This window comes from Loxodonta africana, chromosome 6 (genome assembly GCF_030014295.1).
Source record: "Loxodonta africana isolate mLoxAfr1 chromosome 6, mLoxAfr1.hap2, whole genome shotgun sequence".
NCBI lineage: Eukaryota > Metazoa > Chordata > Mammalia > Proboscidea > Elephantidae > Loxodonta > Loxodonta africana.
The window spans coordinates 130689244-130761332 of record NC_087347.1 but is presented as its reverse complement, the minus strand read 5'-3'; the positions used below and the strand labels follow the sequence as shown (position 1 = coordinate 130761332).

The 72089-nt window shown below is 45.6% G+C and overlaps 1 protein-coding gene across 3 annotated transcripts; it reads left to right on the top strand.

The window, feature by feature from the left end:
- Positions 1–27624: 27624 nt before the first annotated feature.
- Positions 27625–70252, top strand: GYPC (glycophorin C (Gerbich blood group)). Of its 3 annotated transcripts, XM_064287361.1 has the most exons (4): positions 27625–27970; positions 67516–67566; positions 67691–67806; positions 69580–70252. In XM_064287361.1, exons 3-4 carry the CDS (start codon positions 67728–67730, stop codon positions 69774–69776), a joined length of 276 nt encoding a protein of 91 aa, XP_064143431.1. In that variant the 5' UTR covers positions 27625–27970; positions 67516–67566; positions 67691–67727; the 3' UTR covers positions 69777–70252. The 3 variants fall into 3 exon arrangements, with proteins under 3 accessions (XP_064143431.1, XP_064143432.1, XP_003416737.2); XM_003416689.4 differs by lacking the exon at positions 67691–67806 and having other exon boundaries at positions 27667–27970; XM_064287362.1 differs by lacking the exons at positions 67516–67566; positions 67691–67806 and having other exon boundaries at positions 27634–27970.
- The last annotated feature ends 1837 nt before the right edge of the window (positions 70253–72089 follow it).

The following is a 72089-nucleotide window of genomic DNA, read 5'->3' as shown; positions in this document are numbered from 1 at the left end:
TACATGCTACATATGAATGAGCCACGAGGACATTATGCTGAGTTAAATAAGTCAATCACAAAAGGACAAATATTGTGTAATCTCACTTACAAGAAATGATAAGAATAGGCAAATGTATAGATACCAGAGTTTATTAGTGGTTACCAGGGGCCGGAAGGAGGAGATAGGGGAAGCCGTTGTTTGTGAGGTAGTGAGTTTCTGTTTACGGAAAAGAGAAATTTAGCATCAATTAAGGGAAACAGTTTTACATGATTAATGTAGTTGCTATCACTGAGCTAGACACCTAATAAAGGTTGAATAGGCAACTGTGTTTTATATATATATATTTCTACCAAAAAAGAAAAGAAAAAAGGAGGTGCTGATACTGCCTATGTACAACCAAACACCTTATGGGATTTGTTTTCTTGATTTAGAGGTTTAGGGTCACGGTTTTGTGGAACATTAAAATCATTCAGCCTAATACTGATTTTAATGCTTATATTCTACCTCCTAGTTTATTGTGTAGTGCCGAGAGTCTTAAAAGCTGGTGAGCAGCCACCCAAGGTACGATTGGTCTCTATTCACCTGGAGCAGCAGAGGAAGAAGGAGGGTCAGGAATTGGAGGAGGAACTGGAATATGTGCCCAATTGTCTCTGTGAAAAACTGTTTCCTTGACAATGAGACCAGAACTGGATGGTGCCTGGCTATCATTACTGAATGATTTGATCAAAGATTCTGTAGCAGAATTCTGATCAAAAGGGGAAAAAATGTGGAATTCAACTTCGAATTCTCAGGGAATGCAGATCTTCTGAAGCAACTGAGACTGGATAACTCCGTGAAAACATGGCCTTGAGGAAATCTTTAAACCCTAAACTGAAACTATCCTTGGATATCATCTTTAAACCAAACAACGTTTAGCTTAGTTAGAAAAGAATGTTTACCTTGAGCACTGTGTTCTTTAAAAAAAATTATTTATATGAGATGAAATTGATAACAGCAACTCAAAAGGTTAGATGAGAAGCTTAGAGAACAGTGACTTTGTGTTGATGATGGTGAGACAATTCAGGAAAGAATATCAAGAAAGGTGGCAGAGCTTGAAGAATGTAAGCAATGTCACTGAATTGTACATGGAGAAATTGTTAAATTGGTGTATGGTTTGCTGTGTATCTCTTTGAACACAAAACAGAGTGAGAAGACCAGTGGGGCATAGAAAAAAACAACGACAGGAAAAAAAAAAGTTTATATATGTTAACAGTTAAAGAGTTATTAACAACATATAAAAAGCTGCAACAAATCAATAATAATAAAGAGAAACTACACAAAGGAAAAACAAAGAATCTAAACAGCCAACTCTCAAAGGAAATACAAATAGCTCCGGTAGATGTACAGGGCTCACTTTTAATTAAGAAATGAAAATGGTTGTAAAAGATTATTTTTCATGCATGAGATTTTTTTTTTAATTTACAAATAAATGTACATTGCTGACGTTTTGTTGTGAAACTGGGATTTTCATACTTGAAAGTGGGAGTGAAAATTGTTAATTGGCAGGAGTCTCTCTGTACTTCTAGTTTATCTACCCTTCAATTCCACAACTGCAATTTTAAGATTTTGTCTTTCAAAATTTTTAATAAAATTATTTAGATAAATATTTACCTATCACTTGTTGTCAAGTTGACTGTAACCTCTAGGAGTCCGAGTGGTAAATACATGGTTAATTCACTCACTTTTTACTAAAAGGTTGGAGATTTAAGTTCACCCAGAGGCACCTCAGAAGAAAGTCCTGGTCATCTATTTCCAAAAAATCCTCCCTTGAAAACTCCGTGGAGCACAGCTGTGCCCTGACACCTAGGGAGAAGGGACAGTAGGTGGGTAATAATAACACCAACATTCGCTGAAAGCCCGCTAAGGAAAGCTTAGATGCTGTTCTTAACGCTTTACCTGTATGAACTCACAATTCTCGCAATGACGTAGAGGCAGCAGGTGCCTCACAGTGCGTAGCTGAGGTGGGAAACTAAAGCTGTAATGGGAAAACAGTGTTTTCTTTTTCCTCAAACACCAGGTACTAGAGGCAAAATTTTAAAACTAATAAATGTAGTGGCTGAATGGATAAGACTAACCATGGTTCAGGAGCCAGGAAAGGTGGGGACAGATCAAAAGTATTGTCTTGTTAGGTCAAGGGGCTTTGGCATAGAACCAGGTGGTTAGCCACAGGACTGGACTATCCAAAAAAAAAACACCCAAGCTCATCGCTATTAAGTTGATTCTGACTCATACCGACCCGACATGGCAGAGTAGAACCGCTCCCATAGTATTTCCAAGGAGGGGCTGGTGGATTCAAACTGCTGACCTTTTGGTTAGCAGCCAACCTCTTAACCACTGCTCCACTATCCAGAACCCTAAAATTTACCACCATGGGAGAAGATTTCACTACCCCCACACTGTACCCTCCACCATGTCAACAACTGCCAGCTTTAGGGAAGAAGGATAAGATTTTGTCTCTGTCTCTAAGGGTCTAGACATCATGGTGGGTATGCTCCATACTCTGATCCAGGCTCCCAGAACAGGAGCCCTTCCCAGACGTCCAGGCAGTATCTACGTCATCGTGTGGGCATATTCTGTGAAGTGTTTATCTCCACTTTTTAACCGTGCTTTTCTTGACGCAGCACTATACCTGATTTACCTATGTATCCTTCACACCTAGCACAGTGTCTGGCTCACAATGAGCAATCAGTGAATGGTTGTCAAATAAATGAATGGTTGGTTTCATGGCCAGATAGATGGATGGATATGTGGTTGGTAGGTGAATGGAAAGATGGGTGGATCAGATCTAGTACTATATGTAGCTGAGAAGGTTGCACTGGAAGGTGTCCAAGATTTACTCTTCTGCAAATATTTCCATGGTCTGACCTGGCTTATTTCCATCCTTCAACATTCCAAGTTCCCCCACCCCCACCAGTATAGAAAAAATTCTAATTAAAATGATGCTCTGTCCTTAACTGATTTTTTTCTTTTCTGAGTAGAAAGACCTTTTGTACCTATCGTTTCACGTTTCTGAGAAGACAAGCACTAACAGCTTCGGGACTGAATATCAGAGTATCTGCTCACAGTCATATTTATTCTTATCTGAAAAAGAAGTCTATTTCATGTTCATTATTTTTTTATTTTTGTCATATACAATAAAATCTTACATGTTTCAGACTGGTCTCATAGCCAGCAACTCTCCACACAGTCATACACAGCTGAATAATCTCCCCACTGAAAACAGAATGGCATAATAAGATGCCCTGAGGTTTCTGACAGCATGGCCCAAGCTGAAGAGATAGTGGCTAGCTGGGGCATGTTCTTCTCGTGGTGGAGGACCAAAAGATAAGAGTCCAAGCCAAATGATGAAAACAAATTCCAAGTCTCCACTGACATGCAGCATAGGTCACACCTCCTCACCTGCCATGGCCAAAGCAAACCCCATGACCAAACCCAAAATCCATATGGCAGGGAAGTAAACACTGCTTATGCTGGAAAGGGGGAGAGTAAATGTTTGGTGAATAATATACATGCTATAACATGGGGGCACTCAGGAGTTAACCCCTATATTAGTTTCCTAAGGTTGTCATCACAAAATACCACAAAATGGGTGGCTTTAGAGAACAGAAATTATTTCCTCACAGTTCTGGAGACTAGAAATCCAAATCAGGGTCTCAGCCATGTTGACTCCTTCTGGGGAGTTTGAGATAGGGCCTGCTCTACACCTCTCTCCTAGTTTCTAGTGGCTGCCAACAATCCTTGGTGTGCCTTTGCTGCTTATACATGCATCTGGCTGCACTGTCACATGGCATCTGTCTTCCTCCTGTGTTTGACTATGTGTCTGTCCTCCCCTGTTATAAGATACCACACAGAAGCGATTAGGATTAGGACCCACCCTAGTTCAGTATGACCTTATGTTTAACTAAGTGATAAGATCGTCAAAGACTCAATTTCCAAACAAGGTCACATTTACAGGAACATAGGTTAGTACCTTAACATATATTTTGTGAGGGTATAATTCAGTCCATAACAATCGCCAAGGCTCTGATGATTCCACATAGTCCCCTGGAGCTCTGCCTACTTTTTTTTGCTTTAGTAGTTTTTACCAACCACTGAGGAAAGAGTACCATTTACTGAGTACCTTCTATGTCTCAGCCACTTTATATACAGGTAGTCCCTACCTTACAACACATTCAAGTTATGGTGAACCGCAATTACAATAGTCCATTTTTTTTTGTACAATTTGTCATTAGTAATAGGTACTACATACAATGCTTTGTTGTATAATTTGCTGATGTCATCATATTTGTAAATTTATATGTAATGTTTCCAATCCCCAAAGACAAACATTGGATTTATAAAGATACTTGTAATAAAAGGCAATAATAACAAAAACTAAAAAAAAAAAGAGGCATTCAACTTACAACAGAACTGACTTATGACAGAATCAGCAGAACAGAGCTTTAGTCCTAAGTCGGGGACTAGCTGGATGTTATAATTAATCCCCCACACAAATCTGTAAGGTAAGAGCTGTTATGACCATACAATATATGCAAACTCTAAAGGTCAAAGAGATAAAGTAACTAGTCAAGTGTCACTCAGTAAGTTCATGCCGAAGATGGGTAAGTCCAATTCTGCAACCCATCTAACTGATCATGAGCTCTTTCCAGTTTCCCATACTTAGAATTCTCAGCCTCATTGGTCATAGGTCAATGTCAATTACAACCACCAGGAGAGACTCCTACACACCAGCAAAACAACTAAATTAAAAGACTCAAAACACCAAGTGCCAGCAAGGTGTAGAATATTGAGAAATGCATACACTGCCAGTAGCAATGGAAATTGGCACTTTGGAAAGCAATTTTACATTATTTACTAAAGTTGAGTACATATTCTATAACCCAGAAAGTCCACAACAAGTGTGTTTCCTACAGAAATATATGCACCTGTGCACAGTGATACATGCACAGAATTTTCATAGCAGTGTTATTTATAATTGCCTCAAACTGGAAATAATCCAAATGTACATTGGAAGTAAAGTAGATCAAATTAAGTCTAACATGTTCATATATTCAGATTCCATACAACAATGAAAATGAATGAACTACAGCCACAGACAATAAAATGGGTTAATCTCACAGATGTAAGTTGAATTAAAGAAGCTAGGCTCCAGTGAATACACATTATATGATTACATTTCGGTAATGTTCAAAAAGTAAACAAAATCATATTCTTGCTTAGGTGGCAAAACTAAAAAGAATAACAAGAAAATCAATACAATAAAGTTGGCATAGTAGTCACATTTGTATGGTAAAAAGGAAAGTAATAATTGGGAGGGGCCATGAGGAAGCTTCTGGGATGCTAACCATGTTTTATTCCTTGACCTGGATAGAACTAGAACTGGCATTCACTCTGTGATAATGTATTAAACTGTACGTTTTTATATTGTGCATTTTTGTATGAGCATAATGCTTCACAATTATAAAAATACAGATAAAAAGTAAAGATAGAATGGGAGACGAAGAAGTAGAGACAGTGAATCTAGATGATTTAAGAAATTTTCCTAAAGGGAGAAGAGGTAAATGGTATGGTAGCTAGAGAAGAACACAGGGGAGGTTTAAGTGTGTGTTGACTCAAATAATCCAGAAGTGAGAACAAACTCCTTAATAAAGTGAGAAGAGATGATGTCCAAAATTCCTGTGAGAAAGCAGCTGCAGACCAAAGAAGGGCTATTCCTCCATGCCTGAATAAATATAGATTTGGCGGTGGGAAGATGGAGTGGGTCTCTTCTAACTGATTCTGTTTTGAGGGTAATAAATTGAGGGATCATCAGCTGAGAATGATGACAGGGAAAGGGTTTTAGTGGTCTGAAAAAAGAAGAAAAGATATGCAATAGCATTCTCAGAGAGGAAGATCAATTTGACCAAGTAAATACGATACAGGGCCACCTGGCAGAGCTGGGAATTTATGTAAATTCAGGGCTCATAAATTTAACATGAGACAAGTCAGCACACATTGAGCTGCTAGGGTAAAGCGCAGGTGTCCTAGTTATCTAGTGCTGCTATAACAGAAATACCACAAGTGGATGGCTTTAATGAGCAGAAATTTATTCTCTCACAGTCTAGGAGGCTAGAAGGCTGAATTCAGGGTGCCAGCTCCTGAGGAAGGATTTCCCTCTCTTTCAGTTTTAGGGGAAGATCCTTGTCATCAATCTTACCCTGGTCTAAGAGCTTCTCAGTGCAGGGAGCCCAGGTCCAAAGGATACGCTCAGCTCCCGGCACTTCTTTCTTGGTGGTATGAAGTCCTCCTCTCTGCTAGATCCCCTCTTTTATATCTCAGAAGAGACTGACTGAAGATACAACATAATCCTGTAGTTTGAGTCCTGTCTCATTAATGTAACTGCCTCTAATCCTGCCTCATTAACATCAGAGAGGTTAGGATTTACAACCCTTAAGATAATCACATCAGATCACAAAATGGAGGACAACCACACAATAAATAGGAATCATGGCCTAGCCGAGTTGACACACATTTTAGGGGGACGCAATTCAATCCATAACAGCAGGCCCAGACCCCCAGTGCCGTTGAGTCGATTCCGACTCATACAATGGCAGGGTAAGAGGTAAGCTGGGTTTAAATAGGGTTGGGCTTTATCAAGACAATGCGTCGTAAGGAGAGGAGGGTTAAGTTTGCTAAAGACAAGGAGAGTGTTGAACACCAGCATTACATATGGATAAGGAAAGAATTGCAAACATGAGGGATGGGATAGGAAATGAAAAACTCAATGAATTGGGGATTCCAGCAGGTTGAAGGATTATTAGAATCAGTGTTCTAGAGAGAGAAAGGGTGCCGGGAAGATAGAGGGTGTTGATGGTCAGATAATGGGATAGTGTCGTCACAAGGTCTGTATTGTGGCCACTGAGTGGAGGCCTAAGGCAAAATGAAGAAAAAGAGTGTTGGTGGTGAGAAGAACATAAGCCAAAAAACAAACCAAACCTGCTGCCGTAGAGTCAATTGCAACTCCTAGTAACCCTAGAGGACAGAGCAGAACTGCCCCAGAGGGTTTCCAAGGAGCACCTGGTGGATTTGAACTGCCAGCCTTTTGGTTAGCAGCTGTAGCTCTTAACCACTATGCCACCAGGTTTTCGAACAGGCCATGGAACTAAGAAATGAGAGTATCAGAACGCTGGCCTCTGTGGATACTGAAATCACCAGGAATGGTGACAGAAATAGGTGCTGGAGAGATAAACACTGAGCCATGTGCTACTATCTTCAGGAAAAGAGAGAGAAAGACTGGAGGGTTATGAGATCATTAAAAGAAAGCAGGAGTCATAATCTAATGTAAGACATCTCAAAATATCCCTGGGCTTTTGCAAGAAGAAAATGGAGAAATGGTCTATAGGTGGCAGAGGGGAGCAAGAAGGACACTTACCCTCCATTGGTCCCAGTGGTACTTAACCCTTTAAAAGATGATTTTTTTTTTTTGAATTTTTTTTGGTAATGCCATGTTTTTTCACTAATGAAATGTATGCTAAATCATTGCTTGTTGGTAGGTTTTTTTGTTGTTTTAACGGGGTGCCAATTGCAAGGAGGCCATGTTGTTCACATGTTCCATGAGGCACATCACACATGCAGTACACTCCTGTCCCATGGCCCAGGAAGTGCCAACTCATTTACTTGGATGTTTTCAAATGCGTGTAACCGTATCTTCTCAACAACACAAAGGAAATAAACATACTTGTAGGCCTTATCTTACTGTACAGAAGCCAAAAGATAACAAAAGTTTCACACAATCTCTCCACAGGGAAGCATCCCCTCGTACAAATGGCTCTCAACTCTCAAATGTGGCACAGATCGACTTCCTTGTTTTTTAGGCAGTTCACAGTATTCACCAGGATGCCAGAATGTACTAAAGTGGCTCAAATGCCTGCCAGTAAACTTCCAGGGGTGGAAAATGTAGCTGGAATGTACATGTGTCATCACCTGTTAAAGGGTTATTAAGGCGAGACCAACAAAACAAAATGAAAAATAAACAAGACCCCACTTGAGAGGGCTGAAAAGGGAGCAGAGCCCTTGGGGGAAAGTCAGGTTTCTGAAAGAGCAAAAATTCAAAGGTAACATTCAATTAATGGTCATAGAATCTAGGGAAATCTGCTGGTAAGACTGAAAGTTCCGGAGCACCCAATGGAAGGGCTTGGAGAGTTGGAAGGAATGGGTGATAGACTTCCACGTGGGGGTTTAAGAGCTGGGCGGGGTGAAGAGCCTGGGAAGCTTGAGACTTTGGGTGGTGATTGTCTTAGTCATCTAGTGCTGCCATAACAGAAATACCACAAGTGGATGGATTTAACAAAGTAATATTTATTTTATCACAGACTAGTAGATTACACGTCCAAATTCAGGGAGTCAGTTCCAGCAGAAGCCTTTCTCTCTCTGTTGGCTCTGGAGGAAGGTCCTTGTCCTCAATGTTCCCCTAGTCAAGGAGCTTCTCAGGCACAGGGATCCTGTGTCCAAAGGACGTGCTCAGCTCCTTGTGCTGCTTTCTTGGTGATATGAGGTCCCCAACTCTCTGTTTGCTTCCCTTTTCTTTTATCTCTTGAGAGATAAAAGGGGGTGCAGGCCACACTCCAGAGAACTCCCTTTACGTTGGATCAGGGAGGTGGCCTGAGTAAGGGCGATATTACAACCCCACCTTAATCCTGTTAACATAAAATTATAATCACAAAATGGAGGACAACCACGCAATACTGGGAATTACGGCCTAACCAAGTCGACACATATCGTTGGGGGGACACAATTTGAACCATGACAGTGATTCAAGTAAATAAGGATGCACAAGATCTATCTGCTAGTGTAGTGGGAGAAGGTGAGCTCTCACTTCTTCTCAAAGTCTCAGGTGGAGTCAGTTATGTGTTGGGGTGGGAGTCAGGGTCATTCTTTCAGGGTCATGGAATTGGAACACCCCTTTACACACATACACACACCCCTTAAATCATGCTATCATGCTGTGGGCGAATTTGAGGCTGGGAGATTGGGCTTTGTCTCCTTAGTGTTGTCCATGTGCTTTTTTTTTTTCTAAACAAAGTCTAGAACCTAAATTAATTGCTGCTAAATTTCATCTTGCTGAATCAAGCCTGTTTTCTCAGCCAGCTGAAGTCATTTTGATATTTTATGCTTTCCCTTTGCCTTACAATTTTCTCCAAAATTAAAAACATAATTCAAGTAGTAGAGAGGGCTTTGGTTAAAAAACAATCATCTCCCACCACATACTCCCCACCCATAGACCTACTCTCCAAAGGCACTTCTCACTATTTCTAATTGTAGGTCTCCAGTTGGCTACTTTTTCTAGATATTGTGCTTGTTATCCTAGTTTTTGTCTCACCAACTTTAGACAATGTCCACTGACTTCTCGTTCTGGTCAGTTCATTCACTCCCCATCCCAGGTCCATTCTCCCACATCTGTGCTGGGGAGAGGGCTGGTCTGCAAGGGCTCTGTCAACAGGGCTTCCTTGACCTTTGGCTTCCAGTTTGGTTAGGCCAAGGAAGGCCCTAGCAGAATAGAATAGGAAAGAGAAGGAGGTAATTCCTCCACACCCTACCTTGACCCTCCCTGCCTCATCGAGGTTCTATGGTGCTGTATTCCTGTGTAGCAAGAACAATGTCAGGACACCCTTCGTATAAGGCTCCTGGCCTGACCTGGCTCTAATAACATGGTTCCCTCTCTGTCCCTGAGTCCTGAAGGTGGCACTCATCTTGGGATAGGCCACCCTTAAGCCAGCCATGCCTCTGAAATGAGTCCCTCCTCAAAACTCTCCTTACTCCATGTTTACCACTTCTGAGGGTATCATCTTTTTCCTTCCAGGATCCTGATGAATTCTCTCATAAGAATGACAGTAATTTACCACATTGGCACCATCCTCTATCTATCTACCTCTTTCTCCAAATGTTGGATGTTTTATCATTATATCTGGTTCTTCTCTTGGGTGACTGCCTTTGCACCTTTAAACAATACACTCAGAACACATCCTGTTTCATAAAATGTCATCTGTCCTGGGCTGGGTTCTCTAGAGAAGCAAAACCAATAATTCTTATATAGAGAGAGAGATTTATATCAAGGAAATTGCTCACGTGGTTATAGAGACGGGAAAGTCCCAAGTCCATGGGTCAGGATAGAGGCTTTTCCTGATTCACAAAGCCCCAGGGGCTAGCAAACCCAAGATCAGCAGGCGAGACCACAGGTAAGCTGCTAGCTCAAGTCCCAAGAACCAGAGGTCAGACAAGCAGGAGCCAACTGCAGGATCCAGAGGTGAGCAACAGCCCCTGAGCCTTGCCAGAATGTCCACTTCTACTTGATGCAGGCCACATACCCAAAGAAATTCCCTTTCAACTGATTGGCTACTTACAGAAGATTTCATCATGCAGGTGATCACATATCAAATCTCAGCATGGATGTGATCATTACATGAATCATTGTATCGAATCTCCAAACTTTCAGTTAGCAGCCAAGCACATTAACCGTTTACAGCACTCGGGGACTCCTGTGTAATCACCCCATTCCCCTATTGGCATCAAGTTGATTCTGACTCATAGCCACACTATAGTGATTTTTATAAGACAGAATAGAAGTACCCCATAAAATTTCCAAGGAGCAGCTGGTGGATTCAAACTGCTGACGTTTTGGTCAGCAGCCAGTCTCTTAACCACTATGCCACTAGGTCTCCTACCCTTAAAAGAGGGAAACAAGGTCAGAAAGGAAGTAGGAGATATGACGACAGAAAGAAGATGTTGGAGTGAAGTAAGAGGCAACGAACCAAGGAATAAAAGTTGCTTCTGTTGTTTTTGTTAGGTGTCCTCGAATTGGTTCTGACTCATAGTGGCCGTATGTACAACAGAATACAACACTGCCCAGTTCTGCACTGTCCTCACAATTGTTGTTATACTTAAGCCTATTGTTGCAGCCACTGTGTCAATCCACCTCATTGAGGGTCTTCTTCCTTTTTGCTCACCCTCTAATTTTCCAAGCACAACGTCCTTCTTCAGGGACTGGTCCCTTCTGATAAGATATCCAAAGAACCTGAAACAAAGTCTTGCCATCCTCCCTTCCAAGAAGCACTCTGGCTATATTTCTTCAACAACAGACACGCTTATTCTTCTGGCAGTCTATAGCATATTCAATATTCTTCCCCAACACCATAATTCAAAGGCATAAATTCTTCTGTCTTCCTTATTCATTGCTCAGCTTTCGCATGTATGTGAGATGATTGAAAATATCATGGTTTGGGTCAGGCACACCTTAGTCCTCAAAGTGATATCTTTCGTTTTTAACACTTTCAACAGGTCTTTTGCAGCAGAGTTGCCCAGTGCAATATGTCATTTGATTTCCTGACTGCTGCTTCTATGAGTGCTGATTGTAGATACAAGTGGAGATCCTTGACCACTTCAAATTTTTCTATTCAGAACCAACTCAACAGCAATTTTTTTTTTGGTAGCATAATGTTGCTTATTGGTCCAGTTGTGAGGATTTGAGTGTGTGTGTGTGTGTGTGTGTGTTGAGATGTAATCCATACTGAAGACTGTAGTCTTTGATCTTTATCAGTAAGTGCTTCAAGTCCTCCTTGATTTCAGCAAGCAAGGCAGTGTTATCTGCATATCAAAGGTTGTTAATAAGTCTTCCTCCAGTCTTGATGCTGCATTCTTCTTCATATAGTCCAGCTTCTCAGATTATTTGCTCAGCATACAGATTGAATAAGTGTGGTGAAAGGATACAACCCTGATGCACAGGTTTCCTGACTTTAAACCATCCAGTATCCCCTTGTTTTGTTCCAATGACTGCCTCTTGGTCTAAGTACAGGTTCTGCATCAGCACCATTAAGTGTTCTGGAATTCCCGTTCTTTGCAATGTTATCCATAATTTGTTGTGATCCATGCAGTAAAATGGTTTTCCATAGTTAATAAAACACAGGTAAACATCTTTCTGGTTTTCTTTGCTTTCAGCCAAGGTCCATCTGACATCAGTGATGATATCCCTTGTCCCATGTCCTCTTCTGAATCTGGCTTGAATTTCTAGTAGTTCCCTGTCGATGTAGTGCTGCAACCGCTTTTGTATGATCTTCGGCAAAATTTTACTTGTGTGTGATATTAATGATATTGTTTGATCATTTCCACATTCTGTTGGATCACCTTTTTTTGGAATGGGCACAAATATGGATCTCTTCCAGGCGGTTGGCCAAATTTCTTGGCACAGAAAAGCAAGCAACTCCAGTGCTGCATCCATTTGTTGAAATATCTCAACTGCTCTTCCATCAGTTCCTGGATCCTTGTTTTTCTCCAGTGCCTTCAGGGAGGCTTGGACTGCTTCCTTCAACGTCATTGGTTCTTGATCAACCTCCTGAAGCGGTTGAAAGTTGACCAATTCTTTTTGGTATAGTGACTCTGTATATTCCTTCCATTTGCTTTTGATGCTTCCTCCATCATTCAAAATTTTGCCCATAGAATCCTTCAAAATTGCAACTCCAGGCTTGAATTTTCTTTTCAGTTCTTTCCACTTGAGAAACACCAAACATGTTCTTCCCTTTTGGTTTTCTAACTCCAGGTCTTTGCACATTTCATTATAATATTTTACTTTGTCTTCTCAAGCTTCCCTTGGAAATATTCTGTTTAGCTCCTTTACTTTATCATTTCTTCCATTTGCTTTAGCTACTCTACATTCAAAAGCAAGTTTCAGAGTCTTTTCTGACATCCATTTTGGCCTTTTCTTCCTTTCCTCTCTTTTTACAGGCCTTTTGCTTTCTTCATGTATGATGTCCCTGATGTCTTCCCACAACTCATTTGGTCTTCAGTCATTAGCGTTCAGTACGTCAAATCTATTCTCGAGGTTGTCTCCAAATTCAGATGGGATATACTCAAGATCATATTTTGGCTTTCTTGAATTTGTTTTAATTTTCTTCAGCTTCAACTTGAAATTACCCACTGTTTTCGGAAATTACGTATGAGTAATTGATGGTCTGCTCCGCAATTGGCCCCTGGCCTTGTTCTGACGGATGATTTTGAGCTTTTCATAGTCTCTTTCCACAGATGTAGCCGATTTGATTCTTGTGTTTTCCATTCGGTGAGGTCCATGTCTATAACCACTGTTTGTGTTGTTGCAAAAAGGTATTTGCAATGAAGAAGTCGTTGATTGTGTGAAATTCTATCATGTGATCTCTGTCCTTGTTTCTATCACCAGGGCCATGTTTTCCAACTACTGATCCTTCTTGTTTCCAACTTTTGCAATCCAATCACCAGTAATTATCAATGCATCTTAATCACCTGTTTGATCAATTTCAGACTGCAGAAGTTGGTAAAAAAATCTTCAGTTTCCTCATCTTTGGCATTAGTGGTTGGTTCATAAATTTGTATCATAGTTACACTACCTGGTCTTCCTTGTAGACTATTGGATATTACCCTATCACTGATGGTGTTGTACTTCAGGATAGATCTTGAAATGTTCCTTTTGACAATGAACTTGATGCCATTCCTCTTCAATTGGTCATTCCCAACATTGTAGACCATATGATTGCTGATTCAGAATGGCCAATACCATTTCATTTCAGCTCACTAATGCCTAGGATATTGATCTTTATGCACTCCATTCCATTTTTTGATGACTTCCAATTTTCCTAGACTCATACAAGTTCTGATTAATAATGGACATTCGCAGCTGTTTCTTCTCATTTTGAGTCATGCCACATCAGCAAATGAAGGTCTTGAAAGGTGGGCTCCATCCATGTCATTAAGGTCGACTCTACTTTGAGGAGGCGGCTCTTCCCCAGTCATATTTTGAGTGCCTTCTGACTTGAGGTGATCATCTTCCAGCACTATATTAGATAATATTCCACTGCTATTCATAAGGTTTTCACTGGCCGTTTTTTCAAAAGTAGACTGGCTAATTTGTCTTAGTCTGGGAACTCCACTGAAACCTATTCACCAAGGTGACCCTGCTGATATTTGAAATAGAGGTGGCAAGGCTTCCAGCATCATAGCAACATGCAATCCACCACAGTACAACAAAATGACAGACACATGGTGGAAGCTGCCTCTAGAAGATAGAAAAGGCAAGGCAATGGATTCTCTCCACAGCCTCCAGAAGGGACAAGTCCTGCCAACACCCTGACTATAGCCCAATACAACTGATTTCAGACTTCTGGCCTCTAGAACTTAAGACAATTAGCTTGTGTTGTTTTAAGTGGCTTAACATGTGATAATGTATTACAACAACAAACTAATGTAAACCCAGCACTTGGTAAAATATCAGCCTCAAAGCAGCACTTTCAAAACTTCTGAATCAATTGGTCGGATATTTGTGACTTCAGTAAGAACTTTGGTGATTGTGATGCAGTTGGTCTGTAAACTACAGTCTAAGAAATACTGCAAAATCCTACACAAATGCCAGGTACTTTTATTATGACCTAAGAGAATTCAGGCATTGTTTTTTTTATTTAATAATTTGCCTGGTAGCTTCATCCATGTAATGAGATGATATTTAAGGCAATTACAAAACTCAAAATTATTAATTCACTTTACTCTTAGCATTAACAAATTTAACATGGAAAGTGCTCTTTTTCCCTCTGGCTGAACATATTGTCATATGGCAATGTTCAATATTTGAAACAGTTTGATTCTTCTTCTTGGCCTCATTTGAGAACAGGGAGGAGAGGGCCAAATATAGGCACTGTCAGTACTGCCTGTGATTAATTCAGCCCTAACAAATGCCACCAGGTGTAATTAACCTCAAATTTCTCTGATTCTTTTCTTTCATGAACTTTCCCCATGTGTTCCTCCAAACAACTGTCTACTTTTTACCAGCCTTTTTAAAAAATATAGATGAATTTTACAAAGTTTCTAGTTCGGCAAGCCTGGCCCCTGGCATCTCCTAGCACAGCTCCACCATGGCTGCAGCAGGCACAGAAAACTTTCACAACCTCCTGGGAAAAGCTGTCTGAGGAGCAGTGAGACTGCATTAAAATGCTTCAAGTTTGTGAGGACAAAAACAAGGCACACGGGAGCAAAGAAAAGATGGGCAGTTGTCTTGGAGGAAGAAGTTTGAGCCTCCTTGAAAAGAGATTTTTTTACTTCTTTTACAACCATATACATTGAGACTCAGTCAGTTTCACATATCCATGCAGGGTCTGCTCTCCTTGTTCACTTGGATGTCATTGTTGTTGCGTGCTGTCAAGTCAATTCCAACTCATAGTGGCCCTATAAGACAGCGGAGAGCTGTCCCACAGGGTTTCCTAGGTTGAAACCTTTACAGAAGTAGATCACCAGGTCTTTTCTCCTGCAGAGTGGCTGGTGGGTTGGAACCGCCAAACTTGAAGTGAGTAACCTAGGGCTTAACCATTGTTTGTGCCACCTGGGCGGCAATATTTTAGTTAGCTTCATATTTGGACCATGGCTTACTTATAGAGCTTTTGTTTGTTTTTGTTCTAGATGCTTAGCCACATTTCTTCCCTTTGTAGAGAAGCAAGTCATGCAAAAACCTTCCTATATTGTCCTCCAGGGTACATGCATAACCCAGAGGATCCTGGGCCTTCCTCTTCCTTGGCATTTTCTCTTGTTTCTATGGATTTTATTTGCCAACAGCTTTCTAATACACAATATGTAAGAAGTAAACGTTTTAAGTCTTTACATGTCTGTCTTAGAAGAAATACAACCAGAATGCTCTTGAGAAGAGTGGATAGAGGAGACTTCAGTTCACTTACTTTGGACATGTCATCAGGAAAGCCCAATCATTAGAAAAAGACATCATGGTAGTAAAGTATTTCAGGGAAAACAAGTGAAATCCTCAATACAGTGGATTGACATGGTGGCCACACAATGGACTCAAATATACCAATGATCTTGAAGATCATGCAGAACCAGGCAGTGTTTTGTTCTGTTGAACATGAGGTCACCATGAGTGGCAGCTGGCTCAACATCAACTATCAACAACAACCAGAAGTAAACCTTTTGAGCATTTACATATCCAAAGATATTTTTATTCTTCTCTCATACTCAATTGATATTTTTAGCCAGGTATAAGATATAAGGTTCAAAATTATCTTCCCCACCCAAGAACTTTGAGAGCATTGCTCTGTTTTCTTCTAACATTCTGTATCATCGGTGTGAATTCTGATACCCATCTGATTTTTTATTCTTCTGTGGAAGCTTCTCCCTTTGTCTGCCTCTTTCTTTTTGAAAACCTTCAAAAATCTTCTCTTTATCATCATTGTTCTGAAATTACGTAGCATGTAGATATACATATTTTTTTAATTCAACCTTTTCAGTGAAGACCTGTGTCCTTTAGCTCTGAAATATTTCCTCCATTTCCTCCTCCTTCTCTTCTTCATTCTTCTTTTATATATATAGTTGTTATTGTTTGGCATTGAAGAGTTGGTTCTGACTCATAGCAATCTTATGTACAGCCTGTCCCTGCACCATCCTCACAATCGTTTGCTATGTTTGAGCCCATTCTTGCAACCAATGTGTCAATTCCCATTCATTGAGGGTCTTTCTCTTTTTTGCTGACCATCGACTATACCAAGCACAATATCCTTCTCCAGGGACTGATCCCTTCATATAACATGTCCAAAGTATGTAAGACAAAGTCTCACCATCCTCATTCTAAGGAGAATTCTGCTGTACTTCCAAAACAGATTTTTCTTTCTTCTAGCAGTCCATGACATATTCAATATTATTCTGCAAAGTCATAATTCGAATGCATCAGTCCTTCGATCTCCCTTATTCATTGTCCAGTTCTCACCTGCATATGAGGCAACTGAAAATACAATAGTTTGAGGTAGGTGCCCCTTCATCCTCAGGTGACATCTTTGCTTTTCAACACTTTAAAGAGATCTTTTGCAGCAGATTTGCCCAATGCAATACATCCTTTGATTTCTTGACTACTACTTCCATGTGTGTTGGTTGTGGATTCAAGTAAAATGAAATCCTTGACAACTTCAATATTTTCTCTGTTTATCATGATGTTGCTTATTGGATCAGTTGTGAGAATTTTTGTTTTCTTTATATTGGGGTGTATTCTGTACTGAGGCTGTAGTGTATTCTGTGCTGAGTTTGTACTGAGCAAGCAAGGTTGTGTCTCTGCATATTACAGGTTGTTGATGATTGTTCCTCCAAGCCTGATGTCACATTCTTCATCACGTAGTCCAGTTTCTCTGATTATTTGTTCACTGTATGTATTGAATAGGGATGATAAAAGGATACAACCCTGACACACACCTTTCCTGATTTTAAATCACTCAGTATCCCCTTGTTCTATTTGAATGACTACCTGTTGGTCTCTGTACAGGTTCCGCATGAGCACAATTAAGTGTTCTGGAATTCCCATTTTCACAATGTTTTCCATTATTTGTCATGATCCACATAGCCAAACGCATTTGCATAGTCAATGAAACACAGGTATTCTCTGCTTTCAGCCAAGATCCATCTGACATTAGCAATAATATCTCTGGTTCCAAGTCCTCTTCTGAATCTGGTTTGAATTTCTGGCAGTTCCCAGTCGATGCACTGCTGCAACCACTTTCGAATGATCTTCAGCAAAATTTTACTTGTGTGTGATATTAATGATATTGCTCAATAATTTCCACATTCTGTTGGATCACCTTTCTTTGGAATGGGCACAAATATGGATCTCTTCCAGTCAGTTGGCTAGGCATTGTCTTCCAAATTGCTTGGCATAGAAAGTGAGAATTTCTAGCTTTGCATCCATTTGTTGAAACATCTCAGTTGGCATCTCAGTTCCTGAAGACTTGTTTTTCATCATTGCCTTCAGTGCAGCCTGGACTTCTTCCTTCAGTACCACGGGGTCTTGATCATATGCTATCTCCTGAAATGCTTGAACATCGACAAATTCTTTTTGGTACAGCTACTCTGTGTACACCTTCCATCTTCTTTTGATGCTTCCTGCATTATTCAATATTTTTCCCATAGAATCCATCTTAATCTGGAATCTCCACTGAAACCTATTCAGCATCATACCAACACTGACAGATGTGTTGTGGCCGCTTATGAGGTGCTTTGGCGAGGAATTGAGCCTGGCATGGACACTGGAATGGAAGGTAAGAATTCCACCACTGAACCACCACTGCCTCATTAACCCCATTTTGCAGATGAGAAAATTCAGAGGCAAAGAGGTGAAGCCACTTAGGACTACGGCAAGTGACGAAGCAGGAATGTGAAGCCACGTCTGCTCCATTTCAAACCCTGCTCCTTCCCTGGTCATGAGGCTGTTCTGGAGATTAAATGAGATAAAAACATGTAAAGCTTATAGCAAAAGTTTTGGCAACTGTAATTATTGTTCCCCTTCTTAGTCACAGAGCTACGTACCCCAAGTTCCTTCCACATTTTGGCAGAAGAGAATGAAAGCCACAACACAAAATTTAAGGAGGAAGCTGCTTTATTCACTTACCAGACTCAGGAGTTCAGCCGGGGGCAGCTGGAGACAGAATTTTTTAGTTCAGTGTCACATTACCATCTTAAACCGAAAGAGAAAGGACTGTAACCCCAACTGAGGCTTTCCAAAGAGCTGGCAATCAACTTCCTCATTGCTGAAAGAATTTCTTTTCTCTATTTTCTTACAGGAACCATCTGAAACTCATTCAGCAACTCTCCGTTTCCTTTCCTTGGGCCCTCAGGGCCACCTATCAGGCTGTGCAGTAGAACCAGGAGTCCACTAGGGACACTGTGGTGCAGGAGCGGTGCAGAGAGAGTGGCTATTGGCGCTTCCCCCACAACATAGCTTCTGAGTTCAAACTCTGGCTCAGTCACTTAGGAGCTGGCAGTCTTTTCACCAATCTGGTCCTCAGTTTCCTTTTCTATAAGATGAAGAAAAGGCAAAAGGAAAGAACAAAACAAAGCTCTGCCTATCCCGTATGTAGAGTGCTGTAACAATCAGCAATAACCTGCCTGGCACATGCTCAGTGCTCAAGAAATTGTCACTATTTTGGGGGGGTGTATTTTTATGGAAAATTACATGACTTCCGAAGGGCATGGACCACCCAGGCTGATGAATGTGCTATCTACTCCTTCGCATTGACTCCTCTCCTCTGCTGGAAGCTGAAGCCTACCACTCCCCTCATGTTTATTTGTACTCTTTTATGTTTTTTCCCAAGTCTGAAGCTTTCCTGCTTTTCTTAACCCTAGTCTATAAGACTGGCTTTCAGAGCTGACGCCAACAGATGAGATTTTGTCTACATGTCACTTCAATGGATCACAGAGCACCTGGTGTTCTCTCTGGACTCCTGTGCTGTCCCTTTCCTGTTTGAGGTGCAGTTAGGAAGTTTCCAGAGTCAGGGCCATTCCAGGTGCTAAAAGGTCTACCCTTGTAAATCAACTTGCTGCCATCACTCTGGAGCTGACTTGAGCCCAAGCTTCACCTGACACCTGGGCACCCTTCCCTCTGCCTGCATCCTGTGAACTAGCCTCGAGGGGTTCTAGATGTAAGAGGACCTAGCAGCTATGTCTTAGCAAGCACGGACTGTCTCCTTTCTTGCCTCAGGGTGATCATCTCAGTCTTCAAAACTCCCCACATATTGGATTCTAGGCCTCACGTCCTAACGGGTGAGGAAAGCAGCTGCTGCGCAGGGCTGCCAGCCCTGCGGGCTGTGCTCTCTGCGTGCAGCGGAGGCCCAGGTGCTTCTCTGACTCCACTCTCCCCAACCCCACCTCCTATACCTCATTACACAGAGTTTGTGTCCATGAGGAACAACCCTGTTCTTCTCTCCACCCCTCATACACTGTGCATAGCCACGATTCGCTTTTCTTAAAACCTACAAACTTGCCCATCGGGGAAGTCAAACTATGCTTCTGTGCTAATGGGAGAGAGCCAGAAACAGGTCCAATGAGAAAATACTTGCAATACTTACGTAAAGGTGTTGTCCTTTGTGTATTTCTACAGTCCATTCCAACTCATGGCAACCCCATGTGCGTCACAGTAGAGCTGTGCATCATAGGGTTTTCAATGCCTGATCTGATCTTTCGGAAGTAGATCGCCAAGCCTTTCAGCCCAGGCACCACTGGGTGGATTTGAACCCCCAATCTTTTGGTTAGTAGCACAGAGTATAACCTTTTGTGCCACCGAGGGATTCTTCTTTTGTGTATAAAAAGCTAACATACAACTATACAAAAAAACATTAGCCACCTCTCCAAACTGATGAAAAGCATGAACAATAAAACTTACCTAAAAGAAAATGTGAATTATAAACATATGAAAGTAGCTTTGACCCACTGGTAATCAAGAATGCAGACTCAAATAACTACATATGTTTCTCATCCGCAGAACTAACACAGATTTCAGATGGAATGCTTGGTTCTGTCTAGGGGCCCGGAGGTAAGTTCTGTTACTCTCGATTGGGGAGAGTGTGAATTGTCACAGCCACAGCTCGGGAGTGTATCAAAAGCCTTAAACGCGATCCTAGTCTTTCTTCCAGTAATCCCACTTACTGGAACACAAGCTTAGGAAAAAGAATATATAAAAGACAGATAAAGATTTATGTTCACATGTTTATCACAGCATTATTCAATTAGCAACGAAAAGGAAATGACCTAGTAATTAAAACTCATTAAAGAGCTTTTGCATAGGAAAAGGTTTGCAACATTATGTTTGGTAGAGAAAAACTCAGCACTCAAAATCACATATTCAGTACAACCTCAATAGTATAAAGCAAATACCCACACATGATTGAAAAAAAAAAAAAGACTAGAAGTGAATATACCTTAACGTACCAGAAATTACGAGTTATCATTAGAAATGGTTTTCCTCTCTATTTAAAATTTTTTGCACAAAAAGCATCTATTACTTTAATCAAGGGAAATCTTTTAATTAAAAAATTTAAAGGCCCTAAGTAAAATAGCAGAGATTTTAAGGATGGCACAGGACCAGGCAGTGTTTGGTTCTGTTGTGCATGGGGCAGCTATGAGTTGGAACGGACTCAACAGCACCCAAAAACAACACACAAAATCAACCTACCTGTGCTTATAAGAATTCACACCTAGGAGATGGTGACTCCATGCAGCAGAAGGAAGGCGACCAGTGTTCAATGTGCTAGTTTGGGGTCAGGGAATTCCATCACCTTGGGCAGCCCCAGTCCTGTATAAGTGCTGGGAGTGAGAGGAAATTCCTGTTGGGGCCCTGGTCACACCTTCTCACCGCTTAGGGGCTCAGGAGCTTTTTCCAGTCACCTGGTACACGCAATGCGGAGACCATTTGATACACGCATTGCAGAGACCGACCTGTCTCCATCTTGGCTGCACCGCTAATGGCCCTGGACAAGTTGTCACTGTCCCAGTTTTCTCACCTTTAATATGGGCATTTGGCAATACTCTCCTTGAGGATATTTAGGGAAATAAATTAGATAAGACAATGTTTTACCGCTACAAGATATAATCGAGTTCTTTCTATTTTATTAGTAAATATCCAACACATGCAGACATACTAATAACATATTGCCATGGCTTACTATCAAAGACTCATACGAAGTAATTTAACTTTTCATATAATTGCTCTGTAATTATTTTACCTTATAAATAGCACTTTTTTTTTAATTAGACACTTCAACCATTAAATGTTCTAAAATATATCAAGTGTTTCCTTGCTAAGCTGCTACTCACTATTAACCACGTTTTCTCTTCTTTTCTGGTTAGCCTGGGGTCCTTATAGTAAACAAAGTGTGCCATGAGGGGGAACGGAAATCTATCTCTACCTCTAAGTGTGCCGTGAGGGGGAACGGAAAGCAATATGTCTAAAAAACTCTCATGCAATGATTGAGGCCTTGCAATAATCTGATTAATTATTAATCATCTAACTCCACAAGTTGCTCCACTTTTATGGATGAGAAAACTGAGGCTCAGAGAAGTTAAATAAAATGCTGAAGTTTAGCCAGCTAGAAAGGGCTCAAACCATTATCTGATGAATTCTGAAGGCTTGGCGCCTTGCTTCAGTTACAAAGAGTTCCTCCCATCTCTAAAGCTGAGATCTCAGGTGTATAAAAAAATGCTACTTTATTCTCATATCTGACCTTTATAGTTTGTAGATTTATATAGTTTGTTGTTAGTTAGTTGGTTGGTTGGTTGGTTGGTTGGCTGGCTGGCTGCTTAGTTTTATACTTCCTTTCTGTAACGAATTCTTGTTACATTTTGATTCTTTTAATCTATCTTAGCCTAAGTGAACTCTTATGACTATGTCTAAATGTCAGTCAGTTCTAAATGGTCCTCCAAGATAAGAGAGGTTCCAGGACTTGGCAATTTCTTTGGTTACCTGGAGGGTCCTTCTGCTTCACAACAGCACTGTATTTATGAACTCTGAATATAACCAACCGTTTGTTGTTGAGTTGATTTGTACTCAAGAAAACCCCATGTGTGTCAGAGTAGAACTGTGCCTCTTAGGGTTTTCAATAGCTGATTTTTCCAAAAGTAGATTGTGATCACTGAGGTTGTGTGACAACTTGGCTGGGCCATGATTCTCAGTGGTTTAGCTATGATGTAGTTTGGCAGTCGTATAATGATGTAATCACTTCCATGATGAGATCTGATATTAATGTGATCACCTCCATGATGGGATCTGCTGTAAGTAGCCCATCAGTTGAAAGGGAGTTTACTTGGGGGTGTGGCCTGAATCCAATATAGGTGAACTTTTTAACAAGCTCCTAGGCTTTTGCTCACTCTGGATCCTGCAGCTGGCTCTTTCCTATAACCTCTGGTTTTTGGGACATGAGCTAGCACCTTACCTGCTGATCTTGGGGTTAGTCAGTCTCTGCAGTCTGTGAGCTAGTGGTTTGCCAACTTGCTTGCCAATCATGGGATTTGTTGGCTTCTGCAGCCTGTGAACCAGAGACCTGCTGTCTGACCTGCTGATCTTGGGTTCTCCAGTCCCAGCAGCTATGTGAGACAGAAGAAGCCTCCAGCCTGAACCATGATCTTGGGACTTTCCGGCCTTTACAACCGTGTGAGCCGTTTCCTTGATATAAACCCCTCTTATATAGAAGTAAATAGATACTTCACTGGTTTGGCCTCTCTAGAGAACTCAGACTAAGACATTTGGTACTGAGTGGGGTATGTTAAGGTATTCTTTCTAAAGTGAAGGAGAAGTTATCGCATCTGGCCCCCACCCTAACTAAAAAGGAGGTACAAAGCCTAATGGGCCTCTTTGGATTTTGGAGGCAACATATCCCTCACTTGTGTGTGTCTTCCATCCTATTTATCAAGTGACTCAAGAAGCTGCTAGTTTTGAATGGGGCCCAGACCAAGAGAAGCCTAAGCAACAGGTTCAGGCTGCCGTGCAAGCTGCTCTGTCTCTTGGGCCATATGATCTGGCAGATACAGTAGTGCCTGAAGTGTCCATGGCAGATAGAGATGCTGTTTGGAGTCTTTGGTGGGCCCCTTTTGGTGAATCACAGTGCAGACCCTGAGGATTTTGTTCCTGCCGTCTTCTGAAAATAAATACTTTCCTTTTGAGAGATAGCTTTTGGCTTGTTACTGGGCCTTAGTAGTGACTGAATGCTTAACCATAGGCCACCAAGTCACCATGCAGCCTGAGCTGCCCATTATGAACTGGGTGTTGTTTGACTCACGGAGACATAAAGTTGAACATGCACAGCAGGACTCCATCATTAAATAGAAATGGTGTATATGAGTTCGGGCCCGAGCAGGACCTGAAGGCACAAGTGAGTTGCATGAGGAGGTAGACAAATGCCCAAGGTCTCCACTCCTGTCCCATTACTTGCCCTCTCCCAGTCTGCCCCTATGGCCTCGTAGGGAGTTTCTTATGATCAGTTGACTGAGGAAAAGAAAGCTCGTGGTTGGTTTACTGATGGTCCTAAGCAATATGTAGGCACCGCTCAAAAGTGGACAGTGGCAGCACTACAGCCCCTTTATGGGACCTCCCAGAAGAAGAGTGGTGAAGGGAAATTTCCCCAATGGGAAGAACATTAGCAGTGAGCCTGGTTGCTCACTGCTTGGAAGAAGAAATGGCCAGATGTGCAATTGTATCCATGGCTTGTGGCCAAAGGTTTGGTTGGATTGTCAGGGACTTGGAAGTAATATGATTTGAAAATTGGAAAAAAGGAGGTAGGGGAAGAGGTATCTGAATGGGCCAAAGAAGTGAAGATATTTGTGTCTTATGTGAATGTTCACCAAAGGGTGATCTCAGCAGAGGAGGATTTTAACAACAAAATGGATAGGATAAAGCGTTCTGTGGAAACCAGTCATCCTCCTTCCCCAGCCACTCCTGTCACTGCCCAAAGGACTTATGAACACAGTGGCCATGGTAGCAGGGGTGGAGATTATGCGTTGGATGAGCAACATGGGCTTCTACTCACCAAGGCCAACTTGACTACGGTCACTGCTGAGTGTCCAATCTGCCAGTGGCAGAGACCAACACTGAGTCCCAAGTATGGCACCATTCCTGGAGGTGATCAGCCAGCAACCTGGTGGCAGGTTAATTACATTGGACCACTTCCTCCATGGAAAGGGCAGCATTTTGCTCTTACTAGAATAGACACTGTGGATATGGATTTGCTTTCCCTGCAGGCAATGTTTCTGCCAAAACTACTATCCATGGACTCACAGAATGCATTATCCATCACCGTGGTATCCCACACAGCATCACCTCGGATCAAGGGACTCACTTCACAGAAAATAAAGTACAGCAATGGGCCCATGCTCATGGAGTTCACTGGTCTTACCATTTCTCCTATCATCCTGAAGCAGCTGGCTTCATAGAATGATGGAATGGCCTTCTAAAGACACAATTATGTCATCAGCTAGGTGGCAATATTTTCAGGGTTAGGGCAATGTTCTCCAGGAGGTTGTATATGCTCTAAGCCAGCATCCAATATATGATCCTTCTTCTCCCACAGCCAGGATACATGGGTCCAGGAATCAAGGGGTGGAAATGGGAGTGGTACCACTCACTATTATTCCTAGTGACCCACTCACAAAGTTTTTGCTTCCTGTCACTGCAACCCTAAACTCTGCAGGTCTAATGGTCTTAGCTCCAAAGGGAGGAATGCTCCCATGAGGAGACACAACACTGATTCCACTGAACTGGAAGTTAAAAATGCCACTCGGCCACTTTGGCCTCCCCATGCCTCTGGATCAATAGACAAAGAAGGAAGTTACTGTATTGGCTGGTGTGATTGATCCTGATTACCCAAAAGAAATCAGATTGATTTTACATAATAAAGGTAATGAAGTATATGTCTGGAATACAGAGATCCCTTAGGGTGTCTTTTAGTGCTAAAATGCCCTATGATTAAAGTCAATGGAAAACTACAGCACCCAATTCTGACATGAATTAAGGTTTGGGTCACTCCATCAGGCAAAGAATCATGACCAGCTAAGGTGCTTGCTGAAGGTAAAGGGAATACAGAACCAGTGGTGCAAGAAGGTACTTCTAAATACCAGCTATGATCATCCGACCAGTTGAAGAAAAGTGTATTTCTTCCTTATATGAGTATTTCTTCCTTAAATGTGTGCATCGGATATTTTTGTTTTCTTCACTTATAAAATATAATAAGTAAACAGGGCTGGTACATTTTCAGTTGTACATGCATTAGTTGTATCATGTTAGGTGTAAGTATGACTTTATAATTGCCTTTATTTAGAGATTTGTACAGGTGTCAAGTTGACAAGGGGTGGGCTGTGATCCTTAAGGTTGTGTGTCAACTTGGCTGGGCCATGATTCTCAGTGATTTGGCAGTTATGATGTAGTTTGGCAGTCATATAATGATGTAATCACCTCCTTGATGAGATCTGATATGATGTGATCCCTTCCATGATGAGCTCTGCTATGAGCAGCCAATCAGTTGAAAGGGAGTTTCCTTGGGGATGTGGCCTGCATCCAATATAAGTGGACTTTCTGGCAAGGCTCATGGGCTTCTGCTCACTCTGGATCCTGCAGCAACTCCTGCTCATCTGGCCTCCAGTTCTTGGTACTTGCACTAGCAGCTTACCCCCTGATCTTGAGATTTGTCAGCCACTGCAGTCTGTATGCCAGCAGCCTGCTAACTTACTTGCCAATCTCGGATTTGTCAGCCTCCGCAGCTTGTGAGCCAGAGGCCTGCTGTCTGACCTGCCAGTCTTGGGTTCATCAGCCCCTTCAGCTACATAAGTCAGGAGACGCCTTCAGCCCGATCCACGGATTCGGGACTACCCAGGCTCTACAACTGTGTGAGCCATTTCCTTGATATAAATTTCTCTCTCTCTCTACCTCTACCTATCTAGATACTTCACTTCCAGCCTGAGGGATAGATCATCAGACCTTTCTTCTGAGATGATTCCGTGTGGACTTGAACCTCCAAACTTTCAGTTAATGGTCAAGTACACTAACTGCTTGTACCACCCAGGGACTCCACTACGACCACAAACAAACAAAAAAACTAATTCATTGCCATTGAGATGATTCTAACTAACCATGACCCCATGTGTTACAGAGTAGAACAGCTCCATCTGGGTTTTCTTATCATCCAACATGAATGTATATGTATTACAAAACAAAGTGTTAAAACTGTTATAATAATTATTACCAAATTTTATTAAGTGCCTTTTCTGACCCTCCATTATTTTATAGACATTGCCTCTGCAAAACTCTGGAATGTATACATTCTTATCTCTATTTTATAAAGGAGGAAACCAAGACTCAAAATTTTCCACACCTGGCCAAAGGCAATCTGTAAGTAGTTCAATGCCGCAGATACGTGTCGAGCATGGAGGTTTGACTAAACATCCATAAGTAATGCTGGATTCTTCGAGGGAATTATCAACACTTCCTCCCTGTGTCAAACAGGCAGTCCTAATACCAACACGGGCTTTTGTCCAGCCCAGGTGAAGCTAGCAAGTCCTCTGCATCACACATCTCTGGGGAGCACCATCATATTGTGTTCAATGTGATGACACTCCCAAAAGCACATACATTGTGCATACTACTGTAATGGGGCCCAAGGACTGCGTCAACACCAACCGTAATGGGAGGAGGGATGGCTGTCACGACAATGAAAGAATCAGACCTAAGAAGCACTGGGTGTTCTCCTGGGGCTGGAATTTGGAACAAGGGTGACTGGTCCCAAGCTCTCTGCCCTTCTCGCTCCCTTTGGGGGGGTCGGTAGGGCAGACATAACGAATGCTATAACATAACATTACTCGTGGGTGGTTTGGGTAGAATCCATTTAACTAACCGAAATTTCAAAATTCATATTAGGTTTTCAACTTTGTAAGTAAAGTGGATTCTCCACAAACCTCAGGGGGCTGGAAGCCTCAGACAAAAGTGATCCTAATAAATCACATGGCCTTTGCCCAGTATGCTTCCTTTTGTTTAACGATCTCTCCCAAACATTAGCCCTTGGATTGGAACAGAGCCCCTGAGAGTTCAGCAAAACCGGGGTCCTTCCAAGTCTACCAGTTCTCTGCAGTTCAGAGAGGTCACACAGCTACCAAGTGGCTGAGCAGCCTGCCCAGCTGCAAGCGCAGGTGACCCCTTCCGTCCCGTGCCTGCACAGTGCTCAGCCAAGCAATCACGTCACAGCTGGGGGTTCTGAATTCACGCTGAGGGGAATTCACCACAACCTTTGTATCTGGGAGTTGCAGATGGAAAGAGAAAGCAAGTTAGAAAAATGTGATTTCTGGGCAGGAAATTTAGCGCACAGAGGAGTGCAGCAGTAGGCGGGTGTGTGTGTTTTAAAAAAGAGGGTGGGGACCCCACCAGCCAACTCTGCAGAAAAAAATAAATAAACTCTCTCTGCCTATCTCCAAAGTGGAGCCCCTCCCCTCGGCCTGCGCTGGAGGAGGGTGACACATGTGCCATTTCCTCTCCCGTCGCTGAGGGTCAGGAGCAGGCCAGCGGACCCTCCACGCTGCACTCAGTCCTTCCCTCGGCCTCTGTCCGGCGCGGGACCCTTGGCCATGATCAACTCCAATGACACGTCGACGCAGCTGCCCGGTGAAGGTGAGTACCGCGGCACCGAAAGGTCGGGCGTCCCGGCTCGGCGGGAGAGGCAGGGCGAGCCGCTGGGGCGCAGGGCCTGGCGCGGCGCCGCCTGTCGGGCTGGGCTCGGGGTGAGCACTCCAGCCCTGCCCCGGGGCGCGGCGCCCCGTGCGCGCCTCTCACGCCCCGGCCCCAGGCCTCCCGCTCCGCCTCGGAGGTCTTCTGGCGTTTCGTTTGTTTGCTTCGCGGTGTTCATTATCTACGGCAAGAACTTTTTTCTCTGGGAGAGTAAAACCGCGCCTCTGAGAGTGTAAAACCGCGCCTCTGAGGAGAGGGAGGCAGAACTCCCCGGCACGCACAGGGGAACGTCACAAGTTGTTTTCTCTGCTGCCAGGCGGCATGGCTGACTGAGGCCAAGTCAACGCTGAGCAAACGAACAATTCTGCGGGACAGGCTCGCCCCGCGCGGGGAAAGGGTGCAAATGTGGAGGGATCAGATGGCCCTGACCTTTCTTTTTAAAGCCCACACAGGCTCTCTTGCTGACAGGAAGTCGTATATGAAGAGATTCTTTGTGAGGATGTCCCAAACATTGCTGTTGTGTTTTGCAGTAAAACACTAAAATTTCCTTTTAAGAAGCCTGAATGTTTATCTCTCTTATCCCGCCCCTTTCCCTGGCTAGGTTCAGCCATTAGAATCTGTCAAAGAAAGGAGATCCTGAGCCTATACTGTGATTAAATTATTAATACTATAACTAAAAAAAAAAAAATTTTTTTTTTTTTTTTATTAATACTATAGTGATATGGTTATCAGAGACACCACCTCTTTCACAAGTCTCTAAAATCCAGGTGGCTGGGAGGCCTCACCTGCCGGAAGTTGGGCCAATGTGTCTGGAGGTGTGTGTATATGTACCTGTGTGCACACACATGGTGGCGTGTGTGTGTGAGCACGCTGGGGTATGTCTGGTGGGCACAGACGCAGTCGTAGGGGAAGCAAGGGCTGTACTGTCTGCATTGGGACCGTCTGTGCCATTTATTAGCCATGTACGTGGGGGAAGTCAACCTCTCTTAACTCTAGTTTTGTAATCTGGGAAATGGGAATAATGCGATGTTCTTCACTGGGTTGTGAGGTGCAATGTTTAGGAATGATGGGGCACAGAGACTGGCACACACTAAGTGCTCAGTAAATGTCAGGTTCTTTTACACTCATTTTACATGAGACTGGATTCCTGAGTTCATGGGTGTTAGTGTGTTTGTGTGTGTGTATGTGTGAGGCCTGGTTAATGGGACAGAAGCCACTATAATCATTCCTTCAAGCACTGAGAAATTGTGGCCTGGAGTCCTTCTCTGTCAGCTCGGACAGGGCTACCCACCCTTCCCCCAGTGGCTCTCTAGGATTTGTGTTTTCAGCCATGACAAGTGCTGCAGACGCTCTCTTTCCAGGACTGACCAGGATGCAGGCCTACTTGCATACCATTCTGATTGATCTATGGCGGGATCTCTGCTGTGGGAGAACTGTGGGGCCTTCTTTCTCTTCTTGCACTAACGTGGACAGGATGTGTCTATATCCGGTCTCGGTTTGCATAGCTGCTCGTTAGAACCACAGAGTTTAAAGTTGAGACGACTCGCTCCTGCCTGGATCAGGCCTGCACTGCCCAGCTGGACTCAGCTGGCTCTGTAGGGCTTGGATGCCATAGTTATTTCTGGAGGCATGTGCAGGAACCCCAGAGCCTTGTCCTTGGATTAAGGGGGTCAGAACTCAGTGGGGAAATGGCCGGTTGGGCAGCTTTATATAGAATCAGCAGCAGGAACAGAAAGGATTGCATTAGGTGCCAATGAAATGCCATCTCAGCCACGGCTCAGTCCATCCAGATACTGTGTCACTGGGAGTCACGTGGTGCCAGCACAGTCAGCTGCTGAACCTCCCCAGGGTGCCTGCAGTTGGGTAATTATCTCTGGGGCCCTGCAAAGCACCCTGGGAAACAGAGGGTTGTGAGGTAAGAGGCACATTTTATGCTTGCACTGAGGGCACATAAATTCATCCAAAATGTGTGGGAGGAATCCCCCTCACCACTGGTGGGAGGTTGGGCAAGTCAAGTCAGTGTGCCTGTTTGGATGACAGATAAATATATCAACTGCCCAACGAAAACACCTTCCAATAATTGAGAGGAATAGAATGGGCCTGGCAAGCATATGCTGAAAATACATACATAGATACAGACATGTTGTTGTTGTTGGTTTCCATCAAGTCGGCTCAAACTCATGGCCATCCCATACATAGCAGAAGGAAACAATGCCCATTCCTGTACCACCTTTACAGTCACTGGTACGTTTGATTCTATTGCTGTGACCTTTGTGTTAAGCCATCTTGTTGGGGGTTCCTTTGCCTTCACTGGCCCTCCACTTTGCCAAACATGATGTCCTTCTCCAGTGATCGGTTCCTCTCGATGACAGTCCAAAGTAAGCAATCGAAGTCTTGAATAATATTCTTTGATCCGTAGGGCTTTCATTGGCTAATTTTCAGAAGTGAATCACCAGGCCTTTCTTCCTCGTCTGTCTTAGTCTGGAAGTTCTGCTGAAACCTGTCCACCATGGGTGACTCTACTGGTATTTGAAATACAAGTGGCAGAGCTTCAAGCATCATTGCAACATGCAAGCCCCCGCAGTAGTATAAATGGACAGGACGATGATGGCTATGTAGATATGGACATAGATTTATGACTGTTTTCAAGAAATACTATATGGATATACAATTACTTTTTATTTTACATAATGACACCTATTTTATATATTCTATTTCATCTTGCTTTTTTAAAATAAGAATATATCTTAAAGACTATATCTTATTGCCATATATAGACTAATTAATTCTTTTTAGGGCTGCATAGTATGAATTCTATGAATGAATTATTATTTAACCAATTTCTCTTGGAATGGACATTTAAGATGTTATTCTTAATAGTCTTTTTAAAGCTTTTTTTTTAAACCAGACGCAGTGTTATAATGACCATCCTTCTAAGCAGGGCTTATATGCCTGTGTGAATATACGTTTAGGATAAATTTTCCCAGAAAGAAATTTCTAAAACAAAAAGTATGTGCATTCAAAATATCAGTAGACACTGAGAAAGTGTCCTCTGAGAAGGTCGCGCCGGTTTCTGACTCTGCCCAGTAGCCCAGGAAAGCTCCTGTTTCCTCACATCTTCACTCACTCAGTGTTAATGGAAGTAGTCTGGGAGTTTTTGTCTTGGCTGATCAGATGGACAATAAATGTCCCCACTTCTGAGCGTGCCTCAGTAATTTCAGGTCAGACTGGGAGTGCTCTCTTACTCTCTAAGACACTGTATTGCTTTTCTGGGATGTGCCTGTCTGTGGCCTCTGTCCACTTCCTGTCAGGTTCCAGCCCTCGTGAGGAGGCGTGACCCCAGAGGCTAAGTGATTTGTCTTCCATCACACGTCGAGTTAGAGGTAGTGCTGGGACCAAAGCTCCACATGTGCCTTGGAGTCAGACCTGGTTTTGATCTCACCTCCAACATTTATTGGCTTAGGGCAAGTTAAAAAATACATCAGAGCCTCAATTTTCTCATCTATAAATGGGAGTAATAACAGCTACTTCAAAGGAGCCGTGGTGGAACAATGACTAAGCGCTCGGCTGATAACCGAAAGGTCAGCGGTTCGAACCCACCAGCCACTCTGCAGAAGAAAGATATGGCAGCCCATGGTGCAGTTCTACTCTGTCTTACAGGGTATCTTTGAGTCAGAATTGACTCAATATCCCACAGCAACTTCATAGGAGTCACGTGTGGAACAAGAGAACAAGGGCCTGGCACCATGCCCAGTAATAGCAGTATTGGTTGTTACTGTTGTTAGCAGAGTTTATCAAGGCAAACCCGGCCTGCTGATGCTGCCACCTCAGGATCCTCCCTTCCAGACAGTGGTTTTTGCTTTTGTTTTTGTTATTTTCCTTTTGATATTGTAGCAATGACAACAATATGGCTGCTAGCTACAATGGAGTCGGCCCAGACTCATGGAGACCCCATACTCAACAGGATCAGACCATTGTGATCCATAGAGGTGCATACTTGAGGTGCACTAGTTGGAAACCCTGGGGGCATAGTGGTTAAGTGCTACAGCTGCTAACCAAAAGGTCAGCAGTTTGGATCCACCAGGTGCTCCTCGGAAACTCTATGGGACAGTTCTACCCTATAGAGTATAGTGGTCCTGTAGGGTCGCTATGAGTCAGAATCGACTCAACAGCAATGGGTTTGGTTTAGTGGGGACCAAACACCGATCTTTGGCATGAACCCACCACTCCCCCATCACAGCAAGTCTTACCAATGTTGACAAGCAATTCCTAACACAACAATATCAGTACTTACTGTATGTGAAGCCCTGCGGTAAGGGGTTCCACGGGTCACCCCTTGAAGTCTGCTATGAGAGGCATTTTTCTACCTGCTTTACAGACCAGAGCCTGGAGTCTCAGAGGGGATAAGCCACCACAGCGCTTCTAGGTCCTGAGGGCAAAGCCAGGCTGTGGGCACAGCTGTCAGACTCCAGAGCCAGCAGAGGCCAGCTTGCCAGGCCTCAGGCTGTGGAGCAGCAGGATACCTGTTCCAGGGGCTTTCTACCCTCCCCGCTCCCCACCAGAGGGCTGTGCACTGAGAAATTACATTGCAGCTTTGCACAGAGAGGGGCTGTACGCTATGCACACGCTGAGGACCCAGCAGCCCCTACACTGCTTCCAGTTGCATGTCCACCGCTACCTGCCACCCTTGCCTTCTCTGTGGTCAGGCCTGACCCACCCTGGACCTGCCGCAGCCAGAGCACTAGCCCCTCCACCCTGCCCCTCTGTGAGCTCAGGCCGCCTCCCAGGGCCTTCTCTGATGACCTTCCTCAAGCTCCCACCCCTCCTGCCTGGACACCTGCTGTCTGTCTGCACCTCCAGCCCCCATACCATCTGCTGGCACACACCTGCTTGTCTGAGAGGAGCCAGCTTCTGTATCCCCACCTCAGGAGATCTTTTCTGACCCCACCTCCCCAGCCCTCCCTAAACACTAGGTGCCACCTACCAAGCCACCTGATCCTGTGTCTGCCTCCTTCCAGGAATCCTGACTTCCCCAGGGGCTCTGTGACCCCCCCATCTCCCCACCTCCCACCCCCAGAGGGCTGGCAAAGGAAGGAGCTCAGTGAGAACTTGAAAAAAAAAAAGAATAACTGCACACGTGACTCCAAGGTTCACACTCCCGGGGTTATATCTGTTTCCAATGCCAAAAGCACTTTCAAACAAACTCAAAAGCTCCTACCCCAGAACTTGATATGTACTCTGAAGTCACTAAGGCATAAGTTGTAATGGACAGAAAATCAAACCAAAACAAATTATAAAAACATGGATGAAAGCCGCATCATCACCACCTGGGTCTTTCCTATTCACCCCAGGAGTAATTTTTATTGTCTCACCGGTCTTCTCTCTCCAGTCTTTCTCTCTTCCTCTCTCCCTCTTTCTTCTCTCTCTCCTCTTTCTTCTTTCTCGCTCTCTCTTTTCTCTCTCTTACACATTCTCCTCTTCCCCCTTTTTTTCTCTTCTCTCTCTGTCCTCTCACTTTTATCTCTTCTTTGTCCTCCTCTCTCTATCCTGTCTCCTTTCTTTTCTCCCTATATATCCTCTCTTCTTCCTTTCCTCTTCCTCTCTCTCTCTCCTCTCTCTTTTCTCTCCCTCTCACTTTCTCTCTCTCCTCTTTTCTCTCTCCCTCTCTTTCTCATCTCATTCCCTTTCTCCCTCTCTCTTCTTTGTTTTTTCTTTCTCTCTCCCTTTTTCTCTCTCCCTCTCCTTTCTCTCTTCTCTCTTTTTTCTCTCTTCCCACTCTCCTCCCTCCCTCTCTCTCCTCTTTCTCTCTCTCCTCTTTTTTCTCTTTCTCTTCTCTCTTTTTGGCTTCCCCTCCCCCCTTCTCCTTCCCCCACTCCTCATCCTTGCCTGGAGTTTTCTTCAGATTGTTATGTAATCTGAACCTCTGAGGGAATGCCGACTCCTGCCCCTGGTTATTATACAGCGTCTGATGCAGACACAGGGGCCTAACAGGAAGAAGCTCTAAATCCCCGCGGGGAACGGGGATGGACAGAGCATTCCAGAGTGTTCCACTGACTTGCGAGGTTTACTCCAAGTAAGCAGGTCTCAAGCAGCCCTTCACACAGGTTAGGAGCTAGTCTCATGGCTGTGAGGAGCACAGCATAATTTTGTATATTGTGCCAGAACAAATGCTAGTGTGTAAATCTTAGCCAATGACAGGAAATGATTGAGCTGGCTCTCCTTCATGGAGCCCTTGGAGCTGGGTTCCCGCTTGCTCAGATGAGGGCGAACTTTCAGAGCCCCACAAGGTTCCTCCATAGCCTCCTAGCCACCAGAAGCCCACTGTCTAGGGTAGCTAGTGCGGTGGACAGAGGCTGGTTTGCCCAGGGCCCAGGCAGACCATGGGGCAGGAATTGAAGCTCCGAGGCCGTACCCCTTCTGGTCCTGGTATCTTCATTCTTAGTGGGACCCACTTCTCCAGCTTCTCACTAACTGACCTCCATCACAGCTCACTCTTCTCTCCTGTTCCTGCTTCTCTAGCAAAAGCCCTCCGCAGTTAGCACCCTTCTCTTATTGTGGAAATGGCCTGGGCCACACACTGCTTTGCACTTAGCAGGAACATCAAGTCTCCTTCCATTCGCCAAGGGAGGATAACACTTGGTAGGGCAAGCTGGCCAAGGCTGAGACTCCTTGGTTATCTCCCGGAACCCCACACCCAGGGGGCAGTATTTCATCCTCACACTGCATGCGAAGGCCTAAGACCGCTGCACCAGATCCCCCTGCCTCTTCTCCTGCATGAAGTACCAGATTCCCGAGAGGGGCTCCAGTGTACAGCCAGTCAGATGCCCTGCAGGCCCGGCAAGCACTGTATCCCTTCCCCAGAACTATGGCGTGGACAGCATGCCTATGTCATCAGCAGCTGGTGGACACCTGTACTCTCAACTGCCTTAGGGGGAAAGAAATCACGGTTTCCCAGATCAGAACCAGACAGGACGACTGTGCCTGCTGCCTTTGATGTGAAGCCACGGGCTGCACTGCCTGTACTGCCTGTGTTCTCAGTCAGCAAAGCCCACTTGCTGGGAAATGCCGCCTTCTCCTGATAAGCTTGCAAACTCTCTCACTAAAACCTTACAAACTGCCTTTAGCAAGTGTCATGGATTGAACTGTGTCCCCCCAAAATATCTGTCAACTTGGCTAGGTCATGATTCCCATTATTGCATGATTGTCTACCCTTTTCTCATCTGATGTGATTTCCCTATGTGTTGTAAATGCTATTGCTATGATGTAATGAGATGGATTACTGGCAGTTATATTGATGAGATATACAAGATCAGCTAGCGGCTTAAGCCAGTCTCTTCTGAGATATAAAACAGAGAAGCAGGCAGAGAGATATGGGGACCTCATATCATCAAGAAAGCAGTGCTGGGAGCAGAGAGCATCCTTTGGACCTGAGGTTCCTGCGCTGAGATGCTCCCAGACCAAGGGAAGATGGATGACAACAACCTTCCTCCAGAGTCAACAGAGAGAGAAAGCCTTCGCCTTGAACCAGCGCCCTGAATTTGGACTTCTAGCCTACTGGACTGTGAGACAATAAACTTGTTAAAGCCATCTACTGGTGGTATTTCTGTTATAGCAGCACTAGATGACTAAGACAGCAAGGCTGGAGGCTTCAAGCTCAGATGCCCCTTGTCTTTTTTTTAAACCATTTAGCTCAAACACACCTTGTATTCTTTCGCTAATAATGGAGAGGTGAGAATACAAGTTTAAAGTCAGAGGATTTGGGCTTGAACTCGGACCCACTCTCAGTTAGTTGTGACCTTGAACAAGCTGCTGAACCTCTGCGTCTCAGTTCATTACCCAGTTCCAGGCTGGCATCACCGGTGTGCAACTGCGCAGTCACACAGGCTGACTTGGTTTGATGCTCTGCTGTCATAGCCTTGAGATCCTTAATAATATTTTAACGAAGGGCACCACATTTCCATTTTGTGCTGGGCCTCATAAATCATGTATTCCTACTCAGGTTAATGGGGATAATAACAATTTCTGTCTCAGGGGCTTGCATAAATGTGATATGATAGATAAAACCCCTAGCATAGCGCTTGGCACATATTAATATTATGTTTAATAACTGCCACTGATTCCGTGATTGTGAGTGTCTTCAATAAGTGCTAGCTTACTCCCTGCTGCCCAGGTCCCTCCTCTTTTCTCAGTCTTGCCTCTATCTGCCCATTTGCCACTGAAAATAGTATCCTAGGATCTGCTCTCCACAGTCTGCCAGGAGTCCTGCGACTCCTTAAGGCCAGGCCCTCCAGCCAGCAAGGAGCTGCCCTCTCAGTAGCTCGGTTAAGCTGCTCCTTTTTGGACTGTGGTATCTGCTGTGAACACTTGTGCTGTCGTGTTTTCACTGGAATCAGCAAAGGCGGGGAGTCGGGGGGCACCACAGAGAACACAGGTGCCTGCCTGTGCCTGGCCTCACGCAGGCAGGCGTGCGGTTTTGAGCAGCTCTCTAAACCCTGAGCTCAGCCCCCTGCCCCACACATTACCCTGGGAGTTAGTCTTGCTCTCCTGCCCTCAGTAGCAGGGCCTCAGCTCTCTGTAGCACCTAGTGGTACAGGGGAGCTGGCATTTTAAAAACACAATGTGAATGAATGAATAAACTGACGTGAATGGATGAAGCATGACGTAAACAGAGGGTGCTGTCCCTGTCCTGGTACTCCTCTGCATCCTCTCCCAGTCCTCAGGTGAGGCCTCTGTGGCTCCTGGTGGACTAGCTGCATCTGACCCCACCCGTTGGCCTCTCTCCTCCCACAGCTCTGTGAGCACCCTAACCTGTGGGGGTGGTTCCCCCTCCTTCCCTCTCACCTGGCCCTTACGCGCTTATGTCTCACTTTCATCCTGTGTTCTGTGACTGCCTTCCCCCAGCACAATGTCCTCCTTCATCAGTGACTTTGTTTTTTCCCCCTCTGCTCTCCTTTGAGCAGGCCCCCCCTGGGACGACCTCTGGGGGATGTCCTTTACCACCCTTTGAGCAGGCCCCCACTGCGACAACCTCTGGGGGATGTCCTTTACCACCCTTTGAGCCTTTCAAGGGGAGCCAAGCCTGGGCTGTCCTGCCATTTAAATTGCCTGCCTTCAACTTCTGCAGAATTCCTCAATTCAGTGAAATTAATTTCAGCTATCGATGATAATCCTGAACCTTCCTTTATTTTATTGTACAACCTCTCTTTCATTTTCAAAAATGCTATAAATTATCCTGACTCATCCCTTTCCTGGTGACTGTATTTCTGACTCAAAATGCAGAGAAGCAGGCTCCATTTCACGTCAGTTATCTCATTTTGCCCTCAGCAGCCCAAGGGGAGATATTTTTATCTTCACTTTGCATGCGATGATACTGAAACTAGGGAGGCCATGTAGCTTGCAGGGAGAGGGAGCACGCCTCCCATTCTCCACAGCAGCAAAAACCTTACAAGGGAGGCCAGCCAGGGCCAGCTCCCACTAGGCACAGGGCCTGGAGCCCACAAGGTTTTAGGGGCCCACAAAAATGTTTCAATTTTTTCTTAAATCAAAAGAGTAAATTTGAACTTTTAAGATCAAAGATTACAGTTGTCTTTATGCCAACACAGTCATAAAATATAATTTTTAACATATTTTATGGAAGAAGGCCCCAGGAGGCAATGCACCCAGGCCCATGACAAGCAACTGCTGCCCACAGGTCCAGCATGGCTGGCCATTCCTCCCAGCCAGGCTGCCAGCTCCCTCCAGGGCCAGGATACCTTCTGCCTTTCTCTCCTCTCCCTGCCTAGAGTCCCGCCCACCAGGGCTTCGAGGGCTGGGCAGCTGCTTGGGTGCTGCGGTGCCTGCCCTTGACTTCTGCACTGTGGAGATTACCAAGTTCCTCAGACACCCAGGGCTCGCTCTCCGTCTCTCTCACTCACTGCCTCTCTCTCACTCACTGCCTCTCTCTCACTCACTGCCTCTCTCTCTCACTTTCTCGAGTCAGCTCCATCTCTCTTTTCCTCTGGCTTTTTAAACCAGGAGATTAGGTTACTCTTCACTTAAAATTGGAGTCCTGGTGGTGCTGTGGTTAACAGCTACAGCTGCTGATCAAAAGGTCAACAGTTTGAATTCACCAGCCGCTCCTTGGAAACCATACGCGGCAGTTCTACTCTGTCCTATAGAGTCACCTGTAAGTCAGAATTGACTTGACAACAATGGGTTTGGTCACTTAAAATTAAAAAAAATAAGTTCTCTTTGCCCTGTTTCATTATTACAGAAGCAACCCGTGTCCATTGTAAAAATTATAGGTGTGAGCACCAAGAGCAACGAAGTAGGAAGTTTCTCTCTGAGGAAGACGGTGACTTGGAGGTGCTCATAGGAGAGTCAGGTGACATCCAAACAGTAATTCAGAGGGAGATCTGGGCAGCTGAGGACCAGGGAACATCACCATAAAGATGCCAACAAGTGAGGGGGTGGGGAAGCCTGGAAAAGCATGCAGGGTTGCAATGATCACCCTAGATCAGGCCACAGAAGGGGATGAATGTAGATCAAAGCCCAGAACCAGAGAGCCAGGGTCTTCATGCAGGGGCAAAGGAGGAAGGAAAGCTGGTGAACCATGCTTGGTGAGCAGCCTCTCTGCTAGACCTGGTTTACGTGGTGCCTCGTTGAACCGTGAAGGCAGCATGTGGATGTGGATGGTACTAACTCTGGTTAAAGACATAAGCACTGAAGTTCCAAGGCCCCCCGCCTCTGCCTCCCTGACACTCTAGCCCAGGAGCCAGGTGCATCTCCACCACCTCTGGGCTCTAAGGCCTCCGTGCTGGGGGGGCTTTCTCATGACCCCTTACCTTCTGCTCCATTCCATGCAGCCCTAAGGACATGCTCCAAGCCCTGGAAGGGAAGGCTTTTCTCTGTCCACCACACCCCAGGGCAATTGTCTCCTCCACCACCACTGCTGTCAGCTGGAGTTCCACCAGCTGCTAATACCATGTTAACAGTGGCGCACAAGGACCCAGGTGTGACCCAGGGCAGAAGGAGGGCTGTCCTGAGTGTGCCTGCCAGCCCCTGGGAAGCAGTAGGCAGCTGCCTCTCAAGGTCACTGCAAGGACACTGGGAGGGAACATTGCTCCCCTCTCCCTTGCCGGTTCCTGACTGCCCCACCACAGAGCTACCCCATGGCCCACAGCAGCTTTGTCTTCAGTTAAAACACAAAAATAACAATTGCAGCTACGCATTACTACATTTTGTGTTACGCCAAACCGTTTCAGGGTTACTTCCTCTCTTCATTTGAGAGATGCTGCTCTCCCTCTTTGCCGGGTAAATTAAGTGACATTCAGCATGTTGGTCTCCTGGTGTTGCCATAACATAAATACTCCAAGGGGGGGGGCTTTGAAGAATGGACTTTACTTTCTTACAGTCCTGGAGGCTACAAGTCCAAATCAGGGTCTCAGGGGTGTGAATTTCTTCTGTGGGCGGCTCTTTTAGTCTTTGGAGATGTCCACCGATTCTTGGCACTCATCTTCCCTTCTGCCTGGGCCTCTGTGTCTAATCTGCTCTTTTTATAAGTCAGAAGTGTTTAGGTTTAGAACCCATGCTATGCTGGTATGATCTCATTAGCACAACAAAAGAAAGCCTCTATTTCCAAACAGGGTCATATTTACAGGTACAGGGGTTAGGATTTCCCCACGTATTTTTTGAGGACATAATTTGACCCATAACACTCAGAGAAGCTTCTCCAAGGCAGGTTGTAGAAGACAAAAGAAGGCCGGAACACGGGCCTCTGACTCCTTTGTAAGGGCATAGAAACTCAGTTATTGGGGTTTTGTGGGTAGAAACAGGCCAGGGGATGATGCTGAGGAGCTGATGCTAGGAGGAAGGGTTCTCACAAGGAAGAAACTCATGCTGGCCTCCATTCTCCTGTGTCTTTGCCCTCCTGGCCCTCCCTACCCTACGTGAGCACACACACTCCCTATCGCACACCACCTTCTTGCATTTCTCTTCCCCAGGTAGGGATCGCCCAGGCCTACAGCACAGGGAGGCTTTCTTAAGAATCTAGCTGGGCCTAGGGTGGGGCAGACAGGCATTTGGTCCGCAGATCCTACTGACTTCCCAGAGATAAGTGGAAACACATTTAAGAACCGATGGCTCTTGCAGCTTTTGGTCACTGGCAGAAAGGCATCCTATGCTTGTGAAGCTTTTTTCTACTCCACTACTTTTTGGACACTGTTCCCTTTTCTTTGCCTCAGTATAGAATATTTGCAGTATGCCTGACTATAGGCAGTGTTGACTGCTCTCCAAAGCCTCTTCTGTCTGTGACCCCATCCAAGGTCTGTGTGGTAATCAGCCATATCCCAGTAAGCCTACGTGGCAGATGAAGTCACAGAGGTTTGGAGAACTCATCTAGGCTGTTTTGGTTATTTTATTTTTTGTTCAGCACTCCCTTTCCCCGTGCCCTCCCGCGCTGAACTCACCCTATGGCTATTAATAAAGACAACAAACCCCTCCTTCTGGCAGGAGGTGTTGCCGCCTACCATGAGCCAGTTGTTAAATTCTGGAGCTAGTTTCAGCTCTCCAGGTTTTTTTTCTTTTTTTAATTTTTATTGTGCTTTAAGTGAAAGTTTACAAATCAAGTCAGTCTCTCATACAAAAATTTCTATATACCTTGCTATATGCTCCTAATTGCTCTCCCCCTAATGAGACAGCACACTCCTTCCCTCCACTCTCTTTTCGTGTCCATTTGGCCCGCTTCTAACCCCCTCTACCCTCTCATCTCCCCTCCAGATAAGAGATGCCAACATAGTCTCATGTGTCTACTTGATCCAAGAAGCTCATTCTTCACCAGTATCATTTTCTATCCCATTGTCCAGTCCAATCCCTGTCTGAAGAGTTGGTTTTGGGAATGGTTCCTATCTTGGTCTAAGAGGAGGTCTGGGACCATGACCTCTGGGGTCCTTCTAGTCTCAGTCAGACCATTAAGTCTGGTCTTTTTATGATAATTTGGGGTCTGCATCCCACTGCTCTCCTGCTCCCTCAGGGATTCTCTGTTGTGTTCCCTGTCAGGGCAGTCATCGGTTGTAGCCAGGCACCATCTAGTTCTTCTGGTCTCAGGCCGATGTAGTATCTGGGTTATGCGGCCCTTTCTGTCTCTTGGGCTCATAATTACCTTGTATCTTTGGTGTTCTTCATTCTCTTTTATTCCAGGTGGGTTGAGACCAACTGATGCATCTTAGATGGCCACTTGCGAGCTCTTAAGACACCAGATGCCACTCTCCAAAGTGGGATGCAGAATGTTTTCTTAATAGATTTTATTATGCCTATTGACTGAAACCATGGTCCCCAAACCCCTTCCCCTGCTATGCTGGCCTTCGAAGCATTCAGTTTATTCAGGAAACTTCTTTGCTTTTGGTTTAGTCCAATTGTGCTGACCTCCTCTGTATTGTGTGATGTCTTTCCCTTCACCTAAAATAGTTCTTATCCACTACCTAATTAGTGAAAACTCCTCTCTCTCCCTCCTTCTCTCCCCGCTCTCGTAACCATCAAAGAATATTTTCTTCTATGTTTAAACTGTTTCTTGAGTTCCTATAATAGTGGTGTTATATAATATTTGTCCTTTTGTAACTGACTAATTTCACTCAGCGTAACGCCTTCCAGGTTCCTCCATGTTATGAAATGATTCACGGTTTCATCATTGTTCTTTATCGATGCGTAGTATTCCATTGTGTGAATGTACCATAATTTATTTATCCATTCATCCATTGATGGGCACCTTGACTGCTTCCATCTTTTTGCTATTGTAAACAGTGCTGCAATGAACATGGGTGTGCATATGTCTGTTTGTGTAAAGGCTCTTATTTCTCTAGGATATGTTCCAAGGAGTGGGATTGCTGGATCATATGGTAGTTCTGTTTCTAACTTTTTAAGGAAGTGCCAAATCAATTTCCAAAGTGGTTGTACCATTTTACATTCCCACCAACAGTGTATAAGTGTTCCAGACTCTCCACAACCTCTCCAACATTTATTGTTTTGTGTTTTTTGGATTAATGCCAGCCTTGTTGGAGTGAGATGGAACCTTGTTGTAGTTTTGATTTGCATTTCTCTAATGGCTCTGTGAGTCAGAATAGACTTAATGGCAGTGGGTTTTTTTGTTTTTTTTTTTAATGGCTAATGATTGTGAGTATTTCCTCATGTATCTGTTAGCTACCTGAATGTCTTCTTTAGCGAAGTGCCTGTTCATATCTTGCCTATTTTTTAATTGGATTGTTTATCTTTTTGTAGTTGAGTTTTTCCAGTATCATGTAGATTTTAGAGATCAGGCACTGATTAGAAATGTCATAGCTAAAATCTTTTTCCCAGTCTGTAGGTAATCTTTTTACTCTTTTGGTGAAGTCTTTGGATGAGCACAGGTGTTTGATTTTTAGGAGCTCCTGGTTATCTAGTTTCTCTTCTGCATTGTTGGTAATGCTTTGTATACTGTTTATGCCATGTATTAGGGCTCCTAACATCTCTATTTTTTCTTCCATGATCTTTATCATTTTAGATTTTATATTTAGGTCTTTGATCCATTTTGAGTTCGTTTTTGTGTGTGGTGTGAGGTATGGTCTTGTTTCATTTTTTTTTTGCAGGTGGATATCCAGTTATGCCAACACCATTTGTTAAAAAGACTGCCTTTTCCCCTATTTAACTGATTTGGGGGCCTTTGTCAAATATCAGCTGCTCATAAGTGGATGGATTTATGTCTGGATTCTCAATTCTGTTCCATTGGTCTGTTTATCTGTTGTTGTACCAGTACCAGGCTGTTTTGACTACTGTGGCTGTATAAGAGTTTCTAAAATCAGGTAGAGTGAGGCCTCCCACTTTGTCCTTCTTTTTCAGTAATTTTTTTTTACTTATGTGGGGTCTCTTTCCCTTCCATATGAAGTTGGTGATTTGTTTCTCCATCTCATTAAAAAATGTCTTTGGAATTTGTATCGGAATTGCATTACATCTATAGATCGCTTTTGGTGGAATAGACGTTTTTACAATAAGTCTTCCTATCCATGTCAGCTCTCCAGATTTGACCCCACACACATCCCTCTTTACTCTCAGCCCATCACAGGGTCTGGGTCCTCTTATAGGGCCCAAGTCTGCAGGGATTTCTTGGGTAGCAGGTGACATGAGCCACAAGCTTTTGGCTTTCCCCTCAGTTCTAGTGAAGTCCAGAATCATCACAATCCAATCTGGTGACTTTGATTTTAATTCAACAAGTACCTACTGCGTGTGAGACATGAAGACACACAAACCCCATCTCCAAAGAGTCTTCAGACTAGTTACGGAGCAAGACCTAAGAATACCAGAGAACAAAGCAAGTCAAAGCATGATTCAGAGCAACTTGGGCCCTGCAGGCCCTTCGCTGCGGTGATTCGGGCATATTAACAGTGCTGGTCTCCTCTGGAACAAAGGCCGCATGTCCTTGAACTCCAAAGGAGTGTTTTCCCACACAGGGTTCCTACCCCAAAAAGAGAAAAAATATGGCATCACAGCTACAAGTCACCATTGCAATTAATTATTTTTATTACTTTTAAGAACAGCGTCATTTTTACAAAATTAATTCTTATCTCTTATGTAAAAGAGATAAGGAGCCTCCCTGACCCAGCTGAGTCAGGGATAAGAGGCCTAGTAACATCCCTCACGCCCAGTGACCCGTGGCGATGGCTCACTCCCTAGAAGGCACCCTCTGACACTGAGATCTGCCTGTGACCATGTCTGAAAAGCCCTGCCTGGTCCCTTCCAGAATGGTTAACTGATGCCTTAAACTGGTTTCTCCTCAGTTACCATTTGCTGTCCGTGATGCTACTCTGGCTCTTGGATCTCAGATGATCCTTCCATGTTAGATATGCCCATGATCTAGGTCTCAAGTGGAAGCCACTAAACGCTCTCACTGTGCTTAAACATTTGCCTATAGCCAGAATGCAGTGTCCACACAATTTTACCAGTTAAGCACTTTCTCCACAAGAAAAGTTTTTATCAAAATTTGGGAACCCTATTTATTCTGAAAAATTGGAAGAGAAACTGGATAGAAAAGTTCTATTATGAAAGCAATTAATCAACAAATATTTACTAATGACCATATGCACCCCTGGTTCTGCCACCATTGAAAACATCTGGGCTATGGTGTGTCCACCTGCCATCAGTCACTGGGATTAAGGAGGAGACAAAGAAAGCGTAAGACACAATCCCAGTCGGTCCTCCAAGCATGATTAGGCTTCTGGGTGCAGCAAGACACACATCGTGATAGATAGGAGTAAAAAAGCATCCCCTTCTTGCAGTGAGAAATTTATTATGCAAATTCAGGCTTTAGATCAAATTGCCTATTACTCACTATAATTATTCACGGAAATAGCTAAATGGATATTTAGATATTAAAATAATAACTTCAAGTAACAGGACCCTCCAAATGCAAATTGGTACCTTTCTAACTAATAGTAAATTATAATGAATTCCTGCTTAACTGGTTATAGTTTCATCTTCTTGAATTAAAATTTTGTTCTTGAAGGCACAGGTTTTCAATGTTCAATGTTGATTGCTGAGAGTGTTCTATGGGGAATTACTTCAGTAAAGACAAGTTGCAAGTATGTAAAATAGGGGAAAAAAAAAAGCAGTACCAATATACTGAGCTCCTGATACGTAGCAGGGATGGCATGGCCTGTTGTAAGGGCAGAGAAAGCATTAGCTAGTGTTATTGGTCTTGAGCTACCATCCACATTGTCAGGTGGGAACTGTGGGTGGTGTTAAGGATGAAGAAACGGCTACATGAAGCTAAGTAACAATGTGCCAGGTGGTGCACAGCTGGTCAGTGGTGGGGCTGTGAATTGAGCCTAGGCGGTCTAACTCCTGGTCTGTCTTTTAACCAGTAAACAGTTGCCATGTAGTTGACTCCAACCTATGGCAACCTCATGTCTGTCAGAGTAGAACTGTGCTCCATAGGGTTTTTAAAGGTTGATTTTTCTGAAGAGGATCACCAGGCCTTTCTTTCAAGGGACTTCTAGGTAGATGTGAACCTCCAACCTTTTGGTTAGCAGCTGAGCACACTAACTGTTGTACCACCCAAGAATTCCAGCCCTTCTTTTATCCACATCAGAAGATCCCCTTCCACATGTGTAGGAAGCGAGGGTGCCAGGGAAGAAACAGAGTTATCTTTAACAGGAGGAGTGAAAGGAAGTTGGTTCAATGGGCTTTTTAACTCCCTGAGTTTGTATCAGGCTTTGGTGATCACCCCTCAGTCACTTCCTATGTAAGAATAGTGGAACTTCTGAAGAGCCCTTTTGGAACAAGGCTATTTTTAAACTATTCATTTGAGTAGACAGTTCTGGGGGAGGTCTCTGAGGGCATGGGGGTGAAATCCGTGGTGCTCTGTCAGAGTTCAGGTGCCTGGCAGATAATGCTTCCCACTCACTGGCCCTGCTGAGCCTCATCCCCTGAGGCTGTGGGTCTCCTTTGACTCTCCCCACTGCCCTCGCTCTTTCTGTGTCCAGGGTTGTGCGTTGGCAACAGCCATCCCAGAGGTGGCCTGTCCTGGAGGCACAATGCTCTGATTCTGGCCTCATTGGCCCTCCTCGTCCCAGCTGTGGGAACAGGCTGACTGTCTGGGCAGAGAATGGACTAGTCCCTCGCAGCCCTGCCCCTGCCCAGGAGCACTGATGGGGACGGTTCTTCTTTGAGGCCGGTGCATGGGGCTCTCCCCAAGGAAAATGAATGGAGCTGGCTTCTTGTTTGTGCCTGTTCCCGGTGTCCCTCGCAGATAGCACCCCCACTCAGGGCCTCCAGTGTTGCAGCAGGAAGCTTCCCAGAGCTCCCTCTGACCTCCTCTGCCTACACCCTTGTTTTAGACAGGCCATGGTCCCTCTGATATGCCATCTGTCCTGGTTCTGGGATCCTGAGTCCCCTGAGAGAGTCCCTGTGTAAGCAGGACCTTACCAACCCAGTGCAGTCCCCCAGAGAGGGGTCAGCAGAGGCATGTCAGGGAGGTCCAGGCCACATCCTCATCAGCAGACCAGGAAGATTTAACAGAAGATAGGACCACATTGAGCAGACCCACCCCACCATGTCACCTCACCAGCGGTTGTCTTGGTTCTACTCTTAACCAGTGAGGGAGACTTACATTAGTGATTTCACATCTTTGGGCTCAACTTCCCCAGCAGATACCTGTGTGTTCACAACCTTCAATGTTGTTCAAGGATGAAATGAAGCTGTGGTGCACCAGGCCCTGTAATCTGTGAACATGGCCAAGGCACTGAGGGGTGGGCCTGCATTCTAGCAGTGAGTGCTGCACTTTGAAAGGGATAGACCTTGAGTTGACAGGCCTGGGTCTATCCCCACTGCCACCTTAAATGAGAAGACACGAGGTGAAGTGTTTGGAATAGACCTAGCACAGGGCAAGCACTCAGTAAATGTTAGACTGAAAGGCAACAGTGAGAGACTCAGAGACACGAAGACTTAAACCAGGGGCCTGCGAGCCACACTCAGAAATCAAATCCACCCAACGGACAGTTTTTATAAACACAGTCTTATTGGAACACCAAAAAACTAGTTGCCGCTGCACTGACTGTGACACATGGCTACCTGTGTGCAGAGTAGAACTATGTTCCATAGGGTTTTCTATGCTATGATCTTTCAGAAGTAGATCACCAAGACCTTTATGCCAGGCACCTCTGCATGGACTCAAACCTCCAGCCTTTCAATTAGCAGCCGAGCACGTTAACCGTTTGCACCATCTGACGACTCCTTATTGGAACACAGCCCTGCCCATTTCTCATGCGTTATCTATAGCTGCTTTGGGGCTATGAATACAGTGCTCAGGGGTCGCAGTAAGGCCTGAATTATTTCATCTCTGGCTTTTTATGGAACAAGTTGCCACGCCCTGACTTAAACCAGCAGGAAAATCTCCCATGTGAAACTTTCAGGCCTAGTGTTCACCAGGCCCTCATTGTGCCATTTTTTGTGAACCACACAGCTTACAGGTAGAAGAGAAGCCACTGAAGAAGGTCAGAGGTCAGCTGAAGTCAGCTACCGTCTCAGGCCAGAGCAGCAGCTCACCTGGGCAGACACAAAACACCTTTGCTCCATGCTTTGATCTGTCACTGCCCAGGCTGCCGGGGGGGCCTCTTTCTGTAGTTTTTATCTTCCTCGTGCTCCCACCACCTCCCCGAGGACTTCCCACCCCTCTGTAATACAGGCACATGGAGCTCAGCTGCCCTGAAGAAATCCTTCACCTGCATGACACAGGTGTGGGAAGAAGACCCACCACAGGTACAGCCCCATGTCACACAGGCTTTCCCTGGAGACCTGCTGTTGGGACATCAGCTACCAGCCCCCACACTCAGAAAAACAGCAGTGCTCATCACTGGCGATTGGAGGAAGACTCATTAACTACCTGCGTTATGCAGATGACACGACCTCGCTTGATGAAAGTGAAGAGGACTTCAAGCACTTACTAATGAAGATCAAAGACCACAGCCTTCAGTATGGATTGCACCTCAACATAAAGAAAACAAAAATCCTCACAACTGGACCAATGAGCAACACCATGATAAACGAAGAAAAGATTGAAGTTGACAAGGATTTCATTTTACTTGGATCCACAATCGACAGCCATGGAAGCAGCAGTCAAGAAATCCAAAGACACATTGCATTGGGCAAATCGGCTGCAAAGGACCTCTTTAAAGCATTGAACAGCAAAGATGTCACCTTGAAGACTAAAGGTGCACCTGACCCAAGCCATGGTATTTTCAATCACATCATATGCAAGTGAAAGCTAGACAATGAATAAGGAAGACCGAAGAAGAGTTGACACCTTTGAATTGTGGTGTTGGTGAAGAATAGTGAATATACCATGGACTGCCAAAAGAATGAAAAAATCTGTCTTGGAGGAAGTACAACCAGAATGCTCCTTAGAGGCAAGGATGGTGAGACTGCATCTTACATACTTTGGACATGTTGTCAGGAGGGATGAGTCCCTGGAGAAGGACATCATGCTTGGCAGAGTACAGGGCCAGCGGAAAAGAGGAAGACCCTCAACGAGGTGGATTGGCACAGTGACTGCAACAATGATCTCAAGCATAACAGCAATTGTAAGGATGGCTCAGGACCGGGCGGTATTTCATTCTGTTGTGCATAGGGTCACTATGAGTCAGAACCAACTCGACGGCACCTAACAACAACATCACTGGTGCTGGAAAGGGGGGCGGGCACCTCCCTAATTATTAGCCTGTTAAAGCCTCTCAACCCTTCATAGATTGTTAACTCCATTCCTAAGATCTGTAGGTGAAACCAGGGTTGAAGTGTGCCCACGTCTGACTCATCATAAAATGGTGAGCCCCAAGTCCATGTCCACTTTGTCTCTGCCCCTGCACCAGGGAGCCTGTGTCATACCCCACTGAGTGCCGCTATGTGCCAGGCCCTCATCTAGGTCCTGGGAACGTGGCAGTGAATAAATTGGCAATAATCCAAAGGGGATTGCCTTCTAGTGGGTGTGGGTGTGCTTAAACAAGACACAAGAGTGGAATATCACTATGTCAGGTGGTGCTGAATGCTGCGGAGAACAGTCTAGCTAGGAAGGGAAATAGGGAGCCTAGAGGAGTTACAAGGGGGTGCCATTTTAAATAATGTGGCCAGAGAAGGCTTCACGTGGAGAGGTGATGTTTGAGGAAGACCTGAAGAAAGCTAGGTATCCAAATACACAGCGGTATCAAGACCTAATGGGCTCAGCAAGTACAAAGGCCCTGAGATAGGAACAGGCCTGCCCTGATCAAGGAACAGCCAGGAGGCTCGTGTGGTGGCAGGGAGACGAGGAGATGAGGTCAGGCAGGTGAAATGGGGGAGAGATAATGGGACTATCCTCTGCCACCCGTTGTAGCATATGAAATTCTACCACCCCTCAGTCTGGGTCTTGAGGGAAGCCTGGCCACCTGGGCCTCTGTTTGTACTGGAATCACTTGCATGTACCAAAGCATGTTCACATTTCTTATCTCATTCTGTCATCACACAGCCTGGCACAGTGGAGGGTGAAGAGGGAGTTAGCAGGAAGAGAGATCTCTGTGCCCAGGGCAGGGCCATCGGTGCGCTTTCTCCTGGGGAGGAGAGTGGTGTTATGCACTTTCTTGAAAGAGGGGTCTGGGGCCTGAGTGATCCTGAGTAAATGACCTTAAACCTGTTGCCATCAAGTTGATTCTGAATCATAGCGACTCTAGAGGACAGAGTAGAACTGCTCCATAGGGTTGCCAAGGAGCGGTAGGCAGATTTGAATTGCTGACCTTTTGGTTAGCAGCCAAGCTCTTAACCACTGCGCCACCAGGGCTCCTAAAGGCTTTGGAGAAGGGTTATAGTAACTTTCCCAAGACCACATCAATAGCAAATGGCAAAACCAGGACTAGAATTTGGAGTTGATTCCACAGACTCTCACCCTACAGGCTTCCCTCCAGGCAAATAGCATCTCCTCCATAGCACCATGTGCTTCCATACTCCCCTTCTAAGAGGACAAATAGCTCCATGCTAAAGCACTGCCCCCACCCCCATACACACACACACACACACACACACACACACACACACTGATGACGAGACCTGAAAAGCTCCACCTTTGGGGGCTTGCCTCTTTGACGAGCTCTGTCTCTATGAGACTTTAGATGGGGTGTGGTGGGGATCTCCTGACTCAGTCCTCAGTGGGGTGAACACATGTGGTCCTTCTCTGATGAGGGTCTTGGGGACCTTGTCTCTGAGTGGGAGAGGAGAGGGCCAACTCTGTCTTCAATGGCAGGACACAAGGCCCGTCTCTCAGCCCACCACTTGTTGGACTGTGTCTGAGTGTACAAGGGCGTTATATTTCTTCTGAGTACTGTTCTCCTCTCCTTTATTCACACTGGTGGAAGGAGCTGCTTGGCCCAGGCCTGACTGATAAGCCTCAGGCAGTAGGGCAGCAGGCTGTGTGAGCAGAGCTGAGCCTCTTATCAGGTGGCTGCAGGGCATCTGGTGCCCCACCCCTTCAGGCCTAGAGCTGATAATGTTGGCTGGACCAGTACTCAGCAGTTGCCTTGTCCCCAGGGCCCTGCCCCTAGGAAATAGGGCCACTTATATGTGCTCAGTTTGCAAGACCAGGAACCTTCTTTAGTGTCTCAGACACCAACACACTCCGGTGGCCATAGGCAATAGGACCTGCTGGGGACAAGCAGGGACAAGGGTTTGATAAGGAGGCTGATGGAGAAGGTGCTCTAGAAAGGCCTGGGCCCTGCCATGGCAGTGGGGGTGGTGTCTCCCACGGGAGGGTGGTCATGCATGCGTTTGAGCCACTCAAATTCAACACATTGTGTTGGAGTCTTAGTGACCTGTAAGGGGGTTGGAGTCCGAGTGACCTGCAAGGGGGTCACATGGTAAAGGCAGGATGTGCAAGTGGATGATCGGGTAAGGACTCCGCCTTTTCTAAAACTTCGTTCCAATCTGGCTTGCACCTGTGACTCTGGGCTTGACCAGGGAGGCCCCAGGGCCTCCCTTCAGGGTTTCTTCTCCCTTAGGAGAAGTTCAGAAAAAGAACTGAACAGTCTGGAGATCTGGCATGCAGATTTGGGGAGTATTACACTAAAAAAAAAAAAAAAATGTTGTTTATCAGAAATTCAAATTTAACTGAGCAGCCTGTATTTTATCCTGTGTTCTGTCTGTCAACCCAAAGAGGATGGGACCTGGTCATGGTGTTTTATAAGTGTCCTAGATGATTCTAAAGTACCACCAGGATTGAGAGCCACTAGTGAAGGATCCTGCTGTAAGCAAGTCCACACTCACTGTCTTAGGCCAGCTCCTGACTGCAAAGCCTCTGGTGGATCGAGCACACCTAGTCTTAGAACACATCCCAGTGAAGCTATCCCAGGCTACCTTCTTAGCCCACCCCTTCCACCCATCCCATGGGATGCCTCCCATAATGGATAAAAACCCATTTCTTTGAGTAAATTTGAAAATCCGAGACCGGTCTTTATTTTTAATACATTTTAAATAATGTTAATTGTGAAAGTGATTCAATAGATAGATATAAATATGAAATAATAAATTATTATTCATAACTCTTCCACCTCTCCCACCATGCTGATGTTCCCTTCCCTTCATTAACTTTTATTCACCATCCTTACGGAACCTCAAACTGTCAAACCCCCAGCCTCTTGACGTTATCGAGTTTGCGCTCCTGAACTCCTCCCCCCCACCATCTCCTCTTCTGCATGCCCGCTACCATCACCCATTGGTCTCTCACTGTGTGATGCTGATCCTTTCTCTATAGCTTCCAAGCCTTCTTCCCACTCCCGTGCTACCTTAAAATTTCTAGAGACTCCCCTTTTCTATAATCACTTACCTGCATTGGCTGCTCATTGCCTACAAGACAAGACCAAGCTTCCTTAATCTGGTTTTCCAGACCCTTCATTGCCCGCTACTCATCCAAGCAGATGACTAGTATTGAATGTGGTAGGAACGATGGAAGAAGTAATAAGACAAGGAAAAGAGAGGAAAATAAACTCACAATATGTACTGGGTTTAGCCATTCATATTCTTTCTTTCCTTTTCCTAAAAAACATAGTTCTTATATTTCCAAAAACAATACCAAAAAAGAATTATTTGAAAGGTAATAAAAGAAAAATTTCATTCATTTTAAACGAATTCAAAAGAATATAAGAATTTGAAATCTGTACTTCTTCAAACAATCTGATTTCTCTGGGCTCCCCCAGTCCTGATCTCTTAAATATAACTTACCTGAAAGTCAGGTAATATCTCTTTGGATATTTCTATTTCCACCGGTTTGCTTGTCTTTGCTTAAGCAAAGGCTTCTTGATTTTGTCAAAGAAGTTAATACACCAGTCTGACAAATAGTAGGTTGTGTTTGTCCTTGCCCTTCTTCCCCTAAGATTACATGTTAGGTTTCAAACCTGTTTCGGAAGCGCTAAGATCCTGATGAGCAATGATGACCAGCGCATCCTGTTTACCTCAGCAGCACTGGAATAGCAAGTGCGTTCCAGGTCACCCATTCCTGTTAGCCATTAGACATTGACCGGTCTTTTGACTTTAACCACACCATATGCACAATTCTGAAGGGAAAAAACATCTAAGCCTGTTGACTTTCTTTGATAAGTCTCCAAGGCATTTGTCACTTTCTATGAAAGAAATACTTAATTTAGATGGCAGTTCATTTATGTCATGGGATTTCAAAGTTATGTATGTGTTTATGGTGTCTTTGCTTTTAAAATACTAACTTTGGGGAGATATAAATCACAGGACCTGGACAGTTGACTGTGAAGACAAAGCAGGGAGCTTGCCCAGGTGATACATCAAGATATATTACGGAGTAACTTCATCAGCTAGGAAAATAGAGGGAGACAGGGGGGCAGTGAAGCGGGGGCATGAAAGAGAAAAGGTGTCTTCTCCCAGAGCACAGTGCCTCCATTTATAGGGAAGAGCGAGCACCAACCTGTCCGAATCAGGAGTCACAGTGTAGAGCAGCTCCTGGCTCCGCTGCAGGCAGCAGAGTGAGGTGCTGAATCAGCCACTTCCTGAAGAAGGTCTTTTCCTGCCCTGAGGCCCAGAAGACAGGATTTGGAGAACAATGGAGGCCAACAGCAGGAAGCTTCACCCTTCCAAAGATAAACTAAGCACTCCCTGCCCACAACCCCACCACAGGGATGGGCCCCTGCAACATCAGCATCTGTTGTCTCCATTGTGTTCCCTCCTCCCCTGTGAGAGAGGGACTCAGGCAGGGGACTGGGGAGACAGGACTCAGTGCCACATCTTCCTGGCACCAAAAGCCACGCCCACTGTACCATGCTTCAGGCTGCCTCTTTGAAGCAATTTAAGATGATTTTTGGAAAGAGCAGTGTATTGACACACTTTTGCCCTCTTCACCCCTGTCCTAGGCAATAAAAAAAAAAAATACTCTCCCAATATTTAGATCAAAATGCACCCTCTCTTTCCTATCACCCTTTTCAAGCACTTCACAGAATAAGAAATAAATAGCAGCAGCATCAGTGACAAAATGTTGTTAGCTGCCTTGGAGTCAGGCCCTGGTCGTGGCGACCCCATCACAATGGAACAAACGATGCTCAATCCTACACCATCCCCATTAACAGCTGCAGATCAGACAGCTGTGGTCCATATGGTTTTCACTGACTGATTTGCAGAAGTAGACCACCCAGCCTTTCTTCCTAGTCTGTCCTAGTCTGGAAGCTCCACTGAAACTTGTTCAGCCTCAGAGCAACGTGCAAGCCTCCTCCGACAGACAGGCGATGGCTGTCAGTGGGATGCACGTGGTGCCTTGGTGGGGAATCAAATTCGGGTCTCCCACAATGAAGATGAGAATTCTACCACTGAACTACCAATGTCCCCTCTAACAATAACAATTAACATGTATTGCATATAAAGGAGCGCTTGGACACTAACCGAAAGGGTGATTGGAACTCCCCCATCAGTTACACAGGAGAATGGCCAGATGATCTGCTCCCATAAAGATTAAAGCCTAGGACACCCTATGGGGTAGCTCTACTCTGTCACATGGGGTCTCTCTGAGTCAAAAATTAACTTGACGACATCTAATAAAAACAATATTGCATATAAACTGGATACCAGCCACCATTATGTCATGCTTCTATACATGCTGTCTCATTTGTTGCTCATCTGATACTCTAATCCTCCCATTTTACACATGAGAATATGAGGTTCAGTGTGCCTCTATGATGAGCAGGCCGTCCCTTCCTGCAGACCAATCTCGAATCTCTGAGATGGTCTCTTGGGGCCACTCATTGGCTTGGGAGGAGGAGAAGCAACTCTGGGGAGCAGAGGGGAACAACTCCCTGTACCCTACATCCTTCTGAGACTCCTCCTCTGCCATCTCGTCACTAGCCTTCTCACCCACAAGCTGGTTCTGCTGTCTCTGGACGACACTGGCCTCCCTCAGCATGTTCTGTAGGGAAACGCAACTGCCTTTCTTTAGAATGTGGCATGAGTAGTGCTCCCATCCAAGGGCTTTACCTGAGGCTGTGGCTGGAAATCTGAGGCAGGGGTGTTCCTTGTCATACCTGCTGCCGTCGCCATCCTGTGTGCCTTCTGACACAGGGCCCTGCACTCCTGCCTGTCAGACCTCTGAAGGAAGGGGAAAACATTTTCTGCACCCTAATCACCAACTGATGAGCCTTCCGGGAACCCAGTAACAAAGCATGGCTAACCAAATCATCATTATTTACACATGCAGCCTGACTGAGGACATTTAGTCATGTAATTGGGTACCTAATTATGCTGAAAATACAATTATATGATTTTTAAGTGAATTAAGTCCTCCAGAGAAGTTGTAAAGATTAGCACATGTTATCCAGCTGGAGAGCAAGCAGGGCTGGAGAGGGCACATCAGCTGACTTGGGGCACACAGAGGCCGGTAGTCTGTACTTGAACCACATGTGCGATGGCATGTGTGCATGCGCACACAGACAGACACCCACATACACACCCTTACACACACAGGCACGCTGATACACATAGACACACAGACACAGACACATAGTCACACACATTCACAAACACACAGACATAGACAGACATTCAGGTATACACACTCAGACACACAAAGACACTCATACACACACAGATACACACAAGCATGCAGGCACACACAGACACTCACACAGACTCACACACAGAAAGACATTAAGACACATACACTCAGACACACACACTGAGTCACACAGAGATACTCAGATGTACACACACACACACACTCACACATGTCTGTATCCCCAGGCCTCTACAAAGGGCTAGTACATACCAGAAACTTAATAAATAGCATCCATTAACATAATTGGAAGCTTAGTGTACATCTGCTGAGTGACCATTTAACGGCTGACTTGGAGGATCATAGGGATGTCGTTTATCCAGCGTGTGAGAGGCAGGTTTGTAGAAAAAAAGTGAAATGATAAAAGTCAGGTGTCAGAGGATACTTTATGCAACATCACATATTCTTTGACACGGTTTGGTGTCAAATGTTGAGGTGTAAAATACAATCCGTGCTCTCTCGTAGCTCAAAAATCAGTGGAGGGACAGGCAACAGCAAAGTGTCATAGTGATGGAGTAAGCAACTTGTTGGGCAACTATTGCCTAGGGACCAAATCCAACCCAGGGTGGGTTTTTGTGTGGCAACTAGCTAAGAATGGCTTATTATGTTTTTATATGGTTGTTAAAAAAAGAAAAGCAACAATAAAAGAAAAAGAAAGAAAGGGAGAACATACAACAGAGGCCATGTATGGGCTATAAAGCCTAAAATTTTACAATCTGGACCCTTATAAAAAGGAGCACACAGTCCTTGTGGAGAAATCAAGGGAAGCTTCTTGGAGGAGGTGATGGTGATCTAAACTTAGCCCTGGTCCTCTTCTCTTCTTCATTCACACTCATTTGCCCCGTAGTGGTACGTGCCGTCTAGATGCTGAAGACTCCTTCGGCTAAGCCTCTAGCCCTTCCCTGAGTTTCCGATGCCTATATCTAAATCCCTGCAGTACAAACCAACATAGCATGTCCTGCCCCAAGTACTGGATTCCTCATCCTCCCTCCCCCCGACCCCTGCCGATTTCCTCCTCCCAGACCTCCCCTTCCTAGTAAATAGCAACTTTATCCTTGCTCTGAAAAATCTTGACTCTTTTTTTTTTTTTTTTTTTGCACACTTTACATTAATCCATCAGCAAAATTTGCTGGCCTTCCTTTCCAGATATGTCCAAAACCTTACCAGTCCTAACCACCTATACCGCCACTGTCCATGTCCAAGCCACCACAGACCCTGGCCTGCACTGTGGCCATGTCTCTTCCCTCCTGACCCTGGAGACCATTCTTGGCACAGCAGCCAGGGTGACTTGACCAGGCTCCCACATGTGAACAGATCATATGGAGACTTCCGTGACTCCCTGTCACTCTCAAATGATAGAATGTTCCTTACTGTGACTTGAACCCCACATGGGCTGTTCCTCGAATCCTCTCCACTGTGTCTTCTACCACTTTGCCCCTCGCTCACTCTGCTAGGCCACAGTCTACTTGTTCATCCTGGAAGCTGCCTCACCTGCTCCAGTCTCCGGCAGGCACTAGCTGACCTCTGCCTGAAACACTCTTCCCTCCAGTGTCTGTGGGACTCACTGTCTTGTTCACTTCAAATGTCACCTCCCCAGAGAGCAAGAAAAAGGGGGAGAAGGGGGGCTTTTCAGGGAGGGTACTCAGGGGAGCCCTCTCTGGGCAGGTAATATTTCCTTTATAGCATGTATCACCCCCTAACCTTCTACCATACATCCACATTTTAAACCAGCTATCATCACCTCCCACCATTGGTCTCTCAGTTTGTAATACTGCAGTGGCTGTTGTGTTGCTGTGATGCTGGAAGCTATGCCACCAGTATTTCAAATACCAGTAGGGTCACCCGTGGTGGACGGGTTTCAGTAGAGCTTCCAGGCTAAGACAGATTAGGAAGAAGAACCTAGCAATCTACTTATAAAAAAGTTGGCCAGTGAAAACCTTATGAATAGCAGTAGAACATTGTCTGATATAGTGCTGGGAGCTGAGCCTCCTCAGCCTGGAAGTCACTCAAAATATGACTGGGAAAGAGCTGCCTCCTTAAAGTAGAGAAAACCTTAGTGATGTGAATGGAGTAAAGTTTTCGGGACCTTCATTTGCTGATGTGGCACAACTTAAAATAAGAACAAACAGCTGCAAACATCCTTTAATAATCAGGATGTGGAATGCACGAAATACGAATCAAGAAAATTGGAAGTGGTCAAAAGTGAAATAGAATGCATAAAGATTGATATCCTAGCCATTAGTGACTTGAAATGGACTGGTATTGGCCATTTTGAATCAGACAATCACATGGTCTTCTGTGTCAGGAATGACGTATTGAAAAGGAATGGCATTGCATTCATTGTCAAAAAGAACATTTCAAGATCTGTCCTGAAGTACAACACTGTCCATGATAGGATGATATCCATATGCTTACAAGGAAGACCAGTTAATATGACTATTATTCAAATTATGCACCAACCACTAAGGTCAAGGATAAAGAAATGGAAACCGTTTACCAACTTCTGCAGTCTGAAAATGATCAAACGTGCAACCAAGATGCATTGGTAATTACTAGTGATTGAAATGTGAAAGTTGGAAACAAGGAAGAAGGATTGGTAGTTGGAAAATACGGCCTTGGTGATAGAAATGACGCCAGAGTCCTCATGATAAAATTTTGCAATACAACAACCTATTCATTGTGCTTTTTTTTAACAATATAAATGTCAGCTATACACATGTGCCTCACCGAATGGAATGCACAAGAAACTAGTCGACTACATCTGTGTAAAGAGATGATGGAGAAGGTCAATATTATCAGTAGGAATGAGGCCAAGGGCCAACTGTAGAAAAGACCTTTAATTGCTCATAAGCAAGCTCAAATTGAAGCTGATAAAACAGGTCCGCAGAGCCAGTATATGACCTTGAGCATAATCCATCTGAATTCAGAGACCATCTCAGGAATAGATTTGATGCATTGAACACTGATGGACACAAATAGATTTGACACATTGAACACTAATGACCGAAGACCAGACGAGTTGTAGGATGACATCACGGACATCATATAAGAACAAAGCAAAAGGCATTAAAAAGACAGGAAAGAAAGAAAAGACCAAAATGGATGTCCGAAGAGACTGAAACTTGCTCTTGAACATAGAGTAGGTAAAATGAACAGAAGAAATGATCACATAAAAGACCAGAACAGATTTCAAAGGGCAGCTCAAGAGACAAAGTATTATAATGAAATGTGCAAATGCCTGGAATTAGAAAACTAAAAGAGAAGAACACACTTGGCATTTCTCAAGCTGAAAGAAGTGAAGAAAAAATTCAGGCCTCGAGTTGCAATTTTGAAGGATTCTATGGGCAAAACATTGAATGGTGCAGAAAGCCTTAAAAGAAGATGGTTGAAATACACAGAGTCACTCTACCAAAAAGAATTGGTTGACGTTCAACCACTTCAGGAGGTAGCATATGATCAATAACCAATGGTACTGAAGGAATATAACCAAAGTGTACTAAAGGCATTGGTGGAAAACAAGGATCCAGGAATTGATGGAATATCAATTGAGATGTTTCAAGAAACAGGTGTAGTGCTTGAGGTGCTCACTCATTTCTGCCAAGAAATTTTGAAGACAGCCACCTGGCCAACTGACTGGAAGAGAACCATATTTGTGCCCATTTCAAAGAAAAGTGACCCAAGAGAATACAGAAGTTATCAAATAGTATCATTAATATCACAGGAAACTAAAATTTTGCTGAAGATAATTCAAAAGTGATTGCAGCAATACATGGACAGTGAATTGCCAGATATTCAAGCCAGATACAGAAGAAGATGTGGAACAAAGGATATCATTACTGATGTCAGAGAGATCTTGGCCGAAAGCAGAGAACACTAGAAAGATGTTTACCTGTGTTTTATTGACTGTATGTGGATACTAACAAATTATGGATAACATTGTGAAGAATGGGAATTCCCGAACACTTAATTGTTCTCATGTGGACGCTGTACATAGACCAACAGGCAGTCATTCTAACAGAATGAGGGGATACTTAGTGGTTTAAAATCAGAAAAATGTGTGCATCAGGATTGTATCCTTTCACCATACTTAGCATGCTGAGCAAATAATCTGAGAAGCTGGACTATATGAAGAAGAACTCAGCATCAGGACTGGAGGAAGACTCATTAACTACCTGAGGTATGCAGATGACCCAAACTTGCTTGCTGAAAGCAAAGAGGACTTGAAGCACTTACTGATGAAGATCGAAGACTACAGCCTTCAGTATGGATTACATCTCAACATCAAAGAAAAATCCTCAAAACAGGACCAATAAGCAACATCATGTTAAACGGAGAAAAGATTGAAGTTGTCAAGGATTTCATTTTACTTGGTTCTACAATTAACCCCTGTGGATGCAGCAGTCAAGAAATGAAACATCTCATTGGGCTAATCTGCTGCAGAAGTTCTCTTGAAAGTGTTAAAAAGCAAAGATACCTGCCTCAAGCCATGGTGTTTTCAATCACCTTATATGCACATAAAAGCTAGACAAGGAATAAGGAGGACTGAAGAACTGATGCCTTTGAATTATGGTGTTGGTGAAGAATATTGAATATACCATGAGCTTCTAGAAGAACAAACAAATCTGTCTTGGAAGAAACAAAGCCAGAATGTTCCTTAGAAGCAAGCAAGGAGAGACTTTATCTCAAGTACTTTGGACATGCTATCAGGAGGAGCCAATCACTGGAGAAGGATATCATGCTTGGTAAAGAAATGGATCATAGAAAAAGAGGAAGAATCTCAATGAAATGGATTCACACAGTGGCTGCAACAATGGGCTCCAACACAGCGATGATTATGGGGATGTTGCAGGACTTAGCAGTGTTTTGTTCTGTTGTACATAGGGTCGCTATGAGTAGGAGCCGACTCAAGGGCACCTAACAACATCACCTGCTCCCTCCACTAGAATGGAAGCTCCCTAAGGGCAGGGGCTTTATGCTATTTATTGTTGTGTCCTCAGGTTCTAGAACAGGGCCTGGAACATAGTGGGCACCGGCTGAACAGCTGTTGAATGGATGAATCTGAAATGAGCTTTGGAGTCCAGCAGATCTGGCTTCAACTCTCACCTCCCTGGTAACCACAGTGGGGCTTGAGCAAGTTACCCAACCTCTTTGAGTCTTATTTTCCTTGTCTGTAAAATAGCAGAAGTTTTAACAGCCTCTTCAATGATTCTTATAAGAAATAGAAACAGCATTTTTGTTGTTATATGCCATTGAGTCGATTCCGACTCATAGGTACCCTACAGGACAGAGTAGAACTGCCCCATAGAGTTTCCAAGAAGAGGCTGGTGGATTTGAATGGCTGGAACTTTTGGTTAACACTCAAGCTCTTAACCCCTGTGCCGCCAGGGCTACAGAAACAACACAGGCAATTGTAAAGTGAGCCCACCAGGAAAGGAGACTTCTAGTGAGAAGGGGTGTTAGAGAATGCCTCAAGAAATCAGGTCATTGGTGATGCGCATCAGGGGGCAGCCTAACCTCAGGGCACTTCCCAACCTTCCCAGAGAAATTAGTGGAAGAACAGACAAAGGCCCTTCTCATGGGGCACCATTCCCTGGGGTGAGGACTGCTTTTGTGGGAGTCCGGGGAGGTAACATTTCTCTTCAAAAAATGCTTCAAAGGCAGCCAGGTGTCTAGGGTTAGCACCAGGGTAAAGGCATCATAACACTAGCCTCTGATCTTTCCTGCGAGAGAGGCCAGGTCCTCAGCCTCGCCTCCTCTCCACGCTTGAAATTAGGTTGGAGAACTATTGCTGGTTGGTTTCCTGGGTGAGCGCTGTCCTTTTGGGCCTCAGATCTCCTGGCAAAGCATAGCTGCTCCTTGCGGGATGTTTTCCCCACCACATGTGCGTTTAACCAAGCAATTCCTGGATCTCGCTCACCCCCAGGTGCCTCATCCTGGGCTGGGATGTGAGAGTCACTAACCCCGAGGAGTGAGTGATGGGTTGTGCCTGAAAGGGGTCCATGCATCAGCATCAGTGAGGAGACACCAGCAGGGCTGAGGGCCAGGGGAGGCCAGGTGTGCACCTGCACGCGTGTGCATGCGTGAGTATGCATATGTGCACACATGTGCGTATATGTGCAATGTGACTGTGTATGTGCTCTGTATGCATGTCTGTGCACGTGTGTGTGCCCGCGTGTGTGCCCCTGTGTGTGCGAGTGGCATACATGATGTGTGCGTACACACGTCTACATGCATGTGTGCCAGTGTGTGTGTGTGCGTGGATGTGGGTGTGTATGTGCACACGTGTGAACAAGATGTGGAATGCATCTTATGTAGGAATTTCAATGACTTAAAGCTGAAGAAAATAAGCAATCAGTGCCCTCGCATTTAAAAGAGGCTGTAGACACATCCCAGAAGATGTCCAAGCCAGTCCACCGGCCACCCCTGAAAGTTGTCTGAGAGAAGGCTAGACTGACGTTATGGAGAGCAGACCAGAAGGGAATCCATAGGAGACCATCCCGCAGTGTTGCCCCCCACAAAGTCATTTTGGCCTTCCCTGCCTGCAGCCTGGTGAGGAGGGGTCCCAGAGACCCCTCAGAGCAACGAGCCTGCATGCCAGCTGGAGCTGGCACCCACTCCTGGAGGCACTCCTGCCTGTGTGGGAGAACCAGTGGACATCTCAGCACATGTGAGGGATCTGATGTTAGGGCAAAGCAGACGGTAGAGTAGGCACAGTCTCAGCACAACCCCACCTGGCAGAGCAGGGGGTGGAGGCACTGGGCATGACTTCTGAAAAGTGCCCCACCCAGGAGAGCCTGGCCCAGGCTGGGCAACTGCATAGAAGCCAGGGGCTTTCCCACCAGGGTAGGCCTGAGGGGATGTCAGTCAGTTCCCTTCCTTGTTGCTCACAAGATGTTGTTGTTATTGTTGTTAGCTGCCATTGAATTGGGCCCCCAACTCATGGTGACTCCTTGCACAACGGAATGAAACACTACCCAGTCCTGTGCCATCCCCCTGACTGACTGGGGGTAGAACCATTGTGATCCACAGGGTTTTCAGTGGCTGATTTTCGGAGGCAGATCACCAGGCCCTTCTTCCTAGGCCTCTCTTAGTCTGGAAGCTGCTCTGAAACTTGTTCCACATCATAGCAACACACAGGCCTTCACTGACAGGTGGGTAGCGGCTGTACACGAGGTGCATTGGCCCGGAATTCTCCAGCATGGAAGGTGAGAATTCACCACTGAAACACCACTGCCCCCGCCCCCGAACCAACCACTGCCAAGGTCAAGTAGAAAGACCCTCTCCCTCCGCTCCCCTCCCCAGTGCAAGTCAGGAGGGTCCAGAGCAGCAGAGCCCGTGGGAGTAAGGGGGAAGCAGCTGCCAGGGCCTTTCCCTGTGGATCAGGCTGAGCACACAGGGGGAGCTTTAAATCAGGTGTGAGAAACCAATTTCTGCTTTAACTGGACTTTTCTTCCCTTGGAGGTGACCACAAATTATGGACCTGGCCAAGACGCAGAAAGGGAGAAGGACCATGCAGGGGAATATATTTGAGGGGCATGGACGGGAGGAGAGGGACGCTGTGTCCTGTTGTAGGTCCATGCCCTCTTCCCCAGGCTGCCTCCCCTGCGTGGCTGGGGCCCTCCTCTGCCTCCTACCTCTTTGCCATAGGCAGAACTGTGGAAATGGGAATGAAAGTCAAATAGGGAATGAAGAGTTGCTTATCCATGTCTTTAGGCCTAACTTGTTAAGGGGGCGTGAAGTAAACGTGCTGACAAAGTTTGCTGTAGCCCATTTGTACCTCATTCCCCCCAAACAATATAAAGAGTCACAGTGGAAGCCTCAGGCCAGCTCAGGAACTTGCTTAGAGAGATGGTGTAACTCAGCCCAGTGCTGGGTGGAGTGCTGGGTCCTGGAGGCAGGTGGACAGAGGAGGAAGCAGGTTCTGAACAGACAGCCCAGGGAAAGCAGTACCCACAGAGAGGGGCCTGTGGTCTGCACGGCTGCAAACCAACGGGAGAGCCAGGCAGTGCTGGCCAGGAGAGTCTCCAAAGGTCATTTCCAATCTGAAGTGCTAGGATCCTAACAACTGATGAGTGCACGCTCACTGCAATGTCAGCAATGCTGCCTGTTAGTTGCTTTCAAGTTGGCATCTTACCAGGTTGGACAAAGAATTATGAACACAAGTCTCAGCAAGGTCATTCAGAGAGAGTGGCCATGGCTCCACTGCCCAACAATGACCCAAGGGTGGTGAGTGGAGACATAGGAGAGAGGGTCTGGATGCAGTGAGGCAAGACAAGTAGGGGCTGGGGTCTGCGACTTTTGCCGACCTGCTAGGCCAAGGCTTGGAAGGTTCTGTGAAATGACAACTGGTTCTGAAGATCCACCCATCTCTTAGCTGTAAGAGCAACACACATGGATGTTTAGAAAGTACAGAAAATTATACTTTCTAAAACAATACCCCACACAGTTCCCCATCCACCATCCATTAACAGTTTAGGTGTATTTTCTTTCATTCCTTTTTCTAGAACCTTTTGCACAGTTAACGTGATTAATATTTACAGGGTCCTGTTCCTTTCGCTTAGCATTCCCCCATAAGTACTTCCTCTTTTCACTAAGAGTCCCCATATATCACTTTAATCACTGCCTAATCATGGGTGAATCACAATTTGCATAACCAGTTCCCAAATGTGGGGTGTTGAGCTCCTTCTCTCTTTTTATCTTCCACTTGAAACCACATGGTCATAAGCTTTCCTGCACATAAATTTTTATTTCCTTTTCAGATCATTTCTCTTGGATCAATTACGAGAGGTGGATTTTCTGATTATCAGAGTGATATATTTGCCAAATAGCATATGAGAACATTAAGTACCCATTTTTGAGAATCCTACTCTCCCCGAGGTTGTACCAGTATTATTGACAATAATAATAACTAGTATTCAAATGGTCCAACCTATGCTGGACCCTGTACCAGATGCTTACCACACACCTACTCCCAACGACTCTATAAAGTAGCACCACCACCATTTTACATATGTGGAAACTGAGGCTAGAGAAGCCACATCACCCCCTAAGACTGCACAGAGGTGAGGGTCAGAGGGATCACTCTGTGCCTAGTGGGGCAGGAGGGGTGTGGACACGGAAAGGAGCATCCCTCACTACATGTGTGCACATATGCTTTCCACCCCTACAACAAGGTTGGTATTGTGATCCTTGCTCTACAGAGGCAGGAACCAAAGCCAGCTCGTAGCAAATGTTTTGCTGAATATCATATGCTGTCAACGGGTCCAGCCAGGGTTTGAGCCAAATGCAGACAGCCACAGATGTGAACAGTGAACAGTGCAGTGAGATTCCTGGGTTCCCAGAAGGGACAGGCTTTCAAACAAGCAGCAGTTGTTATTCAGTGCCAGGCACAGGGCCCAACACTGGGGATGGAGCTATGAGCAAGACAAAGACAGTCCCTAGTCTTCTAGAAGGAGCCCTAGTGGCCCAGTGGTTAAGAGCAATGCTGCTAACCAAAAGGTCAGCGATCTGTTTCCCTAAAGATTACAGCCTTGGAAACCCTATAGGGCAGCTTTACTCTGTCCTACAGAGTTGCTGTGAGTCTTAGTCGACCAGACAGCAGTGGGTTAGGCTTGCAGAGCTCACTGTAGGGTAGGGGCTGCCATCTTGGAGAGAGTGGCGAAGGAAAGCCACAGGGCAGCACTTTGGGTACTTACGAAAGGTGCCAGGGGCCTCTCATGCCTGTCCAATCTCAGGTCAAGACAATTCTAACCCCAGCCACAAGCCTGGGCATAAATAATACCTGGCTCTGTCACATACCCACTCACTCCCAGGCTGTCCGTAGATACCCACCCCCATTCCACATCTCACCCATCACCCAGCAAGAGATAGACTTCTATTTCAGGCTCCTTAACCCAACACTAGACCAGCCTTGAATTTTCTGGGCCACTCTGGGCCTCCCTCCAGCCAGCCTACCCCCTTGTATTTGCTGCTGGCTGAACGGAAACAGCGCAAGGGAGAGCAGCCAGTGGTAGCTGTCACATCTACCGTCTCCAGAGGAGAGAGGTCCATGTCCAGGCACAGGAGCCCAGGTGGCATGGAAGGACAAGTAGACACCTGGGGGGACACTGACAGGGAGCGGGAGGACTGCCATGGGTGCTGAGCTCTCTGCTAGGAATGGCTACACTCTTGTCTCTACAGCAAACTCTTACTTATCCATCAATGGCCAACCTTGGAGCCCTTCTCTTACACCAACAGTTCTCTACCCCAGCATGCATCAGAAAACCCTGGAGGGTTTGTTACCACACACATTGCTGGCCCACCCAGTGTTCCTGACCAGTAGGTCAAGGGGGCCTGATAATTTGCATTCCTAACACATACAGGGGATGCTAAGGCTGCTGGTCCGGGGTCTTACCCATCTCCACCTTCCCAGACTGCCCTGAGCTTCCTCTTCTGTGCCGTTCTGAGCTCCGTGGTGCTCTGGCAGTGCTGAATTGTCACTTCTCTGGTAGTCATCACGTCATGGATGTGTGGCTTGTACAAATTCGACTCTGCATGCCTGGAAGAGTGGGGGGTGAAGAAAGGCAATCTAAACAGAGCAGGCTTTGCTGCCCACCATTCCCCTCTGTGTAAGCTCTAGAGGGGGTCCAGTCTTGGGGGGGTGCTCCATTAGTGATCCCTCAGTGGTCTCAGGGGCCGCCTGCCTCCCCAGACCAGCAAGCCTGGCCGGGAGTGCTTCTAGTGTTTCAAGGTACAGATTTGGGTACAAAGTGCCAAATTACAAGCCATGAAATTCACCCAAAGTGATTCAAGTGCCTCATCTGGTTCTTACCTAGCTTACCTAGGCTCTGGGCTGGGCAGTGTCCTGCAGGGCTAAGCGCTCTGGACCCAGGCTGCCTGGATGTGAACACTCATTTACTCTATGATCCAGGAAAACAGCGACACTTTTCTGGGACTCAGCTTCCAAATCTATAAAACGGAGATAATAATAAGTCCTACCAAATAGGGCTGTCACAGGGACTAAATGAGTTAAAATATGTTAACATACTGTCAAGAGTACCTGGCCATGGTTAAGAGATTGGCTGCTAACCAAAAGGTCGGCGGTTCAAATCCACCAGCCTGCTCCTTGGAAACCCTATGGGGCAGTTTTACTCCGTGCTCTAGGGTCTCTATGAGTCATAATGGACTCGACTGCAATGGATTTTGTTCCACAGAACTATGTATTCTACCACCCATCTGTCTGTTTTGCTGTGGTGGCGTTGCATTGCTAGGATGCTGGAAGCTTTGCCATCAGTATTTCAAATACCAACAGGGTCGTCCATGGCGGATAGGTTTCAGCAGTGTTTGCAGACTAAGACAAACTAGGAAGAAAGGCCTGGCAATCTACTTCTGAAAATTAGCCAATGAAAACTCTATGCATCACAACAGAATCTTGCAATATAGTGCTGGAAGATGAGCCCTCTATATTGGAAGGCACTCAAAATATACAGTGGCTGCAACAGTGGACTTGAGTATACCAACCAGGCAATGTTTAATTCTGTTGTGCATGGGGTCGCCGAGAGTCATAGCCAGCTCGACAGCAGCTAACAACAGCTGTGTGCTAGATGCCGTGTCATAGGTGCTCATGTTCACACACTGTGTCTCAGAGTCAGCACCACCTGAGCTTCCCCTCCTCCTGCCCCAGGTCTCTCTACTGTGAAGCCTCTGAAACCTGAGTCCTCCCCGTTCCCCTCCCTCCCTGGTTCCTGCTTCGCCTTGCCCTGACTCTTGGTGTGTGCCCATTTTGTCCTCTCCCCCAACTCCCCTGTCCCCTTAGCCTGCTCTACTGCCCTGGGCCTCCTCCTGGCCCTCTCCCTTTCTCCTCCACCAGGACCCCTCCTGGCTCCAGCTGCCCACTGACCGATCTCCCTCAGAAAGAGGCATCTGGCAGCTGCACTAGGAGAATGACCTCATAGCACTATCATTAAAGAGATTAGCTGAGCGGAACTGACTGTTATGAGCAGCCTTGTCCGTTTTAATACATGTAGCCACTGTAATGGGAACATGGGGTTTCCATGTTAACACTGATATTTCCATGGTCTAATAATGAGCCCTTCTCCCTGACATTCTACCTGAGCGGCTCGAGGTCACTGTGCAGCTTCCTATTCTCCTTAAGAGCCAGCCCTTGGTCAGGCCAGTGACGCTGGGAAAACCACACTCAGAAACTTGTATGATGCCACAGGGCCCCTCCCTCAGGAGTCAGTGCAAAGGCCTGTAGCAGGGCCTCAAGAGGAGCAGAATGGAGACCAGGTAGTACAGGAAGAAAGGAAGGCACCCGGCCCACCCAAGGTGAGAGCTGGCTGAGGCGGGCCCTCCACTGAATGAGCTTTGCGATCGTGGGCACAGCATCTCTGGAAGCCTCAGTGTCCCTACCTGTGAAATGGGCTACTATACCATCTACCTCAGAGGACTGATGTGAAGGTTACTAAGCCAGCACCTGGCAGGAGTGGACGCAATACAAAGAGTCTGTTTTTACCACTCTTACAAGGAAAACTTGAGGCCGGAGGAACAGATAAGGCCGGTAACAATCACAGCCACAGTCCACTCCTTCATGCACACCACAGGTGGCTACTGAGCGACCCCAGGTACAGGCCCTGGTCTAGGCATGGGGACACAGTGGGGAACACATCCTGTAATGAAGCTATGTCTCCATTTGTGGTTCCAAAGTCCTCTTGACCCTGGTCAGTGGCCAAGCACCCCTGGAACTAGGGTCTGTGTCCTACGCTGTCACCTGCCCTCCCCAGCCAGGGCATGGTCCTGCTTGCCCACCCTGCAGGTCCTGCCCACATGCAGAGGTGGGAGCGTGTGGGGAGAGGGAGGCTGCAGGCGCAAGCTGAGGTGCTGCATGCCCCAGCATCCCTCCCTCCTCAGCTTGGCTTTTCTGCCCTGTTCACAGAGCCCGACCCAAGGATGGCCTCCAGTGTGACAGACATAGCCATCATTGCAGGTGAGCTGCCCTTGGCCCCTGAAACAGCCAGGAAGGCGGGTGGAGGAGGGAAAGGAGGGTGGCTGGGGCTGGGGGTGGGCTTTGGCCAGTGTGTTCCCCTCCTCAATGGTAGATTTCAATGCAGAACAGTAGACCCCACATTGGGCCCGGGTGGAGAGGCAATGCAGCGTGGTAGACACGGAAGAACGTGCCCCGCCTTAGCACCCAAAGGCTGGAGAGAGAGGAGCTGTGTCTGTCAAGGTTTGGGGATGAAAGTGGGTGGGTGGGACTGACGGGACTCCCTGGACCCCTCTTCTTTCTCCCTCATCCCACACTCTCCTGCCATCTTCCCTCCATGCTCCACTAAATGCAAACCTGGCCCTGCCCCGGCCCTGCTTCAAATCCATGCTGGCTCCCCACTGGTCACACTTGTGACCCTGAACTGCATTTCACAAACACCTAGGTTTCGTTTTTGGAGATTCGCACTTCTCCTCACTAGCTCATAAGTAGTTCAGGGAACTTCGACATTTAAGGAAAAAAAGAAAAGCAAACAGTCAAAGACGCAGGATCAGTTTTGTTTAATTTGGCATTCTTCAACTCCTTGGGCCACTGGGCCCTTCTCTTTCTCAGCAGACACTATTAACACTGTGCAGACACAAGCATTCAACTGGAGGCAAGGGGATGTTTGGGAAATTGATCTAAACACAGAGGTGGGCCTGGGAGGGAGCAGCTTTAGCCTTCCCATAATCTCCAACAAGGAGTCCCAGTGGTGCAGTGGTTAAGTGCTTGGTGGCTAACTGAAAGGTCAGTGGTTTGAACCCACCAGCCACTCTGTGGGAAAAAGATGTGGCAGTCTGCTCCTGTAAAGATTGCAGCCTTGGAAACCCTATGAGGCAGTTCTACTTTGCCCTGTAGGGTCTCCATGAGTCAGAATCATCTCGATGGCAGTGGGGAATCTCCAACAGCCCCCCGGAGACCCCCAGATAAAGTGCTCTCAAAGAAAAGATGGAGGACTTGTTCTGCAGCTTCAAAACAAGTGCCCAAACCTCACGACAACCTTCCTCCCTTGAGATGGTTGCCTTTAAGCCCCTTGTAGAAATTCTAGAGCATTGAACCTGCACCTCGTTACTCATAAGGCCCTTAGTGATCCGGCCCCCACTGACCAACCCTAAGCCTCACTTCCTGCCCTCCCCAGAGGGATAGGAAAGGACTAACTGCCCCAAAGCACCACCCCCCCTCCCCCGCTAGCATTCACACTGGTGTCTCCCACAGGACCTTCCCTCCTCAGTCCTTTTCCTAGCCCCTCCTGCTCCTCCATCAAGACTCACCTCAACATCACTCCCGGGAGGGAGTAGGAGGTGGGTGGGGCAAGGAGCAGTGCCCTTGCATTTGGGAAACACAGCTCTCACCTCACCCAACACGCCCCCAGGCAGAGCTAGTAGACCCGTATGTTGCACCTAGGGCAACCCACTTGTCCATTTTGCTCGGGACTTCCCTGGGTTTAGCCCTGCAAGTCCTATGTCCCAGGAAACCCCTGCAAGTCCTATATCCCAGGAACGTCCTGGTTTTAAAACAAAGTCCCATATACTTTCAGGGGGATGAGCCCCTCCAACAAACTCACAGGCACACATGGTGCAAATTCTACACCTGCTGCGATGATCACTTACCTGTCTTCCTCAGTAGATAGCATACACAGTGCAGGAGGCAATTCCGGGACACCACTCACACCCCAGCATGAAGAGCACTGAGTGAAGGCAGGCAGGGGGATACAAGGAGGAAGGAAGAGGGGAGGGAGGAAGAAAGAAAGAAAGAAGGGAGAATAGAGAAGGGAGAGAACAGGGTAACTTTGGATAGGTAAGGGAGAGAACACGCCAGGCAGAAATACCAGTGAGGAGGGAAGGAACCCCCATGGTTGGTGTTGATGTTTGTCACTGCAGGGTACCTGTCCTGGGCAGAACCTCTGTGGGTCCTGAACTCCCTCTCAGGCCCTGGCAGCCTGCCCCACACAGACCCATAGTTTCTTCCCACCCACAGGTATGATTGCTGCCATAGCCTTCGTCCTGATCGGCCTCCTCCTCATCACACTGCACTACATGTGCCAGCACAAGGGCACGTACTACACCAACGAGGCCAAGGGCACGGAGTTTGCTGAGAGCGCAGACGCCGCCCTGCAGGATGACCCTGCCCTCCAGGATGCCGGAGAAGGCAGCAGAAAGGAGTACTTTATCTGAGGGACACCAGACTTCACCTCTCCCTGCCCTGGCTCCAGCTCCGAGAGAGGATGCATCCCCCCGCCCCACCAACCACTACCAGACAGACTGTGGAGCACCCACTTTCCCAAAACGTGTGCCTTGGAATACAAGGGGCCTGACCAGAGTGGAGAGGAGGGGGTACACCCCACTGGAGAGACCCAAGGGTGCAGCGGCCACCGTGTGGCCTTCCTCTGCTCTGCCAGGAAGAGAGCATGTCTGGGCCCACAGCCTTCCTGGACAGGTCAGGCTGCCATCACGTGCCAGGCCTTGCTGGGTGGGTGGGCCTGGGCTGGGGGAGAAATGAAGGGAGTCGTCCATACACTGACTGAAGGCAACGACCTCAAAGGTCTGTCCTTGACATTTGGGAAACAGCAGGTACCAGAGCTAAAGGCACCTTTGTCTCCCATTGTTCCAGCACACAATGATTGGAAATAAATTTGAAATGTAGCTGAGCATTCTGAGTTACATGGCATCACTGGCTTGGAGGGAGAGGTTGTCTGGGAAGAGAGACGAACACTGTCCAGGGCTTGGTCCTCGGGGGTGATTTTGTGTTCTCCAGCAGAGATGGCATGGATCTGGAGTCTCCACTTCCAGTCCAGAGCCTCACGGGGTGCATCCTTTGCCGACTTCATGAAACAAATGTAAGGGCAAAATGTCCTTCTAGAAACAGAGCATCTGGGCAACTAAGCTACTGGCTGAAGCATTGATTTTTTAATGAATGGTATTGGATAAAATAGACTAATTTGAGCAAATGTGAGCAAACCCTATCCTTCCTGATATACACTAACAAAGCAGATTCATAATAACAGTTACTGACAATGGCACCAGGGGTTGCAAGTACGGCTCCTTGGGTTTAAATCCTGGCTCTGGGACCAATTTTATGGTCCTGGGATCTTGGGCAACTTGCTTGGCCTCTCTAGCCTCAATGTGCTCATCTCTGAATGGAGATGGAATAATATGGTGACTCTAATGATACCTATTAGTTGCTGTCTAGTCGACTCCAACTCATGGCAACCTCATGTGTGTACATAAAGTTTTCAATTGCAGATTTTTTGCAAGTAGATCACCAGGCCTTTCTTCCAAGGCATCTCTGAGTGACCTTGAACCTTCAACTTTCCATTAGCAACTGCATGCATTAAACATTTGCACCAGGCAGGGAATAAAGGCCTGGTAATCTACTTCCAAAAATCAGCCAATGAAAACCTTATGGATTAAAACAGTCCAGTCTATAACCAATCATGGAAACATCACAGGACTAGCCAGCATTTTGTTCCATTGTGCACGGGCCACCATAAGCCAGAGGTTGACTTTATGGCAGAAGCAATTACATAGAGTGCCCAGTGTTCACTATATGCCATTGGCAATGACTGGTGCTGAATACACGCTGTTGTTATGTGCCCTGGAGTCAATTCCTACTCATAGTGACCATATAGTGTGTTTTGTTTAACAAAAGTTAATAATTGCCACCATTTCTAAACCCTTCCTGAGAAGTAGCCATATTTAAAATGAATAACACAGACATGAGTTGAGCTGGAATAGACTTGTTGGCAATGGGTTTGGTTTTTTTTTTTAATTTTTGAAAGATGAACTCATTAGCTGTGATGGAATCTTTCTAAGACTTAACAGCTCAGCAGTCAGAGATCAGCAGCTCCAAGACCAAAGACTGCACCACAGTCTCTCAGGCTTGGGTTTCTTCAAGCTGCGCCTGTCTCCACCTGGGAGTCAATAGAAAGGTTCCCACCACTTTCCCTAGGAGGATAAGGAGAATCTAAGCTTAAAGAAATGGAAATGATGGGACTGTGATGGGGAGAGAAGCAGGGAGACTTCCTTGAACTCTGGGTGATGGAGGGAGCTGGCCTTGCCTTGTGTGACCCAACCTTGCTGGCCCTCAATTTTCTCATCTGGAATTGAGAGCTGCATCCATGTGTCCCAAAATATGGTCCACCAAAAAGTGTGTTCTATGTGTAAGTAAATGCGGAAAATGACATATAAACAAGATTAAACTAGTGCAAGGCTTCTCAAGGCCTTTGCTACTCCAATGTGTATTATGACTCTTGGGGGCAGAGGAATATGCAGTATTTTCCAGATGTCTTTGGCTAGAAAACCCATTTCTTCACCAAATACTCATTACAAACTTGTGGACCAGTTGTTCTTTGGGAACACATTTGGGAAACACTAAACTAGATGACTTTGAGCCTTCATTCTTGTCCTGACGTTGATTCAGCTTTTTGAAACTATGTGGCCATGTGCCCCTGTCTTTAAGGTTTGTGAGAATAGATCCCTGTCCTATGG

Bases quoted from the DNA above. Each gene is read 5' to 3' on its own strand.
- GYPC (XM_003416689.4), top strand. From the start codon at position 27,928: ATGATCAACTCCAATGACACGTCGACGCAGCTGCCCGGTGAAG. The intron at 27,971-67,515 runs GTGAGTACCGCG...CCCTGTTCACAG, and splicing joins GACGCAGCTGCCCGGTGAAG to AGCCCGACCCAAGGATGGCC. The intron at 67,567-69,579 runs GTGAGCTGCCCT...TCCCACCCACAG, and splicing joins AGACATAGCCATCATTGCAG to GTATGATTGCTGCCATAGCC.